At 47.2% G+C, this 72,089-nt stretch overlaps 2 long non-coding RNA genes across 2 annotated transcripts; one reads left to right on the top strand and one right to left on the bottom strand.

Moving 5' to 3' along the window:
- The first annotated feature begins 3,105 nt into the window (after positions 1–3,105).
- On the top strand, positions 3,106–41,420 carry LOC138102814 (uncharacterized). The gene is made up of 3 exons (XR_011147557.1): positions 3,106–3,838; positions 17,999–18,231; positions 41,029–41,420. It is a non-coding gene; the product is annotated as an uncharacterized lncRNA (long non-coding RNA).
- Positions 41,421–42,578: 1,158 nt separating this feature from the next.
- LOC138102813 (uncharacterized) lies at positions 42,579–48,810 on the bottom strand. Its single transcript, XR_011147556.1, has 2 exons — positions 48,588–48,810; positions 42,579–43,104 (listed from the first exon to the last, which is right to left on the bottom strand). It is a non-coding gene; the product is annotated as an uncharacterized lncRNA (long non-coding RNA).
- Positions 48,811–72,089: the final 23,279 nt, after the last annotated feature.

The raw sequence follows: 72,089 nt of genomic DNA on the forward strand, positions 1-72,089 counted from the left end.
CTGCACCCTGCTGCCAAAGAAATGGAGAAAAATGCATTAGCAATGTCAATAGTGGCGTACCACTTTGCTGCTTTGGACTCCAGCTCATGCTGGAGCTCCAACATATCCGGCACAGCAGCGCTCAATGGTGGAGTCACTTCATTCAAGGCACGATAGTCCACAGTCAATCTCCATTCTCCTTCAGATTTGCCCACAGGCCGAATGGGACTGTTGAAGGGTGAGTGGGTCTTGCTGATCACCCCTTGGCTCTCCAGCTCGCGGATCATCTTGTGGATGGGAATCACAGCATCCCGAGTTGTCCAGTACTGTCGGCGATGCACTGAGGTGGCAATTGGTACTCTTTGTTCTTCCCCCTTCAGAAGGCCTACTTCAGATGGATTCTCTGATAGTCCAGGCATAGTGTTCAATTGGTTAATGCTGTCTGTCTCCGCAGCAGCTATTCCAAAAGCCCACTTGAGTCCCTTTGGGTCTCTGAAATGCCCGTTCTGGAGGAAGTCTATGCCCAAAATGCACGGGGCCTCTGGACCAGTCACAATGAGATGTTTCTTCCACTCATTTCCGGTCTGGCTCATCTCAGCTTCCACCGGGGTCAAATTTGTGATCCACCTGTCACACCAGCAATAGAAACAGATTCTACCCCCACATGTTGCGATGGGATTATTGTGCACTGCGCACCAGTATCAACCAACGCATCATATTTTTGTGGTTCTGATGTACCAGGCCAACGAATCCACACAGTCCAAAAAACACAGTTTTCCCTGACCTCTACCTGGCTAGAGGCAGAGCCCCTCTAGTCCTGATCATCCTTCTTTCCCTGGGCCTGCATCTTAGAGGTATCTTCATGGGAATCAGACATGTCATCTTCTCTTCCATCATTTCTGGCTGTTCAGCTATGGGCAACTGAAGCTACTTCCTTTTTGGTGGAACTTCCTTTTTGGTGGAACTTCCTTTCTGAGTCCTGCGCTCCTTCAATTCACGCATTCGTGCTGCCAGAGCAGAAGTGGGTTGTCTCTCCCACCTCCTGTTTTCCCCACTATCATACAGGAAATACCACAGCTCACTTCATGGCATGTACCTTCTCTCTCTCTCTGGGGGATGTCTGCGTCTGGTGACACAATCTCCAATCTGTACCGCCAAGATTTGGAGAAGGCCTTCTTTGATCTCCTTCTTGAGTTCCTGGTGATTCTTCTCCACCTTATCTTCCAATCTCTGCGTATGTGTTTCCACAGCTGAGATTCTTGCATGTGTTGGGCCATGCACGGCATCTGCATATGCTCAGCACTTCGTCGCCACATCCTGCACAGTCTCATTCCTGCCTTCCTCCGGTTTCATTATTGCTAAAGCAGAAGCATATTCTTGTGGCCCAAGTCGTATGAGTTTTCACCACATCAGTGGGTCAACTCTGACCCTGTTGTGACTCCTCAATCCTGGGTCATGTGTGTAGACAATCTCTACCATTGTTAGTTCTCTCAATCGTTGGATCCCTTATTCTATGGTCTTCCACTGGGTTTTCTGCATATAGAAGTCGTCTGCGCACAGATATCATTCATTCACACCTGTCAAAACCCATGTCCAGAGACTGACAGAGTCAGCCCTCCTTATTATCTCTTGGTCAATAGCTGGATCACGTAGCAGGGATTCCAAATGCCTCGCTTCAGCACCGTCCAGCATCACATCATCGCCTTCAGCATCCCAAATACAGACCATCCAACTTATTATGGATTCTTCAGACCGTCGGGTGTAGTCCTTTCTTAGGCTGTGAAGGTCCTTTATGGACAATGACTCAGTAATGGTTTCTGTGCCTGAGTCAGTTGGTGGCTTTGAGGTTCCTTCCCCTGCACCATCATCATTTTTCACTGGGCGATCAATTTTGGTTGTGTGCTTTTTCCTCGTGACAGGAGCCACTGTCAATAGCTTAGGCTCTCCATCTGGTTTGGCTGCACCTTGAGTGACTGGGGTGTCTGCTGATTTTTTTTTTCCCCTCTACCTATACCTACTGCTCTACAGTACCTAGCAGTGTCCGATATGCATACGCCAAGGCCCATCTTATTGCAATGAGCTTTTTCTCATCAGAATTGTCACTGTATTTCTCTCTCAGATATTTCCCCACCTCAGCAGGGTTCTGAACTTGTTCAGGGGGAAAATTGCAAACCATTGGGTCAGAGAATTTCTTCAGGATTTGACCCATATCCTCCCATTCCCCACACCACTCAGGATGTTCCACCTCTGGGTCAGGTGTCTTAGCAGTCACCCTGGAAATCTGAGCTCTTATTCTAGACAAGCTGCAAATCATAAAGAGGAAGATTACCAGATTAAAGACCAGAAGGATGGTGTCTTTAACATCCAGGGGAAACTGAACATTCTCAAAAGATAACTTATCAAATTTAAAGGGGAGGGACATGAAAGGCTGGGAAACCCCATCTCCTCCTCTTCTAACAAACTCCTCCTCAAACAATTACTAATAAACTCCCAAAACAGGCTACTGAAACTAGGACTGGGGTTAGGACGGAGAAACCACATATCATACACACTTTGAAAAACTGCAGGTACCTCTGTCAACTTCTTATAAATCATTATCACCAAGTACAGCAAAACAGAAATCCAGATTTGTGCCCCTGCTCGGCAAAAGTTACGTGTCAGGGACAAGATCGGAGCAATCTGTGGATAGGCAAGTAGGCCGAGGGACCAGAAAGGCATCAGTATCTCAAACAGGTCTGGGGACCAAAAAGACATGAGTACATCAAGTCAGAGAGACATTATGAACTCAACCTACATGGTGACTACTTTACCCTAACACAGAGAAAGTAATTAAATTCAAACCAAAATGAAATTAGTACAGGTTTTTTCACTTTCCTTTGAGCCCCGCACTGGGTGCCATTAATTATTTATGCTGGTTTGGACAAATTGGAGGAAATATATCCTCTGAGAGAAGGCAGGTTACAACCACCCCTCCCCCACCAGGTTCAGGGAAAAAATACTTTTTCCTCGAACGAAAGTGAAAGAGACAAAACCTATTTATTTAACAAATGTAGGGTATGCCCAGCCACTGACCTGGAGGGACATCTGCTGAGATAAGGAGATTGCTCAAATGTCCCAGCAGAACTCCCCTGGAAAGGCAACCACTTTTCAGTTATGGCAAGAAGACAAACCCAGAATCCTCTGGGAGACCCTATGCAGATCCTTTGTAGCCCATTGGCCTTTACCCTCTGACACCCACCCCCTGTATCCCTATAAGAGCTAGCCCCCTGCCCCTGCGAGGGCAGAGAGATGCTCGTCCCTAGCCTCCCCTTCGCCGGACTAATAAAGCTACCTCGTGCAGGACAGCTACATGGGCCTCTTGTCTCTCTCTCCCTGGTCTGACCTGGAGGCTGCCCTGCAGAGTTGAGCTGAAATCATGAGCTGACAATCACTAAAGAGCTGACAGCTTCTGCACGGGCCCTCCTAGCTAGCAGCTGAGGGAAGACACCGGGCTTCGGGAAGACGATCTCTTTTGGGACCATCTCTCCGGACCGGTCACAGCTTCCTCGGTCAGAGCTACTGACCCCTCACCAGCTGTCAAAACTGGTGCCCAAACATCCATTTGGACCCTGGACCTCCAACGGACTCCTGGCCTGAGCTGTATCTTGACCATGCCAAGACAGAACCAGCCATTCATGTGCTGATCCTCTGAAAAAAGGACCTACGTTGTAGCAGGGACTATTGGACGGGGACAGTTCGAGACCCTCACCTCTCTCATCTGGGACAGAAATCCCTGAGGTTCAAACTGGCCAGACCACCCCCCCAGCAGACTTTTTTTTGGGACTTCAACAGGAACCAGCCTCACCAGAAGATGGGATTTGTAAGTTTAAAATCAGGCTCTCCTCTCTTTCTCGCATGCAATACTTTTAAGTCCTTTTTAGTTTTTTTTTTTTCTCTTTTTTCTGCTGAGGGAGGAACTTAAATGGGAAATAGGCAAGCTAAACCCAGCCTTTTCCCATCTGAGAGAGACCTATACCCCTTTCTTCTAACCCTTCTCTTAAAATCCGACTTTAAATTCTCTAAAGGTGTTCTTTGTAAGAAAAATCTTAAATCTTTCACTAATTGGATATCTCGAAATTTTCCTGATGCCACCACAGACCGCCCTTTCTGATCCATTCTGGGACACAGTGGGGAAGAAACTCTATTCCTTTCAGGCAACGGGAAACTTCTCTGTTTCCAGATTCATTCCTTTATTTCATTTAATGGTTAATACGTGTCGCGCAGCAAAAGCCCCTCAGCCAAACCCGTTCTCTGCCCTTCCCCCCTCCCAGTCCCCCTCTCCACCTCTGGCAACAGCCAGTCAGAGCGCGAAGCCCGCCTGCCCCCCCAGCCCTGGCCAGGCTGGGGCGCCGGCCACCCCACTACCCTCCCCCGATCCCCTATTCCCAGCAGTTTTCCCATACCCAAAATCCCCCGCTAGCCCCCTCGGTCCCGCTGCCAGCCCCCAGGCAGCGCACACGGGACCCATCCCAGACCCATACCCCCTCCCCGGGATGGATGGCTCTGAGCCCCCCCCAGCTCAATCTTCCTGTGCCCCTGGTATTTCGCAATCCTTTGCGCGTGACACTACTCCCCCCCCCCGGCACCTGCTCGCGGTGCCTCTGACCTCCCCCCCCACCCCACCGCGTCCCAGCTCCCCGCGACCTCGCCCCCCCCCCCCCCAACCCCAGCACCACCACGGCGGCCCCACCTCAGCAAGCCACCCCGCCTCCGCTGCCCCTCCCCGCACCCATGGAGCAGGCATGGTACAAAGTGCCGGTCCCGCACAGCCCTGTGCACACACTGTGGGTCACAGAACAAGCGTCACACCCCCCGCCAGCGTCTGCCCCTATCGCTGCTGGCGGGACGCAGCTATTGTGCAAAAAAGTATCGGCGCTGCTGCGCCAGGCTGCCGTGCATGGAGTAGATTCTCCCTCCCCCCTCCCCCCACCGCCAATAGCTCTGCAACCCTGGCAAACACCAGCAGACCCCCGCTCTCCCCCCCCCCCCGCCCCCAGCTGCATCTTACGCAATCCCTGCTGCTGGTCCCTACCTTCCTACTTACCCCCCCCTCCCCCTACCACGGGTTCTTGCGAAATCCCCATCTCCTTCGCTCCTGCCGTAAACCCCACCGCCCCCTCACACTCTCCTACAGCCCATGCCGACTCCACACGGAATTGCGAAACCGGCACCACCGGCAACCCGACGCCCCCCAAAACGACCTGCTGCTGCACAGTCTCTCCACCCCCATGCTGCCACAATAGACCCCATTCCCATTCCTCAAAACACCCTCGACCCCCCACTACTCCTGCCCTGGCTAAAGCAAAGCCGGCGTTTCAAAAAATGCCGCGCTACGCCCCCTGTAATCCAGCCCCGCCCTGCAACAGCTGACTCCTCATTTTCAGACGACAGTAGCAGCAGCTCTGACTCTGAATCTGATGACCGCTGGGCATAGACACGCAGGGAGGATAACCGGGAGGGAGACTGGGAGATAGCCCAGAAAATCTCAGCCTTCCCAGTCATTATAGGGAGAAGGAGGAGGGGTGGTCCATCAACTACAAAAACATGGGAACCTATCCCATACAAAGAAGTCAAAGAGCTTTGCAAGGCAGCAAAAGAACATGGGAGAGGGTCACATTTCTTTAGAAACTTATTGGAAGCCACTTTCTCTGCCTATACATTAGTACCACATGATATTAAAAACATTATTTAACTGCATCCTTTCCCCTGCTGAATATATGTTATGGGAAAGGCATTGGAAGAGACATTTAAAAACATTGTCTGATACTTATGCTAAAGATGTAAATCAGACAGATTGGACAATAGAACAACTGGCTGGAGAAGGTGACCTCCAAAAACCCTCAGACCAAGCGACAACCTTATCTGAAGTAGCATTACAAGACATAGCTATTGCAGCAAAGACATCACTGCTCCTTACTCCTGATGATTCTGTTCCTACACAATATTTCTCTAACATCAAACACTCACTAAATGAAAGTTTCATTCAGTTTGTTGATCGTTTAAAAACTAGCTTAAAGAAACACATAGAGAGCCCAGATGGACAAAAAGAACTTTTGAGTAAACTCGCCATGGCAAATGCTAACGAACAATGTAAGAATATCTTGAGGGCCCTACCCATGGACACAGAACCAACAATAGAACAAATGATAGAGACCTGTACCAGACACACATCCACAGAAAACACAATGACCCAAGCAGTTGTAAAAGGCATCACAGAGGGAGTTTCTGGTTCATTTGCTGCAGCAGTGTCTAAAGGGAATGTCCGCTGTTTCTATTGTTGTGAAATTGGACACTTTATAAAGGACTGCCCACAAAGGTCACCTACCCAGGACCGTCATGCCACCTACCAAAGGCACCAGAGACAGCAAAAGCACTAGCAACGTTCAAAAAACTTCCATCAGAGCGTGGTGTCAAGGCCCCATGCTCAGATAACAAATCAATGGACATACTACCCCGCCCCACCTGAGAACTGCACATCGGACCACCGAGAGCAGACAACTGGACCTCACCCAGCACCATCATCCCAGGCGATCCCAGAACACATGAGAAGGATCCAACACATGGAGCTCTACCGATGGGAACCAGACGTCAACTGGTAACGTCACTGTCACTTAAGTTTATTGACAAGGGTTTTTATCGTATCCCCAAAGGAAAGTACGGACCATAGAATGGCCCATGGGACATTCTTATCCTAAGCGACACCCTCCATGGTCCAGAACAAATCTTTGTATTACCAGAGATACAAACAGTGCACCCTGGACAAGAGATTCTTGTCCAGCTTTGCTGCACGGACACACCTTTCTTTCTCCCACAGGGAACACCAATTGCTCAAGCTTTACTACTTCCACAGAACCGCCCAGAACAGATTCCTCTCAATCCAACAGCAATGTGGACAGAGATTGTGGGCTCAAACAAACCGACCATTGAGTGCAGCTTGTTCTGTAAAGGAGAGAGGCTCTACCGCCCAGGGATGCTGGACACCGGAGCAGATGTGACCCTCATCGCCCACTCCGAGTGGCCAGGGAATTGGGAACTGGAGCCAGTGGCAGGTATGATCTCCGGGATTGGTGGAGTTGCAGTATCCATGAGAAGCAAACGAAATGTTGTCATTGAAGGACCTGAGGGCAAGATAGCGACCACCTGACCATTCGTGGTAAGGGCCCCCATCACTCTATGGGGCAGAGACCTTCCATCCCAGTGGGGTGCCACCCTCACCATTCCCAGCCAGGATGTCTGACTGGGGCCACTGAGAAACGCGTGCTACCATCTACTCCCCCGCTCACCTAGAAGACTGAGAACCCAAAATGGACAAGACAGTGGCCCCTTGAAGAAGAAAAACTCTGCATTGGAAGCCCTGGTGGAAGAGCAACTTGCCAAAGGTCATATCACCGAGACCACGAGCCCCTGGAATTCCCCTTTGTGCTGAAAAAGCCTGGCAAAGACAAATGGAGACTACTCCATGACCTACGAAAGATCAATGAGGTCGTTGAAGACATGGGCCCCCTCCAACCTGGCCTGCCATCACCATCAATGCTGCCCCGAGACTGGATGCTTGCCATCATCGACATAAAAGACTGTTTCTTTAACATCCTGCTCCATCCCCAGGACGCACCAGGGTTCGCCTTCTCCATACCCTCTCTCAACAAACAAGCTCCACTCAGAAGATACCATTGGCTCGTCCTCCCACAAGGCATGAAGAACAGCCCGACCATCTGCCAGTGGTACGTCGCCCACATTCTGTCCCCCATCAGAAGCCTGTTCCCAGAAGCAATCATCCACCACTATATGGATGACAGCCTGATCTGTGCATCAGAAAAAACTTATTTGGACAGAACTGTTAAAAAGACAATTGAAGCCATAGAAGAAGCAGGGTTCTAGATTCGCGAGGACAAAATGCAGCACTCCAGCCCATGGACATACCTCGGCCTCCAGATCCATGAGAGAACCATCGTACCCCAGCAACTCACCATCAAAGATGATCCCAAAACCGAAAGGGACTTACACAGCTTTTGCAGATCCATAAATTGGATGCGCCCCATACTAGGAGTCACAACAGACGACCTCACTCCCTTCTTCAACCTCCTCCGCGGCAGCGGAGACTTGGACTCTCCACGTGCCCTCACACCTGAAGCCCGAGATACCATCACCAAAGTCCAGGAAGCCCTGTCTTCACGCCAAGCCTATCGTGTTGAACCCAGCCTGCCTCTCCAATTTGCAGTTCTGGGTAAGGCTCCCCGTTTCCACGGACTGATCTTCCAATGGGACCCTCAACTCAGAGACCCTTTGCTGATACTTGAATGGGTCTTCACAAGCAATCAACCTACAAAGACATTAACCACCTTCCAAGAAGTAATAGCACATTTAATAAAAAAGGCCAGAACTCATCTCTGCTCTCTTGCAGGGTGTGAGTTCACATGCATATGCATATGCCATTGACCACTGGAGATCTGAAGCATTTGCTCCGGACCAATGAGAGCCTCCAGTTCGCCCCAGATCACTTCACAGGCCAAATTTCCATCCACATGCCAAAACATAGACTTTTCTACCATGATGCAGCCTTTAAATCGATTCCAAAATTAATCCAAATTAGAAAACCTCTCAAAGTTCTGATCGTCTTTACCGATGGGTCTGGTTCATCCTATCGGTCTGTCATGACTTGGAGGCGGCCCAATACTCAAAAATGGGAATCTGATATCCAAATAGTAGAGGGATCTCCACAGATTGCCGAGTTAGCAGCCGTTGTCAGAGCCTTTGAGAAATTCAAAGACAAACCTTTTAATTTGGTCACAGATTTGGCTTATGTCACTGGCATATCTATGAGGGCCGAACATGCTTTTCTCAAAGAGGTCTCAAATCAAAAATTATACCAATTGGTTTCTACATTAATTCATTTAATCTCCCACAGAAAACAGCCTTACTACATTATGCATGTGAGGTCACACACTGACCTCCCTGGTCCCATTGCCGAAGGGAACAGGAGAGCAGATGCACTGGCCATGCCAGCAGAGACTGCAAACGTCCCTGACATCTTTGCCCAGGCGAAGTTGTCACATGCATTTTTTCACCAAAACATTCCTGCCCTTGTCAGAATGTTCAAGCTTTCAAAAGATCAAGCAAAAGCTATCATCGCAAAATGCCCGAACTGCCAGAACTACCAAATACCACCTATGGGTACCGGAGTCAACCCCCGCGGTCTGAACAGCTGCCAATTGTGGCAAACTGATGTAACCCACTTCCCATCCTTTGGGAGATCCAAATATGTGCATGTGTCAGTCGACATGTTTTCTAGGGCAGTGTTTGCTTCAGCCGACGCAGGGGAAAATGCCGTCCTCGTCATCAAGCATTTTCTCCTTGCCTTTGCCACCCTGGGAGTCCCTGAAGAAATCAAAACAGATAATTGGCCTGCCTACACTTCTCGTAAGTTAAAAGATTTCTTCAACCAATGGGGGATAAAACACAAGACAGGCATACCTAGCAATCCCACAGGACAATCCATCATAGAAAGGACCCACCAAACCCTCAAAAGAATCCTCAACCAGCAACGGAGAGAAACAGAAATTTTGTCTCCTTTTGAAAGACTCTGTAAGGCTCTCTACATCATTAACTTCCTAAATGGTACCTCATCAGAGCCTGACCCCCCAATACTCCGCCACTTATCAAATTCAACCCAAGCTAAGCTCACAGAGAAACCACCAGTACTGGGGAAGGACCCAGAATCACACCAGGTCTCTGGACCTTTCCAATTGATTACCTGGGGGAGAGGCTACGCCTGTGTCCAGCTACCATCTGGCCCGAAGTGGTTCCCAGGAAAAAGTATAAAACCATACCTAGGCCCTACGAACACTGCTCCCACAAACACCAACAAGAACTCTCCTGAGTCAAACACAGGACCTCCCCAAAACCAGACCAGTTCTGCATGGAGACGAAGATGTCGCTGAATGCCCACCAACCAGAGAAAAGATCATCCCACCACACGGCAGCAGACGAAACAGAAAGCTGAACAAGATGCTATGGCAGAAGTCAAGCCGTAGGCCAGACACAGCCTGAAAAAAATTAATCCTTAGTTTATATGTTACCACCCCTTTTTTACCCCAAAATATCCCCTTCCCTCAACCCTTGTCAAACCTCCTTAAACCCCAAAACCTCCCCTCTCACCACAAAGCTAATAAATCTCATTTATATTCCCTCTCAGAAGCCCCATCCCCATCCAAAGATGAAATTTATCTACGTTGATGCTCTCCTCCCCGCTGCCTCGATGGTCTTCGCCATACCACATGCCTTCAGCTGGCTTGTCCCACAGCCTAGCCATAATGTTTGGGTGACCCTAGCAAAGACACTCAATCAAGACAATCCGTTCCTGTCCATGGGCAGCGTAGACAACCCACTCTCTACATGTCTGGTAGGAATTCCCTTAGTAGCAGATGATTGGCCCATCACTAACTCAGAGCTCCTTCACACCACAGGTAAGAGGCCCAACCTGGTAGACACCTGGGACGAGTGGACAAAGATTCTGTCAAATCCTCGAGATGAACCCCAAGAATTGAACCTTCTGAGGTCCTCCCAAGCAACATATTGTGTCAAATTTTATTTTAGACTGCAAAGCCAACGCTGGCCAGGGATTGACCAAGCAAAAAATACATACAGAAAAGACATATCACCATTTAACAAAGCCTATAATAGTCAGGATTGGTGCAATTACACCAGTCATGTACTCTCTATGTCCACTCTCCACCCCAAAGTGTTACCCCGGGGGCTGTTTCTTGTCTGTGGTGACAGAGTATGGACCGGAATCCCCTCACGCATCCAAGGAGGCCCCTGTAGCCTTGGCAAGCTTTCTACGCTCACCCCAAATATCACATTATTACATAATTGGAGACAAACAGACACATCAACACGTCAAAAGAGATCCTTTGCTGAGTTTGACGAAAGTTGTGACAGCCGCATTTACAATTGGAATAAGGCAGGATAAGACGCAGCTTCCATGTTCACTCCTTGGTTTGCTGCACTCAAATCCCTTGGGGATATCAATCACCTAGGGTGTTGGCTAAGCAAACAGGCCAATGAGACCTTTGCTGCCTTGAGCGATCTTTTAAAAGATGAGGAGACTACTAGACAACCAACTCTACAAAATCGAGCAGCAATAGACTACCTACTGCTTGCCCATGGACATGGCTGCCAAGACTTTGAAGGCATGTGCTGCTTCAATCTTTCTTCGCACTCAACATCCATCCAGGCGAACATCCAGAAACTACAAGAACTAGTAAAAGACTTAAAAGTAGATAAGAGCCTAGACTGGGTCAATGACCTTTTCGGATGATGGGGAATAACGGGACGGATTGCATCTTTGATTAAGGGAGCTTTGTGGGTATTCATTGTAATTATTATTGTGTTACTTATGTTCTCTTGCCTCCTACGTTGCTGCAGAAAGGCTGCTTGAAATGCCTTTTTAAATATAGAAAGGGGAGTTGTAGGGTATGCACAGCCACTGACCTGGAGGGATGTCTGCTGAGATAAGGAGATTGCTCAAATCTCCCAGCGGAACTCCCCTGGAAAGGCAACCACTTTTCAGTTATGGCAAGAAGACAAACCCAGAATCCTCTGGGAGACCCTATGCAGATCCTTTGTAGCCCATTGGCCTTTACCCTCTGACACCCACCCCCTGTATCCCTATAAGAGCTAGCCCCCTGCCCCTGCGAGGGCAGAGAGATGCTCGTCCCTAGCCTCCCCTTCGCCGGACTAATAAAGCTACCTCGTGCAGGACAGCTACATGGGCCTCTTGTCTCTCTCTCCCTGGTCTGACCTGGAGGCTGCCCTGCAGAGTTGAGCTGAAATCATGAGCTGACAATCACTAAAGAGCTGACAGCTTCTGCACGGGCCCTCCTAGCTAGCAGCTGAGGGAAGACACCGGGCTTCGGGAAGACGATCTCTTTTGGGACCATCTCTCCGGACCGGTCACAGCTTCCTCGGTCAGAGCTACTGACCCCTCACCAGCTGTCATAAACAAACACACAGGAAAAGGGTAATGATGCTAAATAATAAAACCTCTCGCTGTGGAGAGAAACCTGCAGAAATTTCAGAGTCCTTCCGTAGGTCTAATCTCTCTCCCCCTCCTTGGAGCTGGGTCGTGGGCCCACCTCCAGGGCCTCGGTGGAAAATTCTCCCAATGTGCACTGATGTTGAAACAGTCCAGAAGAGAAGAAGGGAAAAACCGAAGTCCCAGGAAAACAAAGTTCTACTCTCCATCTCCCTCCAGAGAAAAGGAGCCGAAAGCTGGCTGAAAAGCAGCCAGCAGGGTGCTTCCTCTGCTCTTGCTGCTGTTAGAAGCAGAGGAGTGTATACATCTTTGTCCTTGAACAACTGCTTTGAAAAGTTCACTCGGTTTTTTTTTTCTCTCTCCCCTCTCAGGCTCAGTTTAAAGGCACAGAAAGGCACAAAGTTAATTTCTGGGCATAGAGCAGCGATAGGGGGTACACATCATAAAGTCACCCCAAGACAGGCCTTGTTTCACTTACCCCGGTGGTTCCGACCACATCCACAGTATCTTGGCTCAGTTTATCTTTTAAAGTATTTAACAGAATATGTTGTCCCTGTATCGACCAGAAATTCAACATCATCATTCCCCAGCTTAACTGAAGGCTCCACTGAGGGAGATGCCTTTGGTCCCTGTCAGTCTGTATTTACAGTTAGTTCTGGAACTGGAGGCTTCTTTTCCGCCGGTGTTGAACACTCGTACTTCCACTGCTCTCTTTTCTTTCAAATTGCGCGCTGGTCGTCGGCTAGAGGAAAAGGGGGACCCTGTTTTGATGTGTTAGATGACTTTCCCTTATCATGCTTTTTCTTGTGGTGGGGTTTATCATGTTTGTCTTTATCTGCTGAATCTCTGTTCTGATGTACCTTCCAGAGTACATTCAACAATTTACTTATGTCATATGTCCCATCCATCTTTCGCAGCTTTTTCCTTATGTCATTTGCAGATTGGCTTATAAACAGGAAGGCCAGGTGGAAGTGCTGCACAGGTGAGTCAGGGTCCAGAGTAGTGTATTTTCATGCAGCCTCCTTGAGGCTATTCAGGAACTCTGTAGGGGTCTCATTTGAATTCTGTCTGACCTCGTATAATTTAGACCAATTCACTGCTTTAGGTGTCGCAGACTGAGGGGCTTTGCGGTGCAGGAGCGCGAGATGCTGCGACCTTCCTAAAAGCGTCTCCTTAGCAAAGCCGCTTGGCAGGACCACCACACACACACACGCGTACACTCACACACGCATGGACAGCTCCAGTATATGGGTCAACGACAAAGAGCTGGGAAGGGTCCTCATATGGGGTTCCACGGACGAGGTTTATTGCAGCCACACTTGTGAAGGGTTCCAGGGACGAAGACAAAGAACAATGGAGGGTCCAGGTTTAAGTACGGGAGTGGATCGAGCATCAGCGACCAATGATCTGAGGGCACGGGGCAGTACACAGGGGGGACTAGGGAATGGGAGCCAATGGGGAAGCTCTGGGGGAGTGGTGAGGGGCAAGGGCCAATGGGGGGAACCTGGAGTGGAGAACCTTTTAGGGCATGGGACATATAAGGTACAAAGGGGCGGGGAGGCCAACAGCCAACCAGGGAAGCAGGACTGGGGTACATTAACATAGCAGGGCAAAGCATCCTGGGAGAAGCCTCTTTTGTCACCCTAACCTGGGGGGGATCTTTTGGTACTAGGGACTGTCGCACCAGTGGACTCTCTTTGTCCCTTGTACCGTAGGCTCACTGGCCACCACAACTCCCCCTTCTCTTAATTGGAGGCTTCCCCTGGGGATCTCAAAACCCAAATGTTTTAAACAACCAAACATCCACAAAACAACAAAAATGATCAGAAACACCCACAACCCAACGTCCCAACAAGGCTTCACATACTTCAGGGACTCTTTCCTCTGGATGCTGGCATGGATGATCTCATGGAGGGGGGTAGTGTTTGCCAGGGTCTCTTTTGGCTGCTGTACAGTCCAAGCATCCACTGCCAGTGGTACCAGGAGCATCCAGGGGATGGCAGCGCAACAAGTGCTGGGTCTCATGATGGGAGAGTTGGCTAGTAGGTGCTTCTGCTAGAGTTTTAAACAGAGTTAAAAATTTGCAATTTCAGGGGAGGGCCTTCCATTCCCTCCCTCTTTGCATTCCCCTTTCTTTATTAACTAAGAAGCCAGAGAAAAAGGGAATGGATAAAGTGGAGGGAGGAAAAAAAGGGGGTAAGATTTGGGAAGACATCAACAGTGTAAAACTTATCCGGTCACAGCTCTGGTTGTGGGACAGTGAGTCAGTGTCTGTGGTGGAGATCTACATCGTCTCCGTCTCCAGGCTGTGCTTCTTTGGTCTTTTGGTTGTTCTGCATCAGCTTCAGGCATGGCTGTGTCTTTGGGAGCAGTGTTTGCTGGGCAGTGTAAGGCTTGACGTTCTTGCTCGGCAGCCACCTCAGGCCTGACGGTGTTGATACACAGGCATACCCCCTCCCCCAGGTTATTAAAGGGAAAGGGCCCAATATTTGTTGGCTCTCAGGATCTTTGATCAGCACTGGTGGCTTTTCATTGAGCTTAGCTCAGGCCAAATTGGAGAAGTGCCAGAAAACAGGGAGGGTTGGTTCCATGAATGAGCAGTTTAGGAAATTTATTGTGAAAAGGGCTTTACAGAGCCTATCAATGGGAGAACTGGTCTCTGTCCCTCCTCACTGCTGATCGAGGACCCGCCTAATGGTGCCGTGGGCCCTTTCAACAATTGACTGTCCTGTAGGAGAGTGTGGTATGCCTGTGCTGTGCTTCACCCCCCACTGATTGAAGAAATCCCTGAGTTTGTGAGAGGTGTAGGCAGGGCCATTGTCAGTTTTAATTTGTTCAGGGACGCTTAAGGTGGCAAAGGCCAGAAGAAAGTGCCTGGTGACATCTTTGGCCTTCTCTCTCGCATGAGCCGAAGCAAACACTGCTCCTGAAAATGTGTCAATGGACACGTGTATGTATTTTTGCCTGCCGAATGCCAGATAGTGGGTCACATCTGTCTGCCACAACTGGCAGTTGTTGAGTCCTCGGGGGTTAATCCCCGAGCCCAACTATGGAATCTGGTGCTGCTGACAGTTGGGGCCTGTGGCCACTATTGCCCTCGCCTAGTGGCACGGTAGGTGGAAAATGCGCATGAGGGCTGGCACATTCTGATGGTAAAATCTGTGACTCATCTTGGCCTGTGCAAAGATGTCAGGTATGTTAGCAGTTTGCACAGGCATGGCCAGGGCATTGGCTCTTCTATTACCCTCTGCGATTGGCCCTGGGAGGTCGGTGTGTGACTTCACATGCATTATATGGAATGGTTCCTTTCCGTGGGAGACGAGGTAGATTAACTTCAAAAGCAACCTGTATAAATTTGGGGTTGCCACCTTGTCGCGGGTTGGGTTTATAACCGGGCAGAAACGCCAATTTAGTGTAGTGGTTTGGTCTAAAATACTCATTACTGTTTATCTTCTGTGAGACAAGAATTAGGAGAAACGCAAAGCCGGCACCAAACTTGAAAGAATATAAAGAAGTTTATTAACAGACCTAAAAGAAGGAAAAGAAAAAAAAAAATTATACCACCTTCAGAACTCTCCTCCTCCCCCCACCTTCCTCCCTTTTCCCACTGACAATGTAAAAAGACAACCCTTAAGATGTTCAGTCTGTTTACCACTTCCATAATAACTTTGTTCAGTCCATTTAGAAAGAGAAGTCTCTTCTTGCTCGTGCTATGAAAACATTATCACAACGAGACAGCCGCCCACTTCCAAATATTATTCAGTCCATTTAGGAAGAGGAGTCTCTCTGCTTGCGATGTGAGTCCCTTCCCCTGACTTGCAGCTTTTCCCGCAACTGCTTTCGAGGGTCCACTCTTGAAGTTTTTTGGGGTAGAATTTTAAGGTTGAGCCGTTCAGAAACAAAGAAACAGAGGCCCTTCTCCTTCCCTGGGAGCAAAGGGTCTTCCTCATCTTCATTGTTAGGACTATCTCTGGGAGCATCTCTAGGAATTGAGGTTTTCTCCTTTCCCATTTGGAGCAAAAGTCCTCATCTGGTTCATCTGCTTCATCTCTCTCTTTCTGTCCAAACTTCTCATGAAATTACAGCTGCTTCAGCATCTGCCTATTGCTTACGAGTTGAACACTCCACCCCCCATATCTTCATGAAATTACAACAGGATACTCTGATATATCATAGCTTCACAACAGACTTTCAGCTTTAAGCATCTCCTCTCTCTCTTCCCTCAGGTTTTCAGCTCTTCACAGCAATAAAAGGGTTAATCTCTCCTCAGCCTTGCAGCTGTGTGGCTTATCGCTGTTGGTCACCTTACCTCTGCTGGACAGAGGTGCCGCTTTGCTGAAATCTTGGCTGCAGTGGGGAGGGGGGGGGGGGTGGTTCCGAGCTGCTCCGGCTGCCCACAGCAAGGCAGTGGGGGGGGGGGGGGGGGTTCCACAGCTGGAACAGGCCCATGGTTCCAGGCTGGCCGGGCCCGCTGGCCCCCGCTCGGGGCCTGCAGCCACCTGTCCCAGCGCCGGAAATGAGAGAGGTTGGGGGGGGGAGTTTGTCTATTCTTAAGTGTGTATCACAGAGGCGGTCACAACTTTAAGTGGCTTAAAGAATTGTCCATATTCAAACTGGCCAGCTGATAGGTTCTATCAGGTCCCAGAGGAAATTGTAAGCACCCCTTAGCAAGGACATCCCTTCCGGGACTATGCTTGCTAACCTATGACACATCTCTTTTAGCAAGGAATGTTCAGCTCTAGCAACTACACCCGCTACATATGCCAAATCAGTGGCCAAATGAATCAGTTTTTTGAATCTCTCTAAAGCTTTGACAACGGCCACTAGTTCAGCGATTTGCGGGGATCCTTCAACAATGTTGTCATCAGACTCCCACTTCTGTGTCGTTGGATCCCTCCAAGTCATGACTGACTTGTGGGATCCCCCCAAGCCGTCGGTTAAAATGGTCAGGGCCTTTAGAGGTGTTCGACTTTGGAGTGATTTTGGGACCAAATGGAAAGTCAAATTTAACAGCTTATGGCTAGGTTTGTGGATGGAAGTTTGGCCTGTGTAGCAGTCAAGGGCAAACTGGAGGTGCTCGTTGTTCTGGAGCAAATGGTCCAGAACCCCAGCGGTCAATGGAAGGTAAATGCATGTTAAATCACACCCTGCAAGGGTGCAGAGGCATGCCCTGACTTTAATAATGAGCTGAGCCATCAGCTCTTGAGGTGTTGCAATGGTCTCAGTAGGCTGATTGTGTAAGAAGACCCACTCGATGACAAGGAGTGGATCTTTCTGCATAATGTCCCACTGAGAAATTAACGCATTGAATCTGGGTGACTTAGCCAGGATGATGAGCTGGAACTGGAGGGTGGGATCAGTCCTGTGCGCCTGCCGGGAAGATAATGCTTCCTGGACTATTGTCCGTTTCTTGCGCTCTCACGTGTGGGAGGAAAATAACTTTAAGGGATGGGACTATGCAACTACACGAATTTATTGTTTAAAATAACAAACGCATCAGTCCAGGCGTGAGATTTTACAACACCCCCGAGTAATGGCGACTAGTCACAAGATTTAGGGTTACATGGTAATTTATAACTTTCTAATCCAATAGATACTTAAAACGACACTTTGTTTTAGATTAATGACCTATCACCTGTGGCACTTCTCACTGCAATGCAGCTATGTCTTGACCAATAACTTCTCATGTCATGTACATACAGTTGTCTCTCTTATACCATCTACATTCTTAACTTAAACTATATAAAATCACACTATTATATTTTAAAACCCTTCACCAAAACACCCAGTGTACAATTTTACTTATAACTATAGGAACACAAGTTTGTAATCCTTTTGCTTAAAGTCCACAAATCTTTGTCAATTAAGCCAGACCTAGTCTCTTCCAGGGTTGTAAATCAAAGCCTCCTTTAATTGCAGGAGTTTTTACTCCTCTGTCTCCCACAGACTATCATGATGGATTCCTGGGCCTCAGGAGTGATGGCACAGGGTGAATCCAGGTCCTTGCTGCCTCGGAGAAGATTGAAGAGCAATGTGAGGTCCTCTGTCTTGATCCCCAGCAGTGGACGCACCCAGCTGATGGACCCGCAGGGCTGGTGGAGGTCGTGGAGGGTCTTCGGGTTATCTGTGATGGTGAGCTGCTGGGGTACGACAGTTCACTTGCCGATTCAGAGTCCCAGGTAGGTCCAGTGGCAGGTTTGCTAGATCTTGTCTTCACGGATTTCAAATCCAGTGTCTTCAATAGCTCTTATTGTCTTAGTTAAAACAGTGTCCAAATAGGACTGATCTCTAGAGTAAATTAGTATGTCAGCCATGTAGTGCAGGATGATGGTGTCTGGAAAAGTCTTTCTGATGGGTGAGAGGAGGTGGGCTACATACCACTGGCAGATGGAAGGCGAGTTTTTCATCCCCTGAGGGAGGACTCACCAGTGGTACCTTTTCAGAGGGGCCTGCCTGTTTAGGAATAGGACTGAGAAGGCAAACCGGGGTGCATCTCGAGGATGGAGGGGGATGTTAAAGAAGCAGTCTTTGATATCTATGACTGCTAGTCTGCATTTGCCTGGCAGCATAGAGGGTGAGGGCAGGCTGCTTGAAAGCAGGATACATTGTCTAGTTGTACCCTGGGCTACATTGTCGAGTTGTTTTGAAGAATAGGCCACAGCTCTTTGCTGGTCTGCAAGGTGCTGTGCCAGTACCCCCAGAGCAATATTGAGTCACTCATGTGTAAAGAGTTCAAAAGGTTTATGTAGGAACCCAGAGTGCCAAGAATATTTCTCTGCCTGTTTTGAAGGGTTTTTACCCCCTGAACAACACTGTTTTGATCTCCAACCTTGGAAAAAACTGCCGACGATCAGACAAGAACTAGAAAATACAGTGCTGTGAATTAGGTGATAGACTACTATGTAAGATTGTCACAGGGTGAAAAATTTAGAGGTTTTGGACTTCTCTTTGTAATAAATAGATAAGAGCAAAAAATATCAAAATGGAGGATTGTTGTTGTTCTCCAAACCTTCTTCTTCTTCTTCTTCTACTACTCCATATTCTGCAGTAAAAGTAATTTGGGATGATTGGACAAAGAATTCTGCAGTTCCTGGCCGTGTTACTGAATAATTGGTAGGAAAGTGAAAATAATATACGTTTCTAGTAACCATTGGTTAAATTATCGTTAAAAAGGCTGTGTAAATCTTGATAATTGGACTTCTCTCCTGCTTTCTGTACTCTGTGCTGAACCTGGGTCATGCTAGTGGCTCTGTTCCTCTGATAAGACTTAATAAACAATTATCTGGCAGCACTGAAACTCCAGGAAAAGTCTGGGTTTATTCTTTGAAACTCCTTGCAAGGACTTTTAAAATATTCTCTCCCATCAGGAGGGATTTGATATATGGCAAGGTTTAGTGTCAGGTTTAGTCAAGTCTGGCAGCCCCAGTGCTGGGGCCGACATCAAGGAATGTTTCAGCTGTTTAAATGCAGCCCTGGCATTCTGTCCACATGATTGTCCCCTTTTCAGCTGCTTTAAGGACCTCATACAGAGGTTTTACCAGTAGTCAATAGTTTGATATCCATAGGCGACACTAACCTACCATTTCCAGGAAGGCCTGCATCTCCCTTATGGTATGGGGCTCTGGAAGTGGACAGATGGCTTCCTTCCGTTCTCTGCTGAGTTGTCGATGTCCATGGAAAATTTCCAGGCCCAGGTATACTACTGTTTCCCTAGCAACCTGTGCCTTCTCTTTCGAGACCTGATACCCACTTTGTCCGCTACTATCAAGATGTCATCAACATACTGGAGAACTGCTCCTCCTGGTTCTTGTTTCCTCCAGTCCTCCAGCTCCTTTGCCAGCTGTTTTTGAATCCTTGTGGTAAAACTGTCCAGGTGAGCTGGGTCTTTCTAACTGTTTCAGGATTCTCCCACTCAAAAGCAAAGAGTTCTTGGCTATTCTTATGCACAGGAATGCAGAAAAAGGCATCGTTGAGATCTAAAACAGTGAACCACCCTAATTCATTTGTTAGTGTTGTCAAGAGTGTGTAAGGATTCGCTACCACTGGGTGTATGTCCTCTGTTATCTTGTTGATTTCCCTCAAGTCCTGTACCAACCTGTAGCTTTTACCATCAGCTTTTTTTACTGGCAAGATTGGTGCGTTGTACCTGGATTCACATTCCACTAACAACCCAAATTTGAGAAACTTTTCAATTACAGGTACTAATCTCTTGCAGCCTCCTAATTTCAGAGGGTATTGTTTTTGCCTTACTGGTGTAGCCCCTGCTTTGAGTGTGATAATCACAGGTTCAGCTTTTTTGGATCTGCCAGGAGAATCATTGGCCCACACTATTTGAATGACAGCATCTTCAACTTCTTTGGAATTTTTCCATGGCATTCCTGTACATGTATAGCAGCTGCTTCGATAAATTTAGATTCTGGGATTATAACTTTCACTCCCCCTTCCTTGGAAAACTTAATTTCTGCTTCCAATTTCTCCAATAGATCTCTGCCCAATAATGGCATTGGGGAATTTGGCATATACAGGAACTGGTGAGTGACTGTTGGGGTTTTAAGAGGTCTAGTTTTTTTTACTGTTAAAGGAATTTTCCCCCACTCTGTTACTAAGACGACAAATCGCTGGGTGCTTAAGGAAAGACAAAAGAGCTGCCCACTGGAGGTAGGGTGGGCCTGGCTGCTCCTTTGTTTCACCTGGGTGTGGGGTCAGTTTGCTCTCAGCGTTCAGAGAGAGAAGCTGGGGAGAGAGAGAAGCTGCTGGTTCTTTTCGGCCGTTCTTCCCTTTTCTGCGGAGAAAGATGCCAGGATCCCCGGCCCACCTTCCCTGCCCTGCTGGAGGCCGGGCTGTGGCCGCCCTGCCCCACCGCTGATTCGAGCCTTTGCTGCGTTGTAGCCGTGCTTGCCCTGCCTGCCTAGACCTCCGGGGGGTTCCCTGCCTGGATACATGGTGTCTGCCACCCGGGATTTGTGCTCATCCCTCCCGCTCCAGCCCACTGCTCCAGCCTGCTGTTCCGGAAGGTCCAGCCAGACACCGGGGCCAGCTGTCCAGGGGTTTGTGAGGCTTCTTTGTTCCATCCTTCCCCAGGATCCCAGGGCACCAGTGCTGCGTGCTCCCCGAGCTTGCTCCAGAGCGCCCCCTGCAGCCACAGGGAAACCATCGCACCTGCCCTGCTCACTGGGAGCCGCTAGCGCCTCTGCTGGCTGCGAGCAGAACTGCACCCGAGGGGAAAAAAGGGCCCGACAGCCGAGAAGGCTGGGACTGGGTTTGTGATTGTTTGCTGTTACTGACATAGTTATTGTTGTTTGTTTGACTGGTTATATATATAATAGTAAAGAACAGTTATTCCTATTTCCCACATCTTTGCCTAAAAGCCCTTGATTTCAAAAATTATAATAACTTGGAGGGAAAGGGGTTACCTCTGCCATTCCAAGGGAGGCTTCTGCCTTCCTTAGCAGACACCTGTCTTTAAAACCAAGACGGTGACGCAGTGTTTTCCTAATTTAAATTTCAAAGGTTGGAGAAAAGGCCTTGTTTCGCTTACCCCTGTAGCTCCGATCACATCCACAGTGTCTTGACTCAGTTTACCTTTTAAAATATTTAACAGAGAATATATTTCCCCCATATCAACTGGATATTCAACATCATCCTTCCCCAGCTTAGCTACAACTGAAGGCTCTGCTGGGATAGTTGCCTTTGGTCCCCGTCAGTCCTTATTTACAGTTAGTTCTGGAACTGGGGTTTTTTTTTCCACCCATGTTGGACACTCATTTTTACAATGCCCCCGTTTCTTGCAAATTGCGCACTGGTCCTTGGCTAGGGGAAAAGGGGGAGCCTTTTTTGATGTGTCAGATGACTTTCCGTTATCATACTTCTTCTTGTGGTGGGGTTTATTATGTTTATCTTTGCCTGCTAAATCTCTGTTCTGATGTACCTTCCAGGCTACATTCAACAATTTACTTATGTCCTGTGTCCCATCCAATTTTTGCAGCTTTTTCCTTATGTCATTTGCAGATTGGCCTATAAACAGGTAGGCCAGGTGGAAGTGCTGCACAGGTGAGTCAGGGTCTAGGGTAGTGTATTTTTGTGCAGCCTCTTTGCGCCTATTCAGAAACTCTGTGGGGTTCTTGTTTGGATTCTGTTCTATGTCGTATAACTTAGCCCAATTCACTGCTTTAGGAATGGTACATTTTAACCCAACAACCACCCATTTCTGGTATCTCTTCAGCTTTTCCATCTGTTTTGGGACATTGTGATCCCAGCCAGGGTTTGATAGGGGATAAATGTCATTAACTGACCCTTGGAGATTCCCAGCTGCAATTTGAGTTTCTATAGCAGATATAGCAGCTTTGTTGACCATTTCTTTCTCCATGTTATCCAATAATTCATCTAGCACAACATCCAGATCACCCCAATCTGGGTTTTGGGATTTTATGGACATTTCTACATGCATAGCTACTTTTTCTGGATTGTCTCTGTATCTTCCAATTGAGTTTTTCCACTGCTGTAGTTATCTGAGGGAGAATGGTGTCTTTATATAAATTACTCCCTGATTTCCCACAGCCTGTCTCAGAGGTACCTCTAATACAGGTCCTTCCTCCCCTCCTTTATCTGCTTTTGACCTTGTGTGTTTAGCGATGGGACTGACTGCTTTCATGGCTTCTTGGGCTATCTTTCCCCTTTTTCTACCACCCTCCCCACGGGAACCATCTGTATCGGAATCATCCCATTTGCTTTTAATTGAAACTGCTTCATTGGTATTAGAGACTGTCTCAGCCAAAGGTTGATCAGAGACTGCCTCGCTTTTATTTCCAGCGCTAGAAGCGCAAGGAGGCAAGGGCTGCAAGCAGCTTCCTCCATCCCTAGCTCCGCAAGAGCCACCTGGGTCGGGGCCATCCTGTCCGCTGCCAGCTTTAACCCTGGCCGGGCCGCAGGGTGGGGAATAGGAGCCGCAGCGCCTATCTTTAGCTTTGAAGCTTGCAGCTCTCCCTACAGGGAAATGCGGCTGAAACCGTCCGTGTCCGTTTCCGCCTTCACTTCGGTGTTTGTGGAAATCGGGGGATGGCGGCCAGTCCGCCCCTTCCCTGCCTCTAGGGCTGTCAGGGGGCTGTGGGAAGCCCACCTCCGCTCCACCCCTGTGCCCGCTCTCCGCTCCAAGCAAGGAAGAGGGAGGGAAAGAGGCTCTGTGCTGAGCCGATTCTGGCTTGGAGTCGGCTGCGCATTGCAGCTCCCCGCCAGCTGCATCTGGCTTTGAAACCACTGCCTGCTTGTCCCTTTCTTGGACTACGGGGCCGTGGTGATGGCAGTGGTGGTGCGGCTCCTCCACCCCCTACCCCCACCTGTGCGGGCCGCCCTGGTGGCTGAACGGGGAGGGAGACCCCCCTCCTGCCGTGCAAGGCTAGGGCTACCATATCTACGTCTGTCATATCGATTTCTCTGGTTGTATCCAAGCTAGCTTGCGGCAGCCTTGCCTTCCCTCCCTTCCTATTTCTCAAAGCCATCTCCAAACTGTTTTTCTCTATCACATATGCTTCTTCTCTGTTCAGATACATAGTAAAAAGCTCTGCATATCTTAATTCATCAAACCTGCGTAATGATCTAAGTTCTACCATCAGGTCAGTAATGAGATCATTCTCCAAGCTACCAAAGCAAGGCCAACTTCCCTGACTTAACTTTAAAGTCGACCAAACTCGTGTCGAAAACCTGATCAATTCTCGGGTGTCCAGAGTAGTTCTCAGCCCTGTCAGCCATCTCCAGTGTTTTATTATCAACTCTAAAGGACTATTATGGGGAATTTTCACATTTTCATCTGAAAAAATACCACCCATGTTTACTCACAAACAGGAAAGCTCTGCCGGAGAAAAGCTTTTAACTCTGGAATTCAGCCTGCAATCCGGCCTCGGAATCCCACTTCCCAGGCAGTTTATCCAGCCTACTACACAAACTGTAGCAATTTAAAATACTAAAAAAGCAACTAATTTTAGCAAACAGAAAATGCGTGCGTGCGAAAATCTGGTCTTGGCGGGATTCAAACCCGCAACTTCTCGACTTCCCAATCATTCAACCAATCTCTCAAGCCTCTGAGCCACTCCCACAGCTGTGCGGATGTCCTGGGTTGAAGTGTATACTATTACCATCCTCATGAGCAGTGGAAATCAGGTGGGGCAGTGTTTCCTTTCCTCCTCCCCCCAGACTATCTTGCTGTTAATGGCCCATCATTGTCCTGCCGCATGACTCAGAGATAACTCCCTCTGGACTATCTTCTGTTAATGAGCCTAATCAACACTTGGCCTCATGACTCATTACCCTATTGTGAGATTCTCCACCCAGAGAGAGGAACCAAGCATCCCATCGTGGATATAATCTGGGACTCTGAGCACCAGAGACACTCTCTTTCCACTGGATTTCCAGAGGACAGAAGCTACACAGCCACCACTGGACTTTCTGAGGAAGAGCAGACCCCTTCTACTACAGGATCACCACTTCAGAGGACTGCTACCACCACCCTGCCGAACAGGGACTCAGGTTGTATCTTGACTCTGTCAGTGTTTTCTTTTACTTTCTTTTCCTTTCCTTTAATTTCCATTAAATTGTTATTCTGACTTGGTGCCTCCCACTGGTTTGTTTTCAAACTAGCACAGCGGAGTTTAGACTCTGGGCTCCTGTGGATTCAATGGAGGGCGTCCCCTCCTCTCCATAGATTTGTAGGGGCAGGCTTTAAGCTTTCCCCTTTCGCGAGCTTCTCTGCCCACACTTTCAAACCCCAACCTTTCCCTAGTGCTAGCACAATACCGGTCCCTCTTAACTCACCTTCCTTTCTGTCCTTCTGCCTTTCTGTACTGGGTCCTAAAGCCCTAGTCACAGTACTGGATTGTCGCTTTGGACTCTGTAGTTCGCCAGCAGAAAGGGAGGGGCAAAGCGACATGTGTTTCAACCCAAGACTACGAGTTTCAAGGTCTCTAGGGTCCCACCTGGGTCGCCAGCAACTGATGCCTTTTCCTGGTCTTAAAATCAAGAGTCAAACACGGTTAGAAGGGGAAAAGGGATGTTACCTCTATATTTATTTTAAGGATCCTTAGGTGCACCATGTCCAGGTGGAATGGGCCGAAATGCACACCACAATGTCCACACACAATAGATCGGATATAACATTATAGGTCTTACTAATTAGCATATCTATAAAAGATTCCCCAGTGAGAGGCTCTAGTGAGCCCCCCTCCCCGAGGAACCTTTCCCCTGGATGGTCCTATCTCACTTTACAAAATGTGTTCTGGAGAGGACCTTGGTGTCTGGGGCTTTCTGATCCCTAACTACGAGGCTTCTAAGATGTTTAGTTTCCTAGCTTGACAAATAAGTCTAAGAATGTAGGCTAAAAAGCACTAAGAATACAAAGGCTGTAAAAAGGTATATAAAAGGGTGTCTTGGTTTGAAAGACAGGGTTCTGCTAAGGAAGGCAGAAGCTTCCCTTGGAATGGCAGATGCAACCCCCTTGCCTCCAAGTTATTATAATTTTGAAATCAAGGGCTTTTAGGCAAAGATGTGGGAAATAGGAATAACCGTTCTTTACTATTATATATATAACCAGCCAAACAAACAACAATAACTATGTCAGTAACAGCAAACAATCACAAACCCAGTCCTAGCCTTCTCAGCTGATGGGCCCTTTTCCCCTTTGGTGCAGTTCTGCTTGCAGCTGGCAGAGGCACTAGTGGCTCCCAGTGAGCAGGGCAGGTGTGATGGTTTCCCCACGGCTGCAGGGGGCGCTCCGGAGCGAGCTCGGGGAGCACACGGCACTGGTGCTCTGGGGTCCGGGGAAGGATGGAACAAAGGCTTCACAAACCCCTGGGCAGCTGGCCCCGGTGTCCGGCCGGACCCTCGGGAACGGCAGGCTGGAACGGCAGGCTGGAATGGCAGGCTGGAGCGGCAGGGATGAGCACAAATCCCAGGTGGCAGACACCATATATCCAAGCGGGGAGCCCCCCAGAGGTCTGGGCAGGCAGGGCGAGCACGGCTACAACGTAGCGAAGGCTCGAATCAGCGGCAGGGCAGGGTGGCCACAGCCCGGCCTCCAGCAGGGCAGGGAAGGCGGCTTTGGGATCCAGGGGCTTTCCAGCACAAGGAAAAGCAGCCGAAGCAAGCCAACTCCTCTCTGTCCAAACTCTGGAGACCCAACTGCCCACACACCCAGGTGAAACAAAAGGAGCAGCCAGGTCTTTTGTCTCTCTTAAGCACCCAGCGATTTGTTGTCTTAGTAACAGTATGGGGTGAAAAATTCCTTCAACAGAAAAAAAAAACTAGACCTCTTAAAACCCCAACAAAGGGGTATAAAAGAAAAGGCAAAAAATCATCATGGCATCAAAAGGAGTGAGAGGAATTTGTCTTTACAAACAAACTGTGGGTTTGCTGATAGGTGAAGATGGATACTGAGAGATGAAAGAGGCAATGGGAAGAACCATAAATTCCATAGGAAAGAAAAAGGGGGGGGAGTATACATCAGAAAGGGGTCAGTATTAAGTGATTCAGGAAGTCTGTACCTCTCAAGTACCTCAGCCAATGGGGAAAGAGAGAGGGAAATACGGCTGGGAAAATTAGGATAAAAAGGAGGCTGCGTCCTCTAACAATTTGAGAGACCCCAGGGGAATGCCCCATGGCCTCTTCCTTTATTTGAATAAAGTATCAGGGCTCCTCTGTCTCCTTTTTGAACATAAACCTCTGGTGTTTGTGGATTAATTTTTCCTGACACATGAACCCAGAAAGCAGCTCAAAAATGGTGTCACAGCATCATAGTGGTGTGTTAAGAACACTAGAACATAATTTAGATAAAACTTTATTTCTTAACCAATCCCATTTTTATAAAATGAAGTTATTTTCTGCAGGTGGAATATATGTCTTGGTTTTGTGCTGCATTTTGTTTATTTTTTTTCTGGTTGAGATCAATTAATTTTTCCTTACATATTACTTATACTTCATGAAGCCACTTCTTTGCTTTTCCATTAGGATATTGGAGTTGAGCTATTTCAGAGCAGTGGTCAGGCTTAACTAAGAATAGTACTATTTTCTTTGGACACCAGGCACTAGGTTTTAACATTTGAGTATAGCTAAGACCTTCCTTTAACTTACTTAAGGAGAAGGTTCAAAAATCAGTGATAATGAGTTAAATCCATGGTTAAGAGAGATGAATGCATTTGACTGGCACAATTGGATGTTACCATACATAGCCCAAGTAACTTGCAGTCCTGAAATTACTGGTGAGCTCGGGTTAGATTCTATGGTATCAAGCACTTTTCAATTTTATAGACTGCAGTCTGTGGAAATCTAATGTCTGAGGACCATTCGTGTCTAGTCCATAGAGTGATGGCTCATTGAATTCTAATTATTATTCTGCTTGTTTCCAGCCTCTAAGGTTGTTTTTAGGAGAGCTAAAACACTTATAGCTTTTTAATGGCACTTTCTGCTGTAAGCATTTGTAGCAGTTGGCATGAAGACATCCTAGTGACTGAGAAAGACATGGTTAACAGGTTCATAATGTGTGGGGGCCGGTGGGCCTGTGGTACAAGGGACAAAGAGAGTCCACTGGTGAGACAGTCCCTAGTATCAAAGATTGTCCCCAGGTTAGGGTAACCGAAAAGGCTTGCCCCAGGATCCTCTGTTCTGTTATGTTAATGTACCCCAGTTCTGTGTCCCTGGTTGGCCAGTTTGGCCTCCCTGCCCCTTTGGTACCTTATATGTCCCTGCCTTAGAAGGTTCTCCACTTCCTGTTACCCCCCCCCTTGGCCCTTGCCCCATCCCCACGCCCTCAGAGCTTCCCTACTGGCTCCCTTACCCTAGTCCCGCCTTTGTACCACCCCTGCACCCTCAGATCATTGGTGTCTGATGCTCTCTCTGCTCCCCTATATAACCCTGGACCCTCCATTGTTTTTTGTCTTCATCCCTGGAACCCTTCACGTGGGTGGCTGGAATAAACCTCCCCCGTGGAACCCCATACAGAGATCCTTCCTGCCTTCTTTGTCATCAGTTCATCCTTAGCTATCCGGTGTAGTGTGTGTGTGCGTGTGGTGACCTCGCTGAGCAGCTTCCTCCAGGAGACGCTTTTGGGAAGGTCACAGCACTTTACCATCCAGCACCACGTCGCAACAAGTGGCGCCTGAACAGGGACCTCTTCTGAGGGTCCCTGAAAGCATCTCCAGCAGCCTGAGCTGCTGGAAGTTTGCGTTTGGAGCAGCCACTTCCCTGAAGAGAGCCCTGAGTTCTATCAGGGTGATTGGACGGGTGGTCAGCAACCTTCTTGGGAACAGAGGATCGGCCAAGAATGGATGAACCACCCCGAGAGTTTTCGTTTGACCCTGTGTGGTGAGATATATCGTGTCTCTTTTCTATTTTTTTGTTAAGCCTTTTGCCTTGGGTGTTGGGAAGAGGGGAGATGGGAGCTAAACTGACCCACCCTCAGCGGGAAGCTTATATCCAAGTTAAAGGAGCCCTTGTTCGGGGAAATTTTCGTTTTTCAAAGGGGGAGTTAAAATGTTTTGTTCTTTAGTTATTTAAGTTCTTTCCAAGGATTTTTGGGATCAAGTTGGGATAAAGTTGGGTGTTTGGCAATCCAGAGGGGACTTCTCAGTGGGAAAGTTTTATCCTTTATTTTCTATGATTATTAAATGTGTTAAGTGTATTGGGGGGTGTTTGGGAAAAGTAAATCCCAGCTTAAAAACCCCTTTGCCGTGTTCCTCCGCTAGCGTTCCAGATCCCTCTTCCCTGCCTCAGGAGAGATCAGGAGATGGATCCCGTCCAAGGGCACAGGATTACTACCATCTTCCTGACATCTCCCAGTCTCCTCTGTCCCCTTTCCAGGACAGCAGTGGCCATGCTGTCCCAGGCTCTTCCTAACCCTCTTACCTATGCCTGCATACCCAGTTCTATCACTCCCAGTTATGTCCCAAGATGGCGCTGGCAACATGCCCAGCCCTGCCATCTTGTCTTCTCCCTCTCCAAGTTTTCCCACCCTCACCCAGCCACTTGGCAGGGGCCATTTCAAACTCGCGACCCCCCTCCGCCCTTCTCCTCCCTTGCGTCAATGGGTGTGTCTGCATCATGCCCCTCCCATTCCACCAGGAATCCCCTTCTGGCTGCAGACCCTGCCTCTCCTTCCTGTGTTCCCACCCCCTCCATCGGTGACTCCACCCCTGGGAACCAACCCGCTTCAGGTTCCCACATCACTGGGACCGGAAGTGAGTGCGGTGGCAACCGGAAAGGCACCATCTTGCCTTCCACTGCAGCACACCAGGCAGCTCCGGTTTGCCAAAAGCCTCGCATCCCAGCCAGGCACTCTCCCTCCTCTTTGGAGGAGGAGAGCAGTGACTCCTCAGATTCTTATGCTAGGTCTGAAGATCACTGGGTTATAGTGAGGAAGCAGGAGACCGGGGATGGTAACTGGTAGCTGGCAGATAAGAGAACGCCGTATACAGCCCCAGCTATTTATAAGAGGGGAGGTAGGAATCCCCATTGGGAACCCATCCCTTACCAAGAGTTAAAGGAGCTATGCAAGACCAGTAAAGACTATGGGCGGGGGTCACCATATTTTAAAAATCTATTGCAAGTTACTTTCTCCGTGCTCACCCTAGTACCACATGACATTAAGAACACCATGTCGTGCCTCCTCTCCCCCCACGGAATACATGCTGTGGGAGACAACATGGAAAAAACACCTAAGGGGGCTCCTACAAACATATCAAGGAGACCGTACTAGGGGTTATTTAACCATCGAACACTTATGAGGAGAAGGTAACTTTGAAAAACCCCAGGACCAGGCCCAAGACATCCCCAAGGCTGTCCTAAGAGATATTAAAAGGGTAGCAGAGGCAGCACTGTTCGACACACCTGATGATGCCACGCCCACCCTGAACTTTGCAGATATTCGGCAAGGGACTGAGGAATCATTTATCAAGTTTGTGGACCACCTAAAAGGCTTGATCAAAAGGCAGGTGGAGAATGCAGTGGCCCGCAGGGAACTGCTGCGCAATCTGGCAATGTCTAATGAGAATGGGGAGTGTAAAAAGATCTTAAGGGCCCTCACCCTAGACCGTGAGCCAACAATTGAACTGATGATCGAAGCCTGCGCTAAGTTGACATCCACTGAACATCTAATTGGCATGGCGGTTTTTAAGGGGGTGGCGGAAACCCTAGTGGCAACGTCTGGGGACAGACAGCGTTGTTTCCATTGTGGGGAGCCTGGACATTTTATTAAAGACTGCCCAGAGCACGGGGCTTCAAGAGACTTACAGCTACCAGGGGAATGACCTTGGCCTCACCAATATCACTGAGACCATAGGCGGCGTCCGGGAAACTACCAACAGAGCGCGGGACGGCCCCGTGAAATGACACCAAATGCGCAGTTGTTGTGCCATGCCCCGCCCACCATCCCAGAGACTCGGGTGCCCAAAGGTATGTTCCAGAGGAGTATAGAGACCAGGAGCTCCAAGTCTCTGAGGCCTACCCGCATCTAAAGGTATGCTCCTGGTGCAAATTGGTGAGTGCCTTATTAATTCAGTTTGATTATGAGGGCATTTATAGAATCCCCATGGGAGAGTTTGGGCCCTCATGATGCCTTGAGAGGCCTCCTAGAAAACAGACTGGACAGGAGTAAGGGAATAAAGGTAGGTATTTATTTGAAAGGCCTTCAAAGGTACACCCTGGGGAGCCAGAGGCTATTGCCAAGATGGACTCCAAGATGGAAAACAGGTCACGAGTTCTTCACTCTTTTATAGGTTTGGTTCATTTGCATAGCAGGGTTAATTCTCCAATTAAAGCTTAAGTTTTCCCCACAGCTTACCCCCCCTTTAGAGGCTCTTTGGTTTATACTTTTGGGCCTAGGACAGCCCAAGTGTCCTTGAAGAGCAGATCCAGAGAAGTTTTGTTGTGTCTACCTAGAACAAGAGCAGAAATTAACAGGCTACAAGAAAGTTCAGAGTCATGCACCAAGCAGTACAGAATATGAAAAATATAAAGGTTAAAACTTAAGGCATCATTTTCCCCCCTTTAGAGGCTTGACAAAGCCTCTATCTTGTAGAGACTCTATTCCAAATATTCTAAATATCTACTAATAATATGTGTCTAACAGCAGTATATCTCTATAAACAAGAATTATAATTACAATCATTATAAACAATCTTCAATTCAGGGTCAGTTTGGTAACCATGAAACCAGGGTGTGGAAGATACAATCAGCTTTGAATGCTATCCAATGAAAGATCTAAGTTAATTCTCAAATTGTAAACAAATTTTGTTGCTCTTTTCACTTCAGTTTACATGTCAATTATTAGTTTTGTATCCAAATGAATGTCTTTGGATATACTTTGGACTAGAATCATACGCAAAATTTAGTTCCAAACCTGAATCAGGGTTACCAACTGTGTAGATAATAAGCACAGGAAAAAAATCCTTTAAACTACATCATCTTCATTTGTATCAGTCTCTGTTTTCTCAGTTGTTTCAGGAGCAGAAGCCTTCTTAATTCTGGAGTAGTGAATCCAGTGTCCTTTGCCAGCGACATTGACTGCGGTGAGGGTGGTCAGCAAAATCTGGAATGGTCCTCTCCACTTGGCCTGTAGAGGATCACTGTCCCACCACTTGACATAGACCCAGTCTCCAGGCTGGTGTGTCCAGTCCTATGGGTCTGGATAACACGATGTAATTCTGGAGCTTCTGCAAAGTAGAACTTAAAGCCATTAGATATCACTGCAAATCAAGTTTTGCCCTCGTGAATTTCACCTGGAACATGTGGAATTTGATATGGCCTGCCATACAATATTTCATAGGGACTGATGTTATCCCTCCGCCTTGGTTGTATATGGATCCTCAGTAAAGCCATAGGCAAGGCCTGAACCCACGTCATGGATGTCTCTTGACAAATTTTGCTAATTTGTGCCTTAAGGGTCCCATTCATGCGTTTCACCTTACCGCTTGCTTGGGGTCTGTAAGGTGTGTGCTGATCCTAAGCAATTCCCAAAATCCGGCTAACCTCTTGAATCACATTTGCAACAAAATGTGGTCCTCTGTTCATGGACATACCCAAAGGAACCCCAAACCATGGTATTATATGATTAAACAAAACTTTCACCACCTCCTTGGCTGTGTTAGTGCAATAGGGGTAACGTTCAGGCCCTCCACTGAAGGTGTCAACCATTACCAGTATGTACCTGTATCCCTCTTTGCGTGGTAACTCAGCAAAGTCTATTTGCCAGTAATCTCCAGGAAGATCCCCTGCCTTTGTTACTCCTAACACAACTTTTTCCTCGTATCAGGAGTATTTTTGCAGCAGATTTCGCACTTGCTCACTACTGATTGTACAATATCTGTCATTCACTTTCCTATTACTACCTTTTTGAGATGTTTCAGAAGATTTTCAACCCCGAAATGTGTGCTTTCATGTTCTCTTGCAGCTAGCCCTCAAAGAATTAGAGGTGGGACTACAACCTGATTTGCGGGTTGTAGTGGTTTGGTCCAAAATACTCATTACTGTTTACCCTCTGTGAGATAAGAATTAGGAGAAAAGCAAAGCAGGCACAAAACTTGAAAGAATATAAAGAAGTTTATAGGAGAAAGTTTCACGTAGGATGTCTGGACTTCAGGCGGCTCTCTTGAAAGCTGTTTATTGCATAGGCAAAGTTACAGCATTTCAGGGGGTGGGTATCCAGAGCCAGCCCTACAGCTGTCAGCTACAGCTGTAGGCATACCTGAAGCCGCTTTCTGTTCAAGTTACAAAGCATTTTATACTTTTCTTTGCTGAGTATCTTAATACATGACAACCAATAAGCACCATACATAATACCTTTACATTTGCCTATAGCCTATCATAACTACTACCATTACCATATTATAGTCATTATTATCCAATCACAAGAGTAAGTTACAATTTAAGCTTACAGTGGAAAATTCTCAAACCTCTTTTCTTCTTGCTACATCAACATTTCTTGTTTGCCTGCCATATCTCTCTTTTTGGTAAAGACATGCTTCCTATTTACTTATGCTCTTCTTGGGACTCATTTACTTGGTGAAAAACATCTCTGTTTGTAGTCACATACCTTTGTCCTATTCATAAAAATTTCCTTCCAACTCATCTCCAACCTTTGCCTTCTCAGTTATTCAGTGATCACTGGTTCAGCAAAACATCTTTTACTCTATATCAAAACTTGCTTTCATTTCTATCTCATCCTCAGTTTCTACATTCAGAGATCTTTCTTCCAAGCCTACACATCTGTGAAACTTTCTCACCAAACTTTCATCCTCCCCAACAAAGTTTATTTATAGACCTAAAATTAGGAAAAGGAAAAGAAAAGAAAAGAAAAGAAAAGAAAAGAAAAAAGAAAAGAAAAGAAAAGAAAAGAAAAGAAAAGAAAAGAAAAGAAAAGAAAAGAAAAGAAAAGAAAAGAAAAGAAAATCATATCACACCTTCAGAACACTTCTTCTCCCCCCACCTTTCTCCCTTCTCCCAGTGACAATGTAAAAAGACAACCCTTGAGATGTTCAGTCTGTTTACCACTTCCATAGTAGCCTTGTTCAGTTCATTTAGGAAGAGGAGCCTCTCTTGCCCATGCTATGGAGAAATTATCACAACAAGACAGCCGCTCAGGTTGGTTCTCTGCTCGCATCATGTGAGAGTCCCCCTCCCACCACTTGCAGCTTTTCCCACAACTGCTTTCGAGGGTCCAATCTTGAGCTACTGGGGTACAATTTTAAGGTGGAGCTGTCGAAACTGATCGTGATGAGGGTGTGGGTTCGGTAGTGCCCGGCTGGAGATGGACGGATGGAGACTAGAGATCTCTATAAGCAGGTCTTAGGAGCATGCAGTTTATTGCAAAGGGCGTGGGTACAGGGGCACTGCTTAGAGCTGCCAGCTGCAGCTCCAAGCAGGCCCAAGGTGTAGGAGAGAGAGAGATGAATCAAGAGAGCTAGAGCAAGAGGCTGAGAGCTAAGAGAGTAAAGAGCAAGAGAGTTACTAAGAGAGCTAAGAGCAAGAGCGTTACTAAGAGAGCGAGGTCCTTGTTACAATACAATAAATCATCTTCTGTAGTGAATATTCTAATTCTCACTAGCCAATCTAATACAAGGTACAAATCCTATAGCATTTACATACAGCCTATAAGAGTTCTTACATTACCATAGAGTGTTACATTTTTACTTCTAAAAACTACTCCTTGGACCCCTTCTGCTGAGCTAGTAGGGTCTGCTCTGACCCTTGGACCTGTCTGCAAGCAGAGGGTATTGTTCAATCAAGAGGGGATTACCTTCAGCCGGCTATACCATTGTTTTCTAGTTGTTCAGTAACTAAGACTCTATATCTCAAAGATGGCCTTCATTTCGATGTCGCTCACAGTTTTCATATTCCCAAAATCTTTTGTTAGGCAATCATATTTATAAGGCTTTCCTGTTTCATCTTCCCCAACAGGAGCCATTGAGAAACAAAACTTCTCTTTACCCATCTCTGGGAGCATTTTATCTCTAAGAACAGAGGCCCTCCTCCTTCCCTGGGAGCAAAGGCTCCTCCTCATCTTCATCTCTAGGACTATCTCTGGGAGCATCTCTAGGAACTGAGGTCTTCTCCTTTCAATTTGGTGCAAGTCTCCTCATCACTTGCATCTCTCCCTGTTCAAACTTCTCATCAAATTACAGCTGCTTCAGCATCTGCTTATCTCAGCGCAGGTGCTTTTGCTTACAAGTACAAGTTGAACACTCCACCCCCCATGCCTTCATGAAATTACAACGGATACTCTGATACATCATAGCTTTACAACAGAATTTCAGCTTTAAGCATCTCCTGTTTCTTCTCCCTCAGGTTTTCAGCTCTTCACAGCACTAAAAGGGTTAATCCCACCTAGGCCTTGCAGCAGGAATTTTGTTTATTGCTGTTGATCACATGATCTTTGCCGGACAGCAGGGCAGCTTTCGGCTGAATCTTGGCAGAACTGGAGAGGGGGAGCCAGGCTACTCTGCCTGCACATAGCAGGGTGGGGTGGGGGGGGGGGTTCCGCAGGTGGAACAGGGCCCATAGGCTCCAGGATGGCTGTGGCCTGGCCTGGCCTGGCCCGAGCAGGGCCTGGGCCAGGCCCGCTGGCCCCTGTACAGGGCCCCGCAGCTACCTGTCTGTAGATACAAAAATGCTGCTAGCAAGGATTTTCTTGTTATTTTCTAAGTCTGTGAGAGACTTTTCTCTCTCACAGAAGAGGTAGCAGGGAATGTAAACAACCAAGCCACCTGCAACCTTGAAAAGTCTTGTTTATGGTATAGTAGAAAAATATTTTGACAATGGATGTTTTAGGATTTTAGCCAATCACCCCGAAGGGGTGGCTGGTCCTTTGTCCAATTAGACTATGAAGAAAAAAGTCTATAAAAGAGTTTGTAAAATAATTAAATAAATCAATCTTGATGTCAATTCCTGCCTGTTGGATCTCCTCCTCCTCCTCCCTATGGCTGTGGGACATGGTGATATACTGTAGGAACCAGGACTGCCGTAATACCTGTCCCCGCTCCGGAAACAAGACAGAGCTCTGCCCAGGGTTTGTCTATTCTTAAGTGTGGATCACAGAGGTGGTCAAAATTTTAAGTGGCTTAAAAAATTGTCCATATTCAAACTAGCCAGCTGTCAGGTTCTGTCAGGTCATGGGGGGAAGCTGTAAGTACTCCTTTGCGAGAACATCACTTCTGGGACTATGCTTTGGTAAGCCATGACACAGGTGTAACAGCCCATCCATTTTCTGTGATCTCAGCCTTAAGAAACTTAATTAACTTGTGGTCTGCCTGATCATATTTTAGGGTCAACCCGGAAGAATCAATCTTTTTTTTGTGGAATTACTGCAAGAATACCTTTTTCTGCAGCCCTTCTTGCTGTTTCATCAGCAAAGAAATTTCCCAATTCTGGAGTGGTTTTCCCTTTCTGGTGACCCCTACAATGCATGATGGCTACTTCTGTGGATTTTTTGATGCTCTCTAAGAGGGCAAGGATTTGTTCAGCGTGTTTGATCTGGTTAACTGGAGCATTCAACAGTCCTCTCTCCTTCCAGATGGCTCCATGGGCATGGACAACACTAAATGCATATTTAGAGTCAGTCCATATATTTACCTTCTTTCCTTCGCTCAGGTCTAGGGCCCTTGGCAGTGCAATCAGTTCAGCTTTCTGTGATGACACATCTGCTGGCAGGGTCTTCGCCTCGATCACCTTGTCCTGGGTGGTTACTGCATAACCTGTCATTCGTTTACCATTTCTCATGAAGCTGATCCTGTCTGTAAACAGCTCCCAGTCTGGGTTTCCTAGGGGTACATCCTTCAGGTCTGGTCTACTGGAATAGACCTCCTCGATTGTCTGCAAACAGTTATGCTCAGGCACATCATCAGTTAAGGTAGAGGACAGAAACATGGCAGGGTTAACAACAGAAGTTGTTTTCAGGGTAACATCATCCTGTTCTAACAGCAGTGACTGATATCTAAGCATTTGGTTGCTGGACACCCAATGTCTTCCTTTCTGTTCCAGTACTGCTGCTACTGCATGTGGCACATACACTACAGTGTGTTGTCCAAGGGTGAGTTTCTGGGCCTCTTGAATCAAGATAACAGTAGTTGCCACGGCCTTCAAGCACCCAGGCCACCCTTGGCTAACATTGTCCAGCTGTTTGGAATAATAGGCCACAGCCTTCCATTGGCTTCCGAGGCACTGTGCTAGTACGCCCATTGCCACATTAAGTCTTTCATGTGTAAAAAGCTCAAAAGGCTTAGCCAAGTCTGGTAAGCCCAGACCTGGAGTTTACATTAAAGAGTGTTTCAGCTGTTTAAATGCAGCCCTTGTGCTTTCAGTCCAAATTATAATGCCATTTTCAGCTGCTTTTATTGCTCCCTACAAGGGTTTCACCAACAACCCATAATTTGCTATCCACAACTGACACCAACCTACCATTCCCAGAAAAGCCTGCATCTCTCTCACGGAGTGGGACTCCGGAAGCCGGCAGATGGCTTCTTTCCATTCCTTGCTGAGCTGTTGGTGTCCACGGAAGATCTCAAGTCCCAAGTAAACTACTGATTCCTTGTCGATCTGCGCCTTGTCTTTGGAAACTCTGTATGCACTCTGCCCCAAAAAGTTTAACAAGCTTAGAGTGAATTGGATGCAGTCATCTCTGGTCTTAGCTGCAATCAAGATGTCATCAACATACTGAAGGATAACCCCTCCTGGGTCTTGTCTCCTCCAATCTTCTAATTCTTTTGCTAGCTGGTTTTTGAATATTGTCAGGCTATTCTTGAAACCCTGGGGTAAGACTGTCCAAGTAAGCTGACTTTTCCTCCTTGTTTCGGGATTCTCCCACTCGAAAGCAAAAATCTCCTGGCTGTTTTTATGCACAGGAATGCAGAAAAAGGCATCTTTTAGGTCCACAACAGTAAACCACCCTAATTCATCTGTCAGTGTGGTCAAAAGTGTGTATGGATTGACTACCACTAGGTGTATGTCCTCTGTAATTTTGTTAATTGCCCTCAAATCTTGGACTAACCGATAACTTTTACCATCAGCTTTCTTCACTGAAAGGATTAGCGTGTTATACCTGGACTCATATTGCACTAATAACCCATGCTGGTGGAATTTTTCGATTATAGGTGCTAGTCCTTTGCGACTAATTTTAAAGGATATTGTTTTTGCCTTACCGGTGTAGCTCCTGGTTTGAGTGCAATGCTCACTGGTTCTCCCTGTTTGGATCTTCCTGGAACATCACTGGACCACACAATTGGATTGACAGCATTTTTGACTTCAATGGGGAATTTGCCACATCTGTCCTGTATAAAAAGTGCAGCAACTTAGACAAATTTAGTTTCTGGAATGATAACTCGTATGCCCTCCCCTCTTTTAAATTTAATTTCGGTTTCCAATTTTTCTAACAAATCCCTCCCCAGCAATGGTTTTGGGGAGTTGGGCATATAAAGAAATTGATGAGTTACCCAGTGCTTCCCCAGTTTAAATTTCAAAGGTTGGAAGAAAGGCCATGTTTCAGTTACCCCTGTTGCCCCAAACACATGAACAGTTTCATGACTCAGTTTCCCTTTTAAAGTATTTAACACAGAATATGCCATGCTGGTGTCTACCAGAAATTCTATATCATCTTTCCCCAGCTTGGCTATAACCGAAGGCTCTGCTGGGGAGAAGCCTCTGGTCCCCATCATTCTGAGTATGAGTTTTGTTCTAATGGGAGCTATAGAACTGGGGGTGTCTTCTTCAGCATCAGACAGTCAGCTTTCCAATGCCCTTTCTTCTTGCAATAAGCGCATGTGTCTTTGTCCCTAGGGGTAGAGGCTTTCTTAGATGACTTTTCCTGGGTATCCTTCTTCCTGGGACAGGGTTTACCTTTGTCACTGGAGTCTCTTTCTTGAAACACTCTCCAGGCTACTTCTAACAATTTATTCATGTCTTGAACCCCTTCTAACTTTTGCAACTTTCTTCTTATATCGTTTGAAGCCTGACCCATAAACAAATAAGCCAGATCATTTCCCCCTTCCACTGTATCAGGATTTATGTTTGTGTATTTGGTAGCAGCTTCTCTTAACCTCTTAAAAAAATCAGTAGGAGTTTCATTAGGACCTTGCTTCACTTCATAAAGCTTTGCCCAGCTGAGAGCTTTAGGGACACCATGCTTTAACCCATATACTATGAGATCTTGATACCGTTTTAATCTTTGCATTTCTGCTGGCACATTTGGGTCCCACCTTGGATCATCCGTTGGAAAAATTTTTGTGACCGTACCTTGGAACGTCCCGCTAGCTATGCCTAATTCCACAGAGTCTGTAATAGCTTTGTTTACCATCTGTCTTTCAGTGGGATCAAGCAATGTCTCTATTATAGCTGCCAAATCACTCCAGTCAGGGTTCTGTGTTTGAATTGCTCTTTGTATCAAAGTAGCAACTCTGTCTGGATTTTCTTTATATTTTCCCACTGTACTCTTCCATTGTTCTAACTCTATGAGGGAGTACGGAACCTTCACATAGATTGGCCCTTGATTACCTGCAGCCTGTCTCAGAGGGGCTTGCAAAACTGGCTCCCTTTTTGCTCTGGTCCATTTAGCAATTGGGCTTCGCTCCCTTATTGCTTTTCTTGCTATCTTTCTCCTCTTTCGCCTGCTTAAAGCAGCTATCTCATCTTCCTTTTCAGAGGAACTGCCAGAGTGAGAGGGTTGTGTCAGGTCTGCCCCGGCCTGTTCTGGTACCTGGTATCACTGTCAGGGACCTGCTCTGTGGCAGGGAAAGGGCAGTGTCCCTGGGCCTGCTTGCTTCGATGACCTCATCCTCTAAGCCAACTGCTCGGCACACGGCATTGTCATGGAGACTCCAACGCCTGGGAGAGGAAGGAACGCCACCTCCCCTGCGGGAGGTTCCCTCCCTGCCCTCCTGGCGGAAAGCCTTGCCTCCCGGCTCCACCTCTAAGGGCGATGCCATAGGCTGCACATGCTGGCTGTCCCCACCCCTTAGCTTCTCCGCTCCTGGTGGGACCAAAGGGGAGGGGGGAGAGAGAGACCCGGGCTTCTGGGCAGAAGCCACTGAAGACACAAACACCTTCCAGAGCCGCCACGGCCAGTCTTCACCCTCTTTTAGATGCGGCCCTGTCAGAGCCTGCGTCGCAGCCGGGAAGTCCCCTGGGTCCGTGGGAGGTGGTGGGGGCAGCCAGTCCGCCTCCCCCTTTTCCTTTTTCACTGGCCGGAACCATTTTAAAGCTGCCTCTCCTCCCCCGCCCCCCCACCCCCGGGACCCACGTCAGCTGAGAAGGAGGAGGAGGAGGGAGAGGGGGAGGAGGAGGAGGAGGAGGAGGAGGAGGAGGAGGAGAAGGAGAAGGAGAAGGAGAAGGAGAAGGAGAAGGAGAAGGAGAAGGAGAAGGAGAAGGAGAAGGAGAAGGAGAAGGAGAAGGAGAAGGAGGGCCCAATCTCAAGATGGGAGCTATTAAATATTACCGCAGGCCTGGTTCCTACGGTATATCACCGTATCCCGCAGCCATAGGGAGGAGGAGGAGAGAAGATCCAGCAGGCAGGAATTGACATCAAGATTGATTTATTTAATTATTTTACAAACTCTTTTATAGACTTTTTTCTTCTTAGTCTAATTGGACAAAGGACCAGCCACCCCTTGGGGGTGATTGGCTAAAATCCTAAAACATCCATTGTCAAAATATTTTTCTACTATACCATAAACAAGACTTTTCAAGGTTGCAGGTGGCTTGGTTGTTTACATTCCCTGCTACCTCTTCTGTGAGAGAGAAAAGTCTCTCACGGACTTAGAAAATAACAAGAAAATCCTTGCTAGCAGCATTTTTGTACCTACAATTAAATCCATCTCCATGTCTTCCCCTTTTGTCAGGTCCAACATAGACTTCTTAACCTTTTTCTCTTTTTTCTTTAAAAACAGTATATGCTCTTTTTTAGATATTTGTAACGTAGATGCAGCCAAGAAAAGCTTTGCATACTCTAATTCTAAGAAACAGTGATCTCTTTGATGATACGATATTAAACTCAGTATCAATTCTTGTTGGGGTTTTAGGAGTTCTTCTGTTTTCTTTTTCTCATAAAGAATTTTCCCCATACATGTTGCCAGGGGGACGAATTACTGGGTGCTTAAGGAAAACAAAAGACCTGGCCCCGGGGGGGGGGGGGGGGGGGTGTCCATCTGGCTACTCTTTTTCACCTGGGCTTGTGGGCTGTTAGCTCCCGGCGTTTGGATGGAGAGAGAGGCTGGAAGGAATTCGTCAGCACTGAACACTTCTGCTTTTTCGGCTGCCTTCCTTCCTTCTACCGGAGAAACCCTGGGATTCCCAAGCCCGCCTTTCCCTGCCCTGCTGGGAGCTGGGCTGCGACCGCCCTGCCCCCGTCGCTGCTTTGAGCCTTTGCTACTCTGTAGCCCCACAAACCCTGCCTACTGAGACCTCTGGGGGGTTTCTGCTGCAGCCCTGGAGTTTGATACATCTCATCTGCCACGCAGGATTTGTGCTCGTCCCTGCTGTTCCAGCCTGCTGTTCCTGAGCATCCGGCCGGACACCGGGATCGGCTGCCCAGGGGGTTTGTGAAGCTTTTCTTCCATCCCTTCCCGGGATCCCAAGCCGCCATTGCCGCGTGCTCCCCAAGCTTGCTCCAGAGCGCCTCCTGCAGCTGTGGGGGGAACCATCGCACCTGCCCTGCTCACCAGGAGCCGCCAGCACCCCTGCTGGCTGTGAACGGAACTGCACCGAAGGGGAAAGGGCCTGACAGCTGAGAAGGCTGGCACTGGGTTTGTGGTTCTGTTTGCTGTTACTGCCATACTTACTGTTGTTTGTTTGCCTTGTTGTACACACACACATATATATAATAGTAAAGAACTGTTATTGCTATTCCTCATATCTTTGCCTGAAAGCCCCTTAATTTCAAAATTATAATAATTCAGAGGGAAGGGGGTTGCATTTTCTTTTTCATTTCAAGAGAGACTCCTGCCTTCCTTGGCAGACACCTGTCTTTCAAACAGAGACAGATCTTGGCGCCCAACCGTGGGGCCTGAGGGCATCAAGAGAAAGGGGTGAAAAAGGAATAACAGCTCCTGGATAACTTAATTTTGTGTGCTGCATATAGGAACCTTGTTAGGCAGCACTATGTGGTCTAGTTTACCCTGGTTCGGGTGGCAGGTGGTCGTGGCTATATTCTTCCCCTTTGCAGCTCCTTACCTAAACATGGGTCCTCTGACTATGGCTACCATTGCTGTTATCCAGTTTGCACTATGGGTCAAGAAGGTGAGGAATTCATGGGCTTTTATCTTGCTCTGGAATGTGGGCACATGGATAAAGGGCTATCACACACTAAGTGCATGTTTTTGGGGTTATGTTAAAAATGGTACTTTCTGTGAGGAAATGACACCAGGGGAAGTTTTCTCCCAACCCCTCAACCAGTTCTTTGGGCCCACCCCACCAATTTTTGAAGGGTTTAGATTTCCTCTGGATACTAACCAAGTGGTGCTGATAAGCCTACTCTATTTAGCACTCAGAGACAAGTTGAGATTGACTTGGATAACTACACAGACACTGGCCCCAGAGACTAGAGATCCTACCCCAGAGCCTGATCCTGCCCCAGAACCTGACACGGCCCCAGACACTAGAGATCCATTCCCAGAGCCTGACCCTGCCCCACACCCTGACACTGCCCAAGAGCCCACCTCAGAAATGAACCACCCAGATTTAGTGGGGGCACTGGTGAAGGAGATGCACAAGATGTGGCAGGTGCTGCAGAGGGAATACACCTCCCCAGCTAGTGGTAAACCCTCTCCCTGCCCCGAAGGGGGAGAGTCTGATGGTGCAGCAGCAGAACCCACGGATGTTACAACCGTCCAGGCTCCAGCTGAACCACAAGGGCAATCACAGCCAGCGGCAGTCGCCCCTGTGCAAAGGAGGAAGTATAAGACCAAATCAGTATGCCCAGTTAATGATGATGGGGAACCAGGGCCCTCGCAACCAGCAGGAGAGTCAGAACCTGAAATCATCACTGTGAAAAACGAGGTTCACTCTCCTGTGAGAATTTAAAGGGTTTAATATAAAGACAATAAGAGACACATAAAATAAAGCAAAGGGGTAACGGCCGGGTACCTTGGCGCTCTGCCAAGAGCACCCCTGATGCTAGAGGTGAGTCCTTTTTATACCATTTTTACTGTCTGTTCTCTATTAATATTAAAACTTTTCCCGGAGCTGTTCTGCATGGCCACTCCTTGGTTCCGCCTTTTTAGAGCATGCGTAGTCTTCTGCCTTGCGGTTTTATTTCTTTTGATTCTTGGGGTTGGGCCCGCTAGGTAAGAGTCGATGGTAGGGTGGATCTCTTAATTCTCCAGACAGTCAGGGCTGATTGCAGCTTTGGGCCTCTTCGTCTCTCCGGGTAGAGTGGTGATAACGGCTCTCGGACTCTCCTGGCCTCCTGTTCTCCGGGCGGAGTAGCCTTTAGGCCCTTTTGTTCCCTGGACAAAGTGTTGATTAGCAGCTCCTTGGGCCTCATGCTCTGTTCGTTTGGAGGCTATCTTACTTGCTCACACTTGCTAACATTCCTGCTAAAAAGAGAGAAAACTACATCCACACAGCAAAAAGCATTTCTAACATTATATAATATAATATAATATATATATAGATATAATATCTACCCTTGTACTTTGCGAGAAGCCAGTATTATAATATATGTTTATAACAATCACTGAGTCCGTGTTGTACGACAAGAATGCGAAAAGACATTGTGCAAAGGGGGCGTGAGGCTTATACAACTTGGTTACTTTGGGTTTGGGACCTTATGGGCACAGGCGTGCAACTGGATAGTGGTGAGGCAAGGTATTTGGGATCATTGACCCAGGACCCGGGTGTGGACCAGATATTTGTGAGCGAGTGTAGTGGTTTGGTCTAAAATACTCATTACTGTTTATCTTCTGTGAGACAAGAATTAGGAGAAATGCAAAGCAGGCACCAAACTTGAAAGAATATAAAGAAGTTTATTAACAGACCTAAAAGAAGAAAAGAAAAAAAAAAAAATATACCACCTTCAGAACTCTCCTCCTCCCCCCACCTTCCTCCCTTCTCCCACTGACAATGTAAAAAGACAACGCTTAAGATGTTCAGTCTGTTTACCACTTCCATAACCTTGTTCAGTCCATTTAGAAAGAGAAGTCTCTTTTTGCTCGTGCTATGAAAACAGTATCACAACGAGACAGCCGCCCACTTCCAAATATTGTTCAGTCCATTTAGGAAGAGGAGTATCTCTGCTCGCGATGTGAGTCCCTTCCCCCGACTTGCAGCTTTTCCCGCAACTGCTTTCGGGGGTCCACTCTTGAAGTTTTTTGGGGTACAATTTTAAGGTTGAGCCATTCAGAAACAAAAAAACAGAGGCCCTTCTTCCCTGGGAGCAAAGGGTCTTCCTCATCTTCATTGTTAGGACTATCTCTGGGAGCATCTCTAGGAATTGAGGTTTTTCTCCTTTCCCGTTTGGAGCAAAAGTCCTCATCTGGTTCATCTGGTTCATCTCTCTCTGTCCAAACTTCTCATGAAATTACAGCTGCTTCAGCATCTGCCTATTGCTTACAAGTTGAACACTCCACCCCCCATATCTTCATGAAATTACAACAGGATACTCTGATATATCATAGCTTCACAACAGACTTTCAGCTTTAAGCATCTCCTCTCTCTCTTCCCTCAGGTTTTCAGCTCTTCACAGCAATAAAAGGGTTAATCTCACCTTGGCCTTGCAGCTGTGTGGCTTATCGCTGTTGGTCACCTGACCTCTGCCGGACAGAGGTGCCGCTTTGCTGAAATCTTGGCTGCAGTGGGGGGGGGGGGGGGGGGGTTCCGAGCCGCTCTGGCTGCCCACGGCAAGGCAGTGGGGGGGGGGGGGTTCCACGGCTGGAACAGGCCCATGGCTCCAGGCTGGCCGTGGCCCTGCCCAGCCTGGCCCAAGCAGGGCCGGCCTGGCCGGGCCTGCTGGCCCCCGCACAGGGCCCACAGCCACCTGTGCCAGCGCCGGAAACGAGAGAGAGCTTGGGGGGGAGTTTGTCTATTCTTAAGTGTGTATCACAGAGGCGGTCACAACTTTAAGTGGCTTAAAGAATTGTCCATATTCAAACTGGCCAGCTGATAGGTTCTATCAGGTCCCAGAGGAAGCTGTAAGCACCCCTTAGCAAGGACATCCCTTCCGGGACTATCCTTGCTAACCTATGACAGGGAGCCAGGGCCCCTTTCTCTCTGGGAGCGGCTCTTAACGAGTGTGAGAGAAAGGTTCGTTCATAAAGAGAGAATGCAGGAGTACCATCATAGAATGCAATGGAAGACACTTGAGGAAGGGATCCAACAGCTAAGAGAGGTGGCAGTATTAGAGGTACTCTTTGGGAAGGATGGACAGCATGATAATGACCCCGATAAGGTCAAGTGCACAGGGCAGATGTTGTGGAACCTGGCAAAGCTAGGGCCACAGCAATACACCACCTTCATTGCAACAATTAATGCAGAGGACAACCGAGAAACAGTGGGCTCTGTTGCCAACAAGCTTGGAAATTATGACAGTATGGTCAATGGCCCGCTGAAAGCTCATGTCTCTGCCATGGTTAAGGACCTCAAAGAGGAATTTAAAGAGGAGATTAGGGGGATGAGGGAGGAGATGAGGAAGATCAGTGTTGCACCAGTGCGTGTCACAGGCCCCCAAGTTAGAGCCCGATGTCCCCTGGCTAGAGAGGGAGGGAACACCCCACGAGCTGAGCTGTGGTTTTTTCTGTGCGACCATGGGGAAGACATGAGAAGGTGGGATGGGAAACCCACTTCTGTCCTGGCAGTGCAGGTGCGTGAACTCAAGGAGGGAGACACTAACCGAGGGGGTTCTGCTAAGATGAAAGTAGCTTCAGCCTCCCGTGACCGAGCTGCCAGGTATTACAGAAGGGAGGATGATATGTCGGATCCCCTTGAAGGTACCTCGAGAATGTACGCCCAGGGGAAGAATGATAACCAGGGCTAGAGGGGCCCTGCCTCTAGCCAGGAAGAGGCATGGGAGAACCGGGTTTTTTGGATGGTGTGGATCCGATGGCCTGGCACATCAGAGCCACAAAAATATGATGCATTGGTTGATACTGGCGCACAGTGTACTCTAATGCCATCAGGGCATGTGGGGGCAAAATCTGTTGTAGGAACCCAGAGTGCCAAGAATATTTCTCTGCCTGTTTTGAAGGGTTTTTACCCCCCTGAACAACACTGTTTTAACCTCCAACCTTGGAAAAAACTGCCTACGATCAGACAAGAACTAGAAAATACAATGGTGTGAATTAGGTGATAGACTACTATGTAAGATTGTCACAGGGCGAAAAATTTAGAGGTTTTAGGCTTCTCTTTGTAGTAAATAGATAAGAGCAAAAAACACCAAAATGGAGGATTGTTGTTGTTCTCCAAACCTTCTTCTTCTTCTTCTACTACTCCATATTCTGCAGTAAAAGTAATTTGGAATGATTGGACAAAGATTTCTGCAGTTCCTGGCCATTTTACTGAATTATTGGTAGGAAAGCAAAAATAATATACGTTTCTAGTAACCATTGGTTAAATTATCTTTAAAAGGCTGTGTAAATCTTGATAAACACACACTTCTCTCCTTCTTTCACTGCCCTATGTTATGCCTGGGTGTCATGGGTTAGCAAGCATAGTCCTGGAAGTGATGTTCTTGAAAAGGGGTGCTTACAGCTTCCTCTATGACCTGATAGAACCTATCAGCTGGCCAGTTTGAATATGGACAATTCTTTGAGCCACTTAAAATTGTGACCGCATCTGATACACACTTAAAAATAGTAAACCCCGAGGCAGAGGCTCGGTCTCGTTTTGGGTGCTGGTACAGGTGGCTGCTGGCCCCGTACGGGGGCCAGCGGGTGCAGCCCAGGCCCCCCTCGGGCCATGCCGGGCTGGGTCACAGCCATCCTGGAGCCGATGGACCCTGTTCCACCTGTGGAACCCCCCCAGAGCAGGGCTGTGGGCAGCCGGAGTGGCTTGGCTCCCCCCCCCTCCACTTCGGCCAAGGCCAAGATTTCAGCGAAAGCTGCACTGATGTCTGGCAGAGGTCATGTGACCGACAGTGATAAGCAACAATCCAGCTGAAAGGCCGAGGTGAGATTAACGCTTTTAGTGCTGTGAAGAGCTGAAAACCTGAGGGAAGAGAAAGAGGAGATGCTTAAAGCTGAAATTCTGTTGTGAAGCTATGATATGTCAGAGTATCCCGTTGTAATCTCATGAAGATATGGGGGATGGAGTGTTCAGTTCAACTTGTAAGCAAAAGCACCTGCGCTGAGATAGGCAGATGCTGACGCAGCTGTAATTTCATGAGAAGTTTGGACAGGGAGAGATGGACCAGATGAGGACTTTTGCTCCAATTGGGAAAGGAGAAAACCTCAGTTCCTAGAGATGCTCCCAAAGATTTCTTAGAGATGAAATGCTCCCAGAGATGGGTGAAGAGAACTTTTGTTTCTGAACGGGTCAACCTTAAAATTGTACCCCAAAAACTTCAAGAGTGGACCCTCGAAAGCAGTTGTGGGAAAGCTGCAAGTCATGGGAAGGGACTTGCATGTGAGCAGAGAGACTCCTCTTCCTAAATGGACTGAACAAGGTTATTATGGAAGTGGTAAACAGACTGAACATCTCAAGGGTTGTCTTTTTACATTGTCACTTGGAGAAGGGAGAAAGGTGGGGGGAGGAGAAGAGTTCTAAAGGTGTATAATATTTTTTTTTCTTCTTTTAGGTTTGTTAATAAACTTCTTTATATTCTTTCAAGTTTTGTGCCTGCTTTGCATTTCTCCTAATTCTTATCTCACAGAAGATAAACAGTAATGAGTATTTTGGGCCAAACCACTACACTAAATTGGTGTTTCTGCCAGGTTTCAAGCCTACTGGGTCACGCTAGTGACTCTGTTTCTCTGATAAGACTTAATAAACAACTATCTGGCAGCAGTGAAACTCCAAGAAAGTCTCTGTTTGTTTCTCGAACTCCTTGCAAGGGCTTTTAAAACTCCCTCTCCTATCAGGAGAGATTTGATTTACGGCACGGTTCAGTGTCAATTGGTGCTCTATGTTCGGCCTCATTGGAACAAAGCAAGCCAGGACGTTTTGGATGGCAGCGCGCAACTAGAAACAGAAGAAAAAAAAAACTGGGGTCGGCTTTGAAACTCCAGGATCTCCTAGCCTTGGTCGACAGGGGGGAGGAGGAGCTGTGAACTGCTGGACGGAACACAGACCAGGATTTCATGAGCTGATAACAACCATCTAAAACACGGTGAGCTGTCCAAAACTTGACCAAATAGCAAATTATGGGTGCAGTTCCATCCCAGGCCAAGGCAAATGTAATACATAGTTTTGAAAACCTAGTTCGTAACCATCCCTTACCAGCATCTAGAAAAGAAATACGTAATTTGCTATCCTGGGTGAAAAAATAGTTTCCAGATGCAGTAATTGGAGATTTGTATTTACCATCTTTTTGGGAGAATGTTAATTCTATTCTATACCATTACGCGAGTCTAAGAGATGAAACGGCTCAGAAATTAATACCGCCAGCTAGAGTAATTTATGAAACACTTCTAGAGCTGGCACCTCCTACTTCTCCCACAGACGAGCTGTTTAAAACTCCCGCGGAGAGCTCGCTGACACCCGTGCAAACAGCGGGAGATTTTAAAACCCCGCTTGCACCCTTCCCACCCTCAGAGACGGGCGGAAAACGCGATGTTCGTGCAAAAGTCCCCGAGGTTCCTAGAAAAAGCGATTATCCATCCCTGCAGGCACTGCAGGCGGCGGGGAGGGGGGGCGCAGCCATTCCGGAGGCAGAATGGGAATTTTTACCGGACCCGAAATTACAACTTTTTGGTCGGTCCAAGCGAGGAACATGATACAGCAATTTTAGAGTTCCCTTCACGGGCGCATGCCCGGGGGGGAGGGGGATCCCCGACCGTCTCCCTGAAGACGGAGTCTGCCTCGGAGGGCGTGGTTTCCATCATGCCCAAACCACCCATTACACCACAAGACAGGGGGCGATCTGTACCTCCCGAACTCGGGGTCCTTCCGTCAGATGAACTATGCGCGCAGCCAAGGGCGGTCCCGGAGCTTCCATCTAGCCCTCCCGCTACCCCCACGCAGCACGGATTCACAGCCGCTTCCGCGTTTGAACTGCCCGGCGCGGCGGCGGCGCCTGCTTCTGACATCATCAGCCCCGCCGCTGCTGATTCTGCTTTACTTCTGCATTCCGGAGGCTTCGCTTCCATGCCTGCGCCGCGCAGCATAACCCCCCCCCGTCCTCAGATACCGCGGTTACCCCAGCAACGCCGCTCGCGACTCAAGCCACTCCTAGCCCTGCACCTAGCCCTAGCCAGGGCGTCAGCCACACCCCTAGCTCCGGCCAAGCTGCACCCCCGGTCCCCGGCCCCAGCGTTTCTAGTACCAGGCCGGCCCCACCCCCGATCCCACCTGCTACCCCTGCGCGGCTGCCAGACACGGACGCCTCAGCTGCTACGCCAGCACCGCCAGTAGACACAGCACCTCCGGCCAGCGCTGTAATTCCATCAGCTACTGCAGCTCCATCGTACATGCCTTCAGCGGCTGCGGCTCCCACCGGCTCTGCATCAACAGTGCCCCTGTCTTCACCGCAGCCAAGGCCAAGGGCATACAGCCAAGGCATTTCAGCAGCTACTCTGTCAGCATCACGTGTACCCCCCCCATCCCTCTGACAACACCACTCAGAGAATTATCACGACAATCACACAATATTAAACCATATCTCCCACACGTCTTCAGCGAAACAAGATCTGTTCTATCTCCAGAAGAGAAGGTGGACTTCTTCAATTATATGCTAACTCCTCTTCCACCACAGCAGGATGCACCACGTATTATCCCTACTAAAAGGGAAGTCTCGGAGCGAAACGTACTGTTGGGGCCCTCCCCCCTGCCATGTAGTCCTGGGAGAGGGGCCCTGGTGGGGAGACATGGGGTTTCCCTAGCCCCTGGTCAGTCTCATTCCCCATTGGTTGTTTTGTGTTCCCCTGCGCAGGCAAGGACCCTCGGGTCCCATGATTGCCTCAGTTCCTGGGCAGATCCTCAGCCATGTGGCTGGGAAAATAAACATCTCCCTGAAGCATCCATCAAGAATCGGTCCATATATATTTCTTTTCCACGGGCCTTGTTGTCTGATATACGTGTTGCAGTATCCGCACTGTAACGTACCAATTCAAGCACATTCTTCTCGAACTTCTCAGGGATGCTCAGCTGATTTTATGGGACTTTTTCATCCTCAAGTGCCTGTTCAGGACCTCAGTTGGGAGAATATGGTGACCATCACAGCTTCAGAAGGCATTCCTATATCTTCTCAAGCTTCATCTCATTTTTTTATGATGAGCAGTACAACTCCAACTTTTTGCATGCCTCCTTCAAGGCTTTGAGTTCCACAACAACAGGCATCTGATCCCTCATTCTTCCACCGTCGCCTTCAGCTTTTGGATGACTTAGTTTGTCATCTTAATTTCCGACTCAAAGAATGTGCAAGAGATTATCTACCTCAAGAGGTTGGTGCACTGGGTCCCCAGCCCTCACCCATCCCGCATGGTGGCAATACCCTGTCCAAATCCACTGTACCCTCTCCTCCCGTGTCCAGATCACAGCCACCTGCGATGGCAGGTTCAGCCACTCCTCATTTATTACCTTACAGTGCATGACCACGAATACCCTCCCCTATTCCTCATCCAGGAGGGGGAGAAGAAGATAGAATGCATGGATTCTTCAGTGAGGAAGAACCTGCATCCTCTCAAGCTGCAAGTCCACGGAATGCTGGTATGGACATGGTTTCACCCAACAAATATGTTTCAAAAGATACATCTGTTACAACAGACTGGCCAAGTATTAGTAAAAAAGGACTCAAAGACATTGATTTTAATATGGCCGAAACAGATAGTATTGTAATGCCAGTTACGTATTCCAGACAAAATCAAAATCCTCCTGTATGGCAACCTATGGATCATCAAGTCATCAAAGATTTAATGGATGCAGTAAAGAATCATGGACTGGGAAGTCCATACTTCAAACAACTTTTGAGAGGCACATTTAACAATTATGATTTGGTACCTTTTGATTGTAGAAGTATTGCCTCAACAATTTTTACAGATGCACAACTCCTGCTATGGGATGCAAGATGGAGAAGAGCACTTCGTGAGCTGAGAGAAAAATATGCAGGAGGACCACATGCAGCTCTCACATTAGAGCAATTGGCTGGTGACGAACTTCATGCTAGACCAGAAGATCAGGCAGTGGTTTTACCTTGAAATGTGCTTATAGATATCAAAGAAGCAGCGCAAAAAGCAATCTTACAAATTCCACCAACTGGAACTCCAGAAGGCATTTACACAGAAATAAAGCAAGGTCTTGCTGAAACTTTTACCTCATTTGTCGATCGCCTTATGCAAGACTTGGACAGACAAGTCAGTGATGATGAGGCAAAACCATATCTGCTACGAGGTCTTGCTTTTGCAAACACTAATGCAGAGTGCAAACGTATAATCAGTGCTATGCCTGGTCAACCGACCATAGCTGAAATGATAGAAGCATGCAGTAAGGTGGGCACACCTCAGCATGTTGCAACAGTCCAAGCAAATGCTTTTGGACAAGAACTTGGAATACTTCTTAAAGAGCAAGTAGCAGCGTTTCGTTCAGATCTACAACGAAGTAACTCCACAGAAGTGATGGCTGCAGAATTCACTGGGGGACCATGCCTTAAATGTGGAAAATATGGACACATGAAAAAGCATTGTCCAGGACCTGGAAAAAATGTGAAAGCGTCAGGTCTCTGTCCAAGATGTAGTAGAGGAAGGCATCATGCCAATCAATGTCGCCCCAGAACATATGTGGATGGGAATCTTTTACCTCTTCCGAAAAACTTGAAAAGGAGCGCGGGACGCCAACGTGCTACGACACAAGTGATGGCGATGGCTCAATCTGTAATCCCACAGGGAACACAGTTATTGGGGAAGGTCAATCAAACTCCATCGATCGGACCATCTGTAGATTCCCCAGCGACCCAGAATTGCTACCACCAGGGGTGCAATGCGAATTGGCAGCTTCCAAATTAGTAAGTTTTATGAATGAAAGTCATGCAGTGATACCCACAGCGGTCACTGGAACATCTTGGAAGAGACAAGACTTTTTAACAGTAGGCAAGGAAAGATGTAGCATCATAGGGCTTGTTGTTTTTCCATCAATTGTTTCAGCAGATCAAAATGAAGAGCTAACAGTTTTGGCTCAACCTTTACGTCCTCCACTGGTTATTCCAAAAAATACTCCAATAGCCAAGGCTATTGCCTTACCATCTCATACAACAGAACTGATCATGCTAGTGACCAATCAACAAGCTTCACTTGGCATTGAAGACGTGGACATTCATGCCAGTTGGATGAAGCAGATAGGCTGTGATCAACCTGTGATCATTTGCAGCTTAACATGTGGAGACAAGATGTCATGGGTTAGCTAGCATAGTCTCGGAAGGGATGTTTTCGCAAAGGAGTGCTTACAGCTTCCCCCCATGACCTGACAGAACCTATCAGCTGGCCAGTTTGAATATGGACAATTCTTTAAGCCACTTAAAATTGTGACCGCCTCTGTGATACACACTTAAGAATAGACAACCCCCCCCCCCTCCCAAGCTCTCTCTCGTTTCCAGTGCTGGGACAGGTGGCTGCGGGCCCCATGCGGGGGCCAGTGGGCCCGGCCCAGGCCCTGCTCGGGCCAGGCCGGGCCGGGCCACGGCCATCCTGGAGCTGATGGGCCCTGTTCCACCGGCGGAACACCCCCCACAGCCTTGCCGTGGGCAGCTGGAGCGGCTCGGCTCTCCCCCCTCTCCACTGCGATAAGCAACATTCCAGTTGCAAGGCCGAGGTGAGATTAACCCTTTTATTGCTGTGAAGAGCTGAAAACCTGAGGGAAGAGAAAGAGGAGATGCTTAAAGCTGAAATTCTGTTGTGAAGCTATGATATATCAGAGTATCCCATTGTAATTTCATGAAGATATGGGGGGTGGAGTGTTCAGTTCAACTTGTAAGCAAAAGCACCTGCGCTGAGATAGGCAGATGCTGACACAGCTGTAATTTCATGAGAAGTTTGGACAGGGAGAGATGGAAGCAATGAGGACTTTTGCTCCAAATGGGAAAGGAGAAAACCTCAGTTCCTAGAGACGCTCCCAAAGATTTCTTAGAGATGAAATGCTCCCAGAGATGAGTGAAGAGAACTTTTGTTTCTGAACAGCTCAACCTTAAAATTGTACCCCAAAAAACTTCAAGAGTGGACCCTTGAAAGCAGTTGTGGGAAAAGCTGCAAGTTGGGGGAAGGGACTCACATCGCAAGCAGAGAGACTCCTCTTCCTAAATGGACTGAACAATATTTGGAAGTGGGCGGCTGTCTCATTGTGATAATGATTTCATAGCACGAGCAAGAAGAGACTTCTCTTTCTAAATGGACTGAACAAGGTTATTATGGAAGTGGTAAACAGACTGAACATCTTAAGGGTTGTCTTTTTACATTGTCAGTGGGAGAAGGGAGGAAGGTGGGGGGAGGAGGAGAGTTCTGAAGGTGTGGTATAATTTTTTTTTTTTTTCCCTCTTTTAGGTCTGTTAATAAACTCCTTTATATTCTTTCAAGTTTGGTGCCTGCTTTGTGTTTCTCCTAATTCTTATCTCACAGAAGATAAACAGTAATGAGTATTTTGGGCCAAACCACTACACTAAATTGGTGTTTCTGCCCGGTTACAGAACCAAACCCGCTACACAAGACAATCTCAATCAAGGGCATGTTGGACACTGGTGCAGATGTTACAGTCATGTCTTATCTCTTTTGGCCCAAAGAATGGCGCTTGAGGGCAACTCTGAATTTGCATTCAGGTATTGGAGGAAATACCCTATGCCTGCAGTGTGAGCATGCAATCGTTGTTTCAGGACCAGGAGGAAAGACAGCAATCATTCGTCCTTTCATTGTGAAGAAGCCCATCACAGTATGGGGAAGAGACATGTTGTCACAATGGGGAACAAAGATAGAAGTGGATTTTTAATAGGGGTCACTGCAGCACTCACCACCTTTAAATTAACCTGGAAAACAGACGATACTGTATGGGTGGACCAGTGGCCCCTGGAAGAGAAGAAATGGAGTGTCCTCAAGCGTCTTGTTAAAGAACAATTGCAAAAAGGCCACATAAAACCAACCAATAGTCCCTGGAATTTTCCAGTATTCGTGATTTGCAAGAAAACCTCCGGTCCATGGAGATTGCTCCATGACCTCAGGAAAATTAACGAAGTCATTGAAGAAATGGGATCACTTCAACTTGAACTTCCATCTCTCTCGATGATTCTGAGAGATTGGCCACCTGTAATCATTGATCTCAAAGATTGTTTCTTCAACATCCCACTTCATCCAGAGGATGCTCCTTGATTTGCATTTTCAGTCCCGAGCATCAACAGACAAGAACCTCTGCAAAGATATCACTGGGTTGTCCTTCCACAAGGTCTCAAAAATTATCCAACCATTTGTCAATGGTTTGTGGGGCGAGCCTTATCTCCAGAGCAAAAGAAACACCCACAAGCGATAATTATTCATTATATGGATGATCTGCTCCTTGAGGCATCCACACAACAAGAACTACAAGAAGCTCGCAACAGTGTGATTACAGAAGTCCAAAAAGCCGGATTGGAAATCTCCACTTCAAAAATTCAAGAAAATTCACCATGGAGATATTTAGGATGGAGACTTACAGAGCAAGCAATAAGACCACAGAAGATACAAGTCAGAACTCAAGTTAAAAATCTATGAGATCTACAACAGCTTTTGGGAGAGATCAACTGGATCAGACCAATCTTGGGAATCACAGATTATGAACTTGCACCACTTTTTAATCTCTTGAGGGGAGACTGTAATATCAATTCGCCCAGAACCCTCTCACCTGAAGCTCAAGAAGGTCTTGAAAAGATTGCTGAAGCTCTTCAACAGACAAGCACATCGCTTTATACTGAGCCAACCGTTTTTCCTTGTAGTGTTAGGAGAAAATATGCAACTGTATGGTCTCATATTTCAATGGGACTCATCACAGCAAAATCCTTTATTAATGTTAGAGTGGATTTTTCTTCCCTATAGATCCCCTAAAACAATATTCACAACTTTGGAAATGGCAGCTCAAATTATAATCAGAGCTAGAGCAAGGTTACTAACAACCTATTTGCCTTTGAAAAAGAAATATTTTGACTGGGCAATGCAAAAATCAGATGATTTGCAGGTTGCATAGTTAGATTATTCAGGCGTTTGCTCAATTCATTTTCCAAGCCACAAACTGCTACAAGCAAAAGTAAGCTTTAGAGAAAAACCCATGATAAGTGAAGTGCCATTAGACGCAATAACATTATTTCTTGATGGTTCAGGGAAAACACTTAGATAAGTGATAACATGGCAGAATGCAACTACAAAAGAATGGGAATCAGATATTCAGATAGTACAAGGCTCACTCCAGATTGTGGAATTAGCAGCAGTCATTCGAGAATTTCATTTGTTTCAAGAATCATTCAATCTAATTACAGATTCAGCTTACATAGCAAATATAGTTAAAAGAATAGAAGGATCATTTTGGAAAGAAGTTGATAATGAGAATCTGTATTCTTATCTCAGGTGTATGAAAAAATTAATAGATAAGAGAGAGCACAAATATTTTATTTCCTATATCAGACCACTGTCATAGGTTAGCAAGCATAGTCCCGGAAGGGATGTCCTTGCTAAGGGGTGCTTACAGCTTCCTCTGGGACCTGATAGAACCTATCAGCTGGCCAGTTTGAATATGGACAATTCTTTAAGCCACTTAAAGTTGTGACCGCCTCTGTGATACACACTTAAGAATAGACAAACTCTTCCCCCAAGCTCTCTCTCGTTTCCGGTGCTGGGACAGGTGGCTGTGGGGCCCGAGCAGGGGCCAGTGGGCCCAGCCCCTGCTCGGGCCAGTCTGGGCAGAGCCACGGCTCCAGGATGACCCCCCCACTGCCTTGCCGTGGGCAGCCAGAGCGGCTTGGAACCCCCCCCCACTGCAGCCAAGATTTCAGCGAAAGCGGTACCGCTGTCCAGCAGAGGTCAGGTGGCCAACAACGATAACCCACACAGCTGCAAGGCCAAGGTGAGATTAACCCTTTTATTGCTGTGAAGAGCTGAAAACCTGAGGGAAGAGAAAGAGGAGATGCTTAAAGCTGAAATTCTGTTGTGAAGCTATGATATATCAGAGTATCTGTTGTAATTTCATGAAGATATGGGGGGTGGAGTGTTCAACTCATAAGCAAAAGCACCTGCGCTGAGATAGGCAGATGCTGAAGCAGCTGTAATTTAATGAGAAATTTGAACAGGGAGAGATGGAAACGATGAGGACTTTTGGTCCACACAGGAAAGGAGAAAACCTCAGTTCCTAGAGAAGCTCCCAGAGATAGTCCTAAAGATGAAGATGAGGAGGACCCTTTGCTCCCAGGGAAGGAGGAGGGCCTCTGTTCTTAGAGATTAAATGCTCCCAGAGATAGGTGAAGAGAACTTTTGTTTCTGAATGGCTCAACCTTAAAATTGTACCCCAAAAACCTTCAAGAGTGGACCCTTGAAAGCAGTTGTGGGAAAAGCTGCAAGTCGGGGGAAGGGACTCACATTGCAAACAGAGAGACCTCTTCCTAAATGGACTGAGCAATATTTGGAAGTGGGCGGCTGTCTCATTGTGATAATGATTTCATAGCACGAGCAAGAAGAGACTTCTCTTTCTAAATGAACTGAACAAGGTTATTATGGAAGTGGTAAACAGACTGAACATCTTAAGGGTTGTCTTTTTACATTGTCAGTGGGATAAGGGAGGAATGTGGGGGGAGGAGGAGAGTTCTGAAGGTGGCATAATTTTTTTTTCCCTCTTTTAGGTCTGTTAATAAACTTCTTTATATTCTTTCAAGTTTGGTGCCTGCTTTGCATTCCTCCTAATTCTTATCTCACAGAAGATAAACAGTAATGAGTATTTTGGGCCAAACCACTACACTAAATTGGTTTTTCCACCCGGTTACGAACAGAACCACACTCTTCTCTTCCAGGATTTTTGGCAGAAGGAAATGCACAAGCAGATAAATTAACCATTGTCGTTTCAAACACTTTGCCGAGCATGTTTGAACAAGCAAAACTGAGTCATGCATTTTTTCATCAGAACGCACAAGCACCGATGTGGACATTTCACATTTCTAAAGATCAAGCAAAGGCCATCATAAATGCTTGTCCAGACTGTCAGCTTGTGCAACCCCCTGTATCCACAGGAGCACTCAATCCCAGAGGATTGCAGAGCCTGCAATTATGGCAGACAGATGTCACAAAATACCCATGTTTTGGGAGATTTAAAAATATTCATGTATCTGTGGACACCTTCTCAGGTGCAGTCTTTGCTTCCCTACACATAGGCAAAACAGCGAAACATGCATGTTGACATTTTTTGCAAGCATTTGCATTATTAGGCATTCCTCAGGAACTTAAAGCAGACAATGGTCCAGCTTACAGCGGACGAACCCTTGACACATTTCTGAAAAATTGGGGTGTTCATCACATATTTGGCATTCCTAATTCTTCTACGGGCCAAGCCATCATTGAAAGAACACACCATACCTTAAAATCACTTTTGGATAAACAGAAAAGGGGGGAAGCAGAGGCTATGCCTCAAATGCGGTTGAACAAAGCTTTGTATGTTTTAAACTTCTTGAATAGCTCCTTTGCAGAACCTACTCCACCAATTATCAGGCATTTTTCAAATAGTACTCAGGCAAAATTGAGAGAAAATCCTTTAGTCTTGATCAAAGATTTAGAGACGGGAAAGATCGAGGGTCCATTTCAACTAATAACGGGGCAAAGGGTATGCTTGTGTCTCAACAGGTGCAGGACCGAAGTGGATTCCAGCAAAAACCGTGAAACCTTATCAAGTCCAGAAACAAGCAGGAATCGACTCCGGGGACAAGGAAGCGAGCATGCAGACGTGAATCAGTGTCAACACTACTGTCGATGCCACAGACATCGGTTATTTTTCTGTGCAAGAATTGTGGACTGAATCTTATGCAAAAGTGTGGGAAAGTTAATGGTGCAAATTTTGTATGTAAGAGTGTGGTAGAAGTTGTTACAGATCAGAGATTCCTATATTAGATAAAGCTGTTGAACATGAAGCTCAATCAGGTATTACATTTGTGTCTTATCATCTCACTGATTGCCTTAAGCAATGCAGCTTTCCCAGTGAAACAACCAAAAGAAAATGTCTGGGAGACTTTGGCCAATGCATCAGGCTTAGATACCATCTGTCTAACTCATTCAAGGCCAAAGAAGCCATTTTCAACGTTTGGTTGGTCTACCAGCAGACAAATGGCCACCTTCCAAACATGCTAATCTAAAACTTTCACAATTCAGTTCAAATCCAGTGGAAAGTTGGGATGTTTGGACCAAATCCCTTCCGGAGGCTCCTTACGAACCTCAGGAATTGGAAATTCTTGGTTCAATAAAGATGGAGTTTTGTGTAGTATTCAGTTCTCCAGGGTCATTGAAACAAAATAAAGACAAGATAACAGATGTCACTCCAAATTACAAAATATATAGAAATGCAACATCTTGGTGCAATTCAACAGTAAAGATGAGCACACCGTTCAACCAGGATCCATTACAATTACCACGAGGGATGTTTCTCATTTGTGGGGGCAAAATTTGGCCTGCAATTCCCTCAAATGTCAAAGGCCGTCCATGCAGCTTTGGAAAGCTTTCTTTGCTAACGCCTAATGCAAAAATGATAAAAGAACATAAGAGTAGGGAGAAAAGATTTGTTGAGCAATATAAATCTGATTGTAATCACAAATTTGTAGCTTGGAATTTTGGACAAAGGTTTTCTGCAGCTCTCCTTTTACCTGGTGCTGCTGCAGGAGCAGCCTTAAGACAATTGGATCAATTGGGCTGTTGGCTAAGTAAGAACTCTCATGCTGTCTCTCTCGCACTGAGCCATATGTTAACTGATGTTCAGAGTGTGAGACAAGCGACTCTGCAAAACAGAGCAGCAATTGATTATCTTCTATTAGTGCATGGACATAGATGTGAAGAATTTGAAGGTATGTGATGTATGAATTTGTTGGATCATTCGAAATCCATTCATGAAAGTATATGGCAATTAGAGGACGGAATAGCTAAACTTGGAGAAGAAAGCAGATCTTTGTTGAACGATTTGTTCAATTGGTTTGACCTTACACCCTTATGGAGAAAAATTTTGAAGATAGGTTTGTATGTCTTAATTGTTGTTGTAATTCTTTTAGTATTTGTGCCATGTATACTTCACTGTGCTAGATGAGCCATGGACAAAGCTGTCAAGGAAGTGTTTTTGGTTCAAACAGGAGGGGGAGATGTAGGAACCCAGAGTGCCAAGAATATTTCTCTGCCTGTTTTGAAGGGTTTTTACCCCCCTGAACAACACTGTTTTAACCTCCAACCTTGGAAAAAACTGCCTACGATCAGACAAGAACTAGAAAATACAATGGTGTGAATTAGGTGATAGACTACTATGTAAGATTGTCACAGGGTGAAAAATTTAGAGGTTTTAGGCTTCTCTTTGTAGTAAATAGATAAGAGCAAAAAACACCAAAATGGAGGATTGTTGTTGTTCTCTAAACCTTCTTCTTCTTCTTCTATTACTCCATATTCTGCAGTAAAAGTAATTTGGGATGATTGGACAAAGAATTCTGCAGTTCCTGGCCATGTTACTGAATAATTGGTAGGAAAGTAAAAATAATATGCGTTTCTAGTAACCATTGGTTAAATTATCTTTAAAAGGCTGTGTAAATCTTGATAAACACACACTTCTCTCCTTCTTTCACTGCTCTATGTTATGCCTGGGTCACGCTAGTGACCCTATTTCTCTGATAAGACTTAATAAACAGCTATCTGGCAGCAGTGAAGCTCCAGGAAGAGTCTCTGTTTTCGTGAACTCCTTGCAAGGACTTTTAAAACTCCCTCTCCCATCAGGAGAGATTTGATTTACAGCACAGTTCAGTGTCACCTGTTGCTATTGCTGAGGTGACTGGGGGATCACAGCAGTTGACCCTGTTGGAAGCTGAGGTGAGCCTGACTGGGAAGGAATGGTAAAAGCATCTGATTGTGAGTGGCCCAGAGGCCCCGTTTATTCTGAGCATAGACTTCCTCCAGAACGGCTATTACAAAGACCCAAAAGGACTCAGATGGGCATTTGGAATAGCTGCTGTGGAGGCAGAGGGCATTAGGCAATTGAGCAACCTGCCTGGACTATCAGAGAATCCTTCTGCAGTTGGGCTCCTGAAAGTGGAAGAGCAATGAGTGCCAATTGCCACCTCGACAGTGCACCGCCGGCAGTATCGGACTAATCGAGATGCTGTGATCCCCATCCACAAGATGATCCGTGAGCTGGAGAGCCAAGGGGTGGTCAGCAAGACCCATTCACCCTTCAACAGCCTCATTTGGCCTGTGCGCAAGTCTGACGGGGAATGGAGATTGACTGTGGACTATTGTGCCTTGAATGAAGTAACTCCGCCGCTGAGTGCTACTGTGCCGTACATGTTGGAGCTCCAGTACGAGCTGGAGTCCTGTCTTGGGGTGACTTTATGATGTGTATCCCATATTGCTGCCCTATGCCCAGAAATTAGTTTTTGTACCTTTCTATGCCTTTAAACTGAGCCTGAGAGGGGCAAGGAAAGGAAAGGGGAGAACTGGGGGGCAGACCCGGGGTGACTGGACAATCAGACACTGCTCTAGAGTTTAGTGTTCCTTTCAGTTTTGCCCAAGCTTGGGACAAAGGAGCTCGGAGCACATGGCAGAGGCAAGTCCTGACTTTTTTCGGGGAGGGGGAAGGGCAGCTTGGAGCAGGCAGGAACAATTCCCTATTTTTTTTTCTTTAAAGCTGGGTTGTACCTCTTAGTAACTTAAAAGTGCATAGAACAGTAACAAAACAACAGTGCAAAAGTTAATTGGAATCTATCGTCCCTACAACCTGACAGTACCTAGGATGTCTTAAAACTAGTTCCCCAGTTAAAACTCAGGGGGTTAGTCAGGACATCTATGGTATGGGGTATCAGGATGAAGATTTACAAAATATAGTGCAAAATGTGGGTGCAAAACAATGCAACTTACCTTAAGGGATTAACATCAAAATCTGCAGTAGGGGGATTACATGAGGGTGCAAAATCAGGATCCTTTTTACGGCATCTCCTCCAGGAGGCAGTTTTAACCTTGACTTTTGAGGAAGTGACATAAGGTTTTACCCATTTCCCTGGGATCCATCTCAGTCCTTGAGGGGTAGATACACTGGCATACCCACATCCCCAAGTTACAAGTTTGTATGGCCCTTGGATTTTTTGAGTCTCCAGGTTCCAGATCAGGACTTCTGGATTTTCCTTCAGTTTCTGTCTCCCGGTGTTCTGGAAATGATGATAGATGGGAGGGTTTGGTTCCTCAAAGGTGCCATTCAGGAAGTTTATGGTAAACAGTGCTTTGCTGAGTCTGAGGACAGGTGAGTTGAGTTTAGTGATCCCTGATTGTTGTAACAGCATTCGCTTGAGGGTTTGATGGGCACGTTCAACAATGCCTTGTGCAGTTGGGGAGTGAGGAATACCTGTAACATGTCGAAATCCCCACTGCTGACGGAAGTTTTTAAACTCCTGAGAGGTGTAGGCAGGTCCACTATCAGTTTGTATCTCTTCAGGTATACCGAGCACAGCAAAAGCTTGGACAAGATGTTTTTCAACATCCTTAGCTTTCTCACCTGCATGTGCAGGGGCAGACATAGCACCAGAGAAGGTATCAATAGAAATATGAATGTATTTTAATATCCCAAATTCAGGGAAATGTGTGAAGTCCATCTGCCACACTTCACCACTATTAATGCCTCTGGGATTGACCCCCATGCCCAGTCATGGAAGCTGTAGCTTCTGGCAGTTGGGACATGTTGCCACTATTGCTTTTGCCTGTGTCCGTGACAGATGGAACATACGGATAAGAGCAGGAATATTTTGATTGTACATGGAATGGCTCAATTTTGCCTGTTCAAAAACTTGGGGGAGTTTTGGTGAGTCGGCTGATAGAACTATTTCTGCTGGCATAGCCAGAGCATCAGCTCTTCGATTACCTTCCGCAATAAATCCTGGCAGGTTTGTATGTGACCTCACATGCATGACAAAATAGGGATGCTCTCTGTGGGAAACTAGATAAATTAGCTTTGAGAACAAATCATAAATTTTTTTGTTTGAGATTTCTTTTAGGAGAGCATGCTCAGCTCTAACAGTTACTCCAGCTACATATGCTGAGTCTGTCACCAAATTAAAGGGTTCTTTGAACCTCTCAAATGCTCTAAGGACAGCTGCTAGTTCAGCTACTTGTGGTGATCCCTGGATTACCTTGATGTCAGATTCCCACTTTTACGTCTTTGGATTTTTCCATGTGACCACAGACCTTTTACTTTTTCCCAAGCCATCGGTAAAAATGGTTAAAGCATCAAGGGGTTTTCTACTTTGAATCTCTCAAGGGATGAAAGAGAATGCCAGATTAAACAATGCATGTTTTGGGTAATGATTTGACATTTGGCCTGAGTAACTATCTAATGCAAATTGTAAATTTATATTATTTTGAAGTAGGTGATCTAATGTGTCTGTTGTTACCGGTAAGTAGATGCATGCAAAGTCACATCCTGCCAAGGTGCGGAGCCTTGCTCTACCCTTCATGATAATTTTTGCCATTAGTTCTTGTGGCTATGTGATGGTCTTAGGCGGTTGGAGTGGAAGGAAAACCCATTCAGTTATGATGAGGGGTTCCTCCTGCTCTTTGTCCCACTGAAATATGAGGCCGTGAAAACGTGGTACCTTCCCTAGAATGACAAGCTTAAAGGGTAAGGAGGGCTGATACCTGTGTGCTTGTCTGGTGGAAATGAGCTCTTGTATCTTTTTGAGAGACTGCCTTGCCTCTTCTGTCAGGGATCTAGGGGATGCTGGACCGCCTTCTCCTTGCAACAGGTTTGCAATAGGAGCTACATCCTCTGTGGTGAGTCCTAAAAAGGACCTTAGATAGGTCAGTGTCCCACATATCCATTGTACTTCCTTTAATGTTTTTGGGTTATTATTAATGGTGACGTGTGTTGGGGTGATAGAGGTTTCTGTGATTTTGAGTCCAAGGTATTTCCAAGGGCTTGTTCTCTGCATTTTTTCAGGTTGTAATTCAAAGCCCTTGGCCTCTAGGGCCTCAATCACCATGTTAAGTGTCTGCTCGAGATACTGATTATTGGGAGCACATACCAGCACATCATCCATGTAATGAAGGATGATGGCTTTCTCTGCTTTGGCACGGATGGGAGATAGAATTTTAGCAATATACTCTTGGCAGAGAGTTGGGGAATTTTTCATACCTTGGGGAAGCACAAGCCAATGGTAACATTCCATGGGAGTGGAGGTGGGGATGCGGCAGGAGGAGGGGAGGGCTTGGGGACGGGGTTGTGGGAGGCAGGGGTGGTACTTGAGTCATGGGCAGGAACAGAGGGAGGTGTGAAACAAGGCTTTGGGGGCAGGGTTGGGGTCGGGGACAGGTTGCGGTGCAGAAGTGGGAGGGGATGGGGACAAGAAGGGATTTGTGGGGTGGGGGAGAAAGGGATTGTGGGAGGTGTAGTTCGGAGACGAAGAAACGTTGTGTCTGCCATTATTGGAGACAAACAAACTCGGAGAAAAAGGGTTGGGGTTTTTCCCAGGCTGCGAGCACATGGCAATGGCTGTCCCTGGGAACAAAGAGATCTGGGGAGAAGGGATTTTTACGCGCGCTTAAAACATGAGGACTAGAAACTGGGGACAAAGGAGTGGAGAAAAGGGGTCGGAAAGGTCCTGGGACGGGCTTTGGATTCCCATTCAAGGCAGGGTGCTAAGGAAACACCTGTGAGCCAGGAGGACGATAGCTCTCCTGTGCTAAAAAGCAGTCTGCTCTAGCTGTGTTTTCCAGCATAGGGGAAGAGGGGTCAGGGACACAGGCGTTGGAAGAGGGTATAAGGGAATTAACAGGGTTTTTTGCGGTGGCTTTTCATGTACTGTGGTTTTCTCAGGCAAAATGAAACTTAGTAACAGGAGAGGAAAGAATTTTGAAACTGTTTCATCTCCCGGTCATCTGAGAGAGGAGAGTTTTCTCCCCACCTTATCCCAAAATTCAGAAGAGCTCATATCCTCAGACGTCAGATTAGGAAAGTACTGGAAAAGCCATCGCACAAAAGACTGAACTAGATTTTTAGGGTATTTATGCCCAGTACAAGAAAGGTATCTTTGAACTTGGTAGTATATTCCTCTGTGGTGTGCCGAAACCTCAGATCCCATTACGAATGCAGCACCATAAACCTCATCCCCAAATCACGAAAAAGAGGAAAAAAAAGAGAAAATTTGCACCAGAACCAGCTTAAAAAAGGACCCCCTAAACCAGCAGGGAAATACTCACCAGAATTCTGGATTTTATCACAGGAAAGCAGGTCCGGAGAAAAAAATAAGCAACATGGGTCTTCCACTTACCAGCCGTTCACTCGCCATGCGGTGTGGGGGAGGGTACAGGCTGAGGCTCTGGGCTCACTGTTACGCAAAATGTAACAGCTTGCTACAAAGAGCTGGCACAGCAGGACACGCAGAGCTAACTCCGGCAGACACGCAGCGGCCAGGACACCCTAAAAGTCTCTCAGAACCGAGGTTCAGAGATAGCTCAATGGGAGCCAAATGTGGAATACTCACAGCTTTCTACTGGATAGCGCTCGTAGTTCAATGCCTTAGAAAGCCTCGAGCAGCCTAGAGAGGTAGCACGGGCAATCTAGCATTTCAGTAGCTCTAAAAGCAGCAAATGATAGCTGCAAAGCTAATACCACTAGTAGAAGCAAAGAGGGAGAAATATACCTCTTGGCTTAAGCTATACTCCTGCTTTCAATAAGAGACAGACACACAGACGTTGTTCACAGAAGGGATGCAGAGCCACAGAGGGCGGGCCCCCTCTGGGGTCCTCTTTTATTCAGGAAAGGAAAGGGGAGAACTGGGGGGAAGACCCGGGGTAACTGGACAATCAGACACTGCTCTAGAGTTTAGAGTTCCTTTCAGTTTTGCCCGCACTTGGCACAAACGAGTTTAGAGCATATGGCAGAGGCAAGTCCTGACTTGCTTCGCGGAGGGGGAAGGGCAGCTCGGAGAAGCAGCAACACTCACCATTCAATAGTCCCATTTGGCCTGTGCGCAAATCTGAAGGAGAATGGAGATTGACTGTGGACTATTGTGCCTTGAATGAAGTGACTCCACCATTGAGCGCTGCTGTGCCGGACATGTTGGAGCTCCAGTACGAGCTGGAGTCCAAAGCAGTGAAGTGGTATGCCACTATTGACATTGCTACCACATTTTTCTCCATCCCTCTGGAGCCAGAGTGCAGGCCTCAGTTTTCCTTCACCTGGAGGGGCGTGCAGTACACCTGGAACCGACTGCCCCAGGGGTGGAAGCACAGTCCCACCATCTACCATGAACTGATCCAGGCTGCACTAGAAAAGGGTGAGGCTCCAGATGTTCAGCAGTACATTATTGATGACATCATTGTGTGTGGGAAAACCGGAACACAAGTGTTTGAGAAAGGAGAGAAAATCATCCAAATTCTCCTGGAAGCTGGTTTCGCCATCAAGAAGAGCAAAGTCAAGGGACCTGCTCAAGAGATCCACTTCCTGGGAGTGAAATGGCAAGACGGACGACATCATATTCCCACCGAGGTCATCAATAAGATCACAGCAATGTCTCCACCGACCAATAAGAAGGAGATGCAAGCTTTCCTAGGTGCCATAGGTTTTTGGAGAATGCACATTCCTGAGTATAGCCAGATTGTGAGTCCTCTTTACCTGGTTACCAGCAAGAAGAATGATTTCCATTGGGGTCCCAAACAGCAACAAGCCTTTGCCCAAATAAAGCAGGAAATCGCTCATGCTGTAGCCCTTGGCCCAGCCAGGAGAGGACCAGAGGTGAAAAATGTGCTCTACTTCGCAGCTGGGAACAATGGCCTGTCCTGGAGCCTTTGGCAGAAGGTGTCTGGTGAGACTCGAGGTCGACCACTGGGATTTTGGAGCCGAAGCTACAGAGGGTCTGAAGCCAACTACACCCCAACAGAGAAGGAAATCTTGGCAGCCTATGAGGGAGTCCAAGCCGCCTCAGAGGTAATCGGCACTGAGGCACAACTCCTCCTGGCACCCCGAATACCAGTGCTGGAGTGGATGTTCAAAGCAGAGGTTCCCTCTGCCCACCATGCCACCAATGCAACAGGGAGCAAATGGATTGCTCTCATCACACAGCGCGCCCGTATCGGAAAACTTAATCGCCCTGGGATTTTGGAAATAATCACAAATTGGCCTGAAGGTGAAAACTTTGGTCTCACTGATGAAGAGGAACAAGAACAAGTGAAACGTGCTGAAGAAGCTCCCCATACAACCAACTGCCATCGGAAGACACACGCCACGCTCTTTTCATCGATGGTTCTTGCCGAATCGTAGGGATGAAACAAAAGTGGAAAGCAGCCGTATGGAGTCCCACATGATGGGTTGCAGAAGCTACTGAAGGAGATGGTGAATCAAGCAAACTCGCTGAACTCAAAGCTGTTCAACTAGCCCTGGACATTGCTGAAAGAGAGAAGTGGCCAAAGCTCTACCTCTACACTGATTCATGGATGGTAGCCAATGCTCTATGGGGATGGCTGGAAAAGTGGGAAAAGGCTAATTGGCAGCGTAGGGGAAAACCAATCTGGGCTGCTGAAGAGTGAAAAGACATCGCTGCCCAAGTAAGAAAGCTGGTTGTGAAAGTCCGCCATGTAGATGCCCATGTCCCCAAGAGTAGGGCTAATGAGGAACACCAAAACAACAAGCAGGTAGATCAGGCTGCAAAGATAGAAGTGTCACAGATAGACTTAGATTGGAAAACTAAAGGAGAGTTGTTCCTAGCTCGATGGGCCCATGATGCCTCAGGACTTCAAGGCAGAGATGCCACCTATAGGTTGGCACGAGACCGAGGGGTGGATCTAACCATGGACAGTATCTCCCAGGTTATCCATGACTGTGAGACGTGCTGCGATCAAGCAGGCCAAGCGGGTAAAGCCCCTGTGGTATGGTGGGCGATGGTCCAAATACAAGTATGGAGAGGCCTGGCAGATTGATTACATCACACTGCCTCAAACACGCCAAGGCAAGCGCTATGTGCTCACAATGGTAGAAGCCACCACAGGATGGCTGAAGACCTACCCTGTGCCTCATGCTACTGCCCGTAACACCGTCCTGGGCCTCTAAAAGCAAGTCCTTTGGAGGCATGGCACCCCTGAGAGAATTGAATCTGACAATGGGACTCATTTTAAGAATAGCCTTATTAACACCTGGGCTAGAGAACATGGCATTGAGTGGGTGTACCATATCCCTTACCATGCACCAGCTGCAGGCAAAGTGGAACGGTGCAATGGATTGTTTAAAACCACCTTGAAGGCACTAGGTGGGGGAACTTTCAAAAATTGGGAGCAGCATCTAGCAAAGGCCACCTGGTTAGTTAACACCCGAGGTTCTACCAATAGAGCTAGTGTAGCCCAGTCTGAACCCCTGCATACAGTAGATGGAGATAAGGTCCCAGTAGTGCATGTCAGAGGTCTGTTAGGAATGGCTGTTTGGGTTAATTCTGCCTCAAGTACAGACAAACCCATCCATGGGGTTGTTTTTACTCAGGGACCTGGTTGCACATGGTGGGTAATGCAGAAAGATGGAACAACACGTTGTGTACCGCAGGGAGATCTGATTGTTGAGTGAAAACAATCTGTAATGTGGAATGCATGTATACCACTGCTTGCTGAGTGTCACTGTCACTATTTGTACATAGCTATGTGTATATATGTATATATATATATGTATTAATGTGTGTGTGTAGAATTAGAATATATTAGTTTGGGCATTGAGCCGATGATATGGGATAAGGGGTGGAATGTCTTGGGGTGACTTTATGATGTGTATCCCATATTTCTGCCCTATGCCCAGGAATTAATTTTTGCACCTTTCTATGCCTTTAAACTGAGCCTGAGAGGGGGAAGGAAAAAACTGAGCAAGACTCTTTCAAAGCATTTTCCAGCTTGTTCAAGGTCACATAGAGACAGAGACTTTTTTTCAGCTGCAGCAGGAGAGCAGGTGGGAAGGGAAGCCCCAGGCTTGATTTTCTTTCCAGCCTGCTTTTCGGCAGTTTTTTCCTCATCTCTTTTTCCTTCGGAGAGTTGAACTTGTGTTTTCCTGGGATTTTGTTTTTTTCCCTTTTCTCTCTGCTGGATGGTTTCAACATCAGAATACATTGGGAGGACTTGGCCCTGGATGTATGCCCACCAACCCGTCCCAGCTCCAAGGAGGGGGAGAGAGAGATCTACGGAAGGACTCTGAAATTTTCCCAGGTGTCATGGGTTAGCAAGCATATTCCTGGAAATTATGTTCTTGCAAAGGGGTGCTTACAGCTACCTCTGTGACCTGACAGAACCTATCAGCTGGCCAGTTTGAATATGGACAATTCTTTGAGCCACTTAAATTGTGACCGCCTCTGTGATGCACACTTAAGAATAGACAAACTCTCCCCCAAGCTCTCTCTCGTTTCCGGTGCTGGGACAGGTGGCTGCGGGCCCCAGGCGGGGGCCAGAGGGCACGGCCCAGGCCCTGCTCGGGCTGGGCCGGGCAGAGCCACAGCCATCCTGGAGCCGATAGGCCCTGTTCCACCTGCAGAACCCCCCCCACAGCCCTGCTGTGGGCAGCCGGAGCGGCTCGGCTCCCCCCCCCCCCCCCCCCCCCCCCCCGCCCCCCCCACCCCCTCAACCCCCACCCCAGTGCAGCCAAGATTCAGCTGAAGCTGCACTGCTGTCCGGCAGAGATCATGTGACCAACAGCGATAAGCTTCATTCCAGCTGCAAGGCCTAGGTGAGATTAACCCTTTTAATGCTGTGAAGAGCTGAAAACCTGAGGGAAGAGAAAGAGATTCTTAAAGCTGAAATTCTGTTGTGAAGCTATGATGCATCAGAGTACCCGTTGTAATTTCATGAAAATATGGGGGGTGGAGCGTTCAACTTGTAAGCAAAAGCACCTGCGCTGAGATAGGCAGATGCTGAAGCAGCTGTAATTTCATGAGAAGTTTGAACAGGGAGAGATGGAACTGATGAGGACTTTTGCTCCAAATGGGAAAGGAGAAAGCCTCAGTTCCTAGAGATGCTCCCCGAGATAGTCCTAAAGATGAAGATGAGGAAGACCCTTTGCTCCCAGGGAAGGAGAAGGGCCTCTGTTCTTAGAGATTAAATGCTCCCAGAGATGGGTGAAGAGAACTTTTGTTTCTGAATGGCTCAACCTTAAAATTGTACCCCAGTAATTCAAGAGTGGACCCTTGAAAGCAGTTGTGGGAAAAGCTGCAAGTCGGGGGAAAGGGACTCACATTGCAAGCAGAGAACCAACCCGGGCGGCTGGCTCATTGTGATAATGTTTTCATAGCATGGACAAGAGAGACTCCTCTTCCTAAATGGACTGAACAAGGTTATTATGGAAGTGGTAAACAGACTGAACATCTTAAGGGTTGTCTTTTTACATTGTCAGTGGGAGAAGGGAGGAAGGTGGGGGGAGGACAAGTGTTCTGAAGGTGTGGTATGATTTTTTTCCCCCTCTTTTAGGTCTGTTAATAAACTTCTTTATATTCTTTCAAGTTTGGTGCCGGCTTTGCGTTTCTCCTAATTCTTATCTCACAGAAGATAAACAGTAATGAGTATTTTGGACCAAAACACTACACCAGGTTTTTCTCAGCAGGGCAAGGGGTTTTATTATTTAGCATTATTATCCTTTTTCCGTGTGTTTTGTAAATAAATAGTTTTTATCTCTTTCACTTTCCTTTGAGGAAAATTTATTTTTCCCAAACCTTGTGCGGGAGGGGAAGTTGTGCCTTCTCTCAGAGGATATATTTCTAAATTTGACAAACCGTCGCAAGTCCAATGCACAGAAGTGGTACGCCACTACTGAGATTGCTACCACATTTTTCTCCATCCCTCTGGAGCCAGAGTGCAGGGAACAGTTTGCCTTCACCTGGTGGGGCCTGCAGTACACCTGGAACTGACTGCCCCAGGGGTGGAAGCACAGTCCCACCATCTGCCATGGACTGATCCAGACTGCACTGGAAAAGGGTGAGGCTCCAGATGTTCTGCAGTACATTGATGACATCATTGTGTGGGGGAATATGGCAATGGAGGTATTTGAGAAAGGAAAGAGAATCATCCAAATTCTCCTGGAAGCTGGCTTCGCCATCAAGAAGAGCAAAGTCAAGGGACCTGCTCAAGAGATCCAGTTCCTGGGAGTAAAGTGGTAAGATGGGCGACATCAGATTCCCACCGAGGTCATCAATAAGATCACTGTGATGTCTTCACCAACCAACAAGAAGGAAACACAAGCTTTCCTAGGCGCCATAGGTTTTTGGAGAATGCACATTCCTGAGTACAGCCAGATGGTGAGCCCTCTCTACCTGGTTACCCGCAGGAAGAACGATTTCCACTGGGGCCCTGAACAGCAGCAAGCCTTTGCCCAGATCAAGCAGGAAATTGCTCATGCAGCAGCCCTGGGCCCAGTCAGGACAGGACCAGAGGTGAAGAACGTGCTCTACTCTGCAACCGGGAACAATGGTCTGTCCTGGAGCCTCTGGCAGAAGGTGCCTGGTGAGACTCGTGGTCGACCACTGGGATTCTGGAGCCGAAGCTACAGAGGGTCTGAAGCCAACTACACTCCCACAGAGAAAGAGATCTTGGCAGCTTATGGCGGAGTCCAAGCTGCCTCAGAAGTAATCGGCACAGAGGCACAACTCTTCTTGGCACCCCGACTACTGGTGCTGGGGTGGATGTTCAATGTTACAGTGGGGATACTGTAACAGTTCAAGGGAAAGGTTCCTTCCATGCATCACACCACTGACGCTACTTGGAGCGAATGTATCACCCTCATCACACAGTGCGCCTGAATTGGAAACCCAAGTCGCCCTGGGATTTTGGAAATAATTACCAATTCACCTGAAGGTGAGACTTTTGGGTTATCTTCTGAAGACGAAGAGGAGCAGGTGACACGTGCCAAAGAAGCCCTGTTGGAACCCAGAGTGCAGGGAATGTTTCTCTGCCTGTCCTCAAGGATCCATCCCCTCAGGAGAACACTGTTTTTAACCTTCCTCCATGGAGAAAGCTGCCAAGGCTTTGGGATGAATTAGAATCTACAAGAGTGTGAGTTAGATGGTAGTATAATATATAGTTTGTGACAGGGTGAAAAATTTAGAGTTTTTAGGTTTATTAGCATTGTAAGTAGATGAAGGCAAGATGGAGGATCCCTGTCATTTTTCAGGTCTCTTCCTTCTTCTGCACCTACTCCATTTTCTGCAGTGTTGGTAGCACAGAATGATTGGTTAGAAAATGCCGCAGTACAGGCTACGTGAATAGATAGTTCATTAGGCATTGGTAGAAAAGTAAAAATAATGTACATACTTATTGACTATTGGGTAATTTATCTTTAAAAGGCCTTGAGTTTTCCTGCATTTTGTTTTTTGGTATTTGCTCTGCTTCACACTGTGTCAGCGGCATGTAAATTACAGATAAGTTATAATAATCTGAAGACCGAGAAGATCCAAAAGTCCTGTTCATCTCTTATTCCTGGCAAGGATTTTCTCCCCCATCCGGGGAGGAAATGTGGGGGTCAAGAACCACCACAAAGCCCCAGCATATAAGGAGCTACCAGAGAGTGGAAGACAACACGCCCTGATGGTTCCTGCCAAATTGTAGGAGCTAGCCGGAAATGGAAAGCCGCTGTATGGAGCCCCACATGACGGGTTGCAGAAGCTACTGAAGGAGAAGGTGGATCGAGCCAATTTGCTGAACTCAAAGCTGTCCAATTAGCCCTGGACATAGCTGAAAGAGAGAAGTGGCCAAAGCTCTATCTCTACACTGATTCATGGATGGTAGCCAATGCTCTGTGGGGTTGGCTGGAAAGGTGGAAGAAGGCAAACTAGCAGCATAGAGGAAAACCAATCTGGGCTGCTGAAGAGTGGAAAGGCATTGCCATTCAGGTAGAGAAGCTACCTGTGAAAGTCTGCCACATATATGCTCATGTCCCCAAGAGCCGGGCTAATGAAGAACATCGTAACAACAAACAGGTGGATCAGGCTGCAAAAATAGAGGTGTCCCAGATAAACTTGGATTGGCAACATAAAGGAGAGTTGTTCCTAGCTCGATGGGCCCATGATGCCTCAGGACTTCAAGGCAGAGATGCCACCTATAGGTGGACACGAGATCAAGGGGTGGATCTAACCATGGACAGTATCTCCCAGGTGATCCATGACTGTGAGACATGTGCTGCGATCAAGCAGTCCAAGCGGGTGAAGACCCTGTGGTACAGTGGGCGATGGTCGAAATACAAGTATGGGGAGGGCTGGCAGATTGATTACATCACACTG

The sequence above is a fragment of the Aphelocoma coerulescens genome, assembly GCF_041296385.1.
Source record: "Aphelocoma coerulescens isolate FSJ_1873_10779 chromosome W unlocalized genomic scaffold, UR_Acoe_1.0 ChrW_unloc_scaf_2, whole genome shotgun sequence".
In the NCBI taxonomy this organism is placed as follows: Eukaryota; Metazoa; Chordata; class Aves; order Passeriformes; family Corvidae; genus Aphelocoma; species Aphelocoma coerulescens.